Here is a 72,089-nt window from a genome sequence, read left to right as displayed (position 1 = left end):
CCAAAATTTTTTCGCACGAAAATGAACAACGATTAATTACCTCGGGCGGTTCGATCCAAGGCCGGACCAAGTGATCGCACTCGGGCCAAAAATGTTAACTCATGGACCGAGTTGCACCATCCAGACCCCGAGGTGTGTTTTGGAGGGTGTGACCGTGCCAAAGGTTGGCTGCCTACGTACCCGTTAGTCGGGATCAGGTCAGAACGTAGTTCAATTTGAATGTAGGGGGCTATCTTGGGAACGGAGGCTCCGAATCCAAGGCTTTAGAGTAGGACTCGGCCCGTAGCTTCTAGTGAAGACATTAGAGGGGTCGCTTGCCTCCTAGCTTGGAGTTCTAGCTCACGGGCCAAGAAGCGAGAGAACAGTGTGTACACTACAGAGACTCGGGTCGCAGAAGAGGAGCGCGCTCCCTTTCGTGGATGGGGGTCCTTGAATTTCTGAGCCGAGGGAGGAGGAGCGCACGCTCTTGGAATGTCACAAGAGCGCGGGGGAGGAGAGAGTTCTTGAGAGAGAGAGATAGTTTTGTACTCGGTTTAGGAGTGTTGGAATGAATTGTGGATGAGAAAATGGATGCCTTTTCCTCCCCCAAGGGGGGGTATTTATAGTTTTGGAGGAGGCCTTGGGCCGGCCCTCTTGAGGCCCGCCGGATGGCCGGGCGCGGGGCGCGTGAGGCACGACGCCCGGACGGGCGCAGGGCACGGAGCGTGACGCCTGGCCGGGCGCGGGGCGTAACGCCTGGCCGGGCGCGGGGCGTAACGCCTGGCCGGGCACGGGGCGCGCGGGGCAGCAGGAGCGGCCGGCCGAGGCAGCATGGCGCTCGGCCGGGGCGGCAGGTGTGGCCGGCCGAGGTAGCAGGGTGCTCAGCCGGGGCAATAGGAGCACTCGGCCGAGGCAGCAGGAGTACCCTGCCGAGGCAGTAGGAGCGCTCGGCCGGGGCAACAGGAGCACCCGGTCGAGGCAGCAGAGCATTCGACCGGGGCAGCAGCAGCGCTCAGCAAGGCACCAGGGGCACTCGGCCAGGGCTATAGGGGCGCTCGGCCGGGGCAGTAGGGTCGCCCAGCCGAGGCAGCAGGAGCACTCGACCGGGGCAGCAGGGGCACCCGGCCGAGGCAGCAGGGGCACCCGGCTGAGGCAGCAGAGGCGCTCGGCCGGGGCAGTAGGGGCACCCGGCCGAGGCAGTAGGACGCGCAGCCGAGGGGGCGATGGGGCGATGTGCGCACGCGAACCAAACGACCGGGGTGCAGGAGTGCACGCGGGCCGGGACGCCAAGGGCGCGGGAACGCGCGCAGGCCGACGCGCCCGGGGGAACGCGCGCGGGCCGGGCGCGCTCCCGCGCCCCCGGGCCGAGGCGCCCGGGGGCGCAGGAGCACGCGCAGGCCGGAACGCCAGATGGCGCTGGAGCGCGCGCAGGTCGGGACACCCAGGGGCGCGGGAGCGCGCGCAGGCCGGGACGCCCGGGTGCGCTAGGGCGCGCATGGGCCCATTGAGCCGGGGGTGCACGTGCGCTAGGGCGCGCACGGCTCCAGTTTTCCAGGGCGCGTGTGCGCGCGCGGGCCGGGGCGCGGGCGTGCTGGTGCGAGCACGGGTCCACTGAGCCGAGGGTGTGGGTGCGCTAAGGCGCACGGGCCCAGTGGGCTGAGGCCCATTGGGTGATCCGGCCGACGATACCCGGCCGGTCTTAAAATGTTTTCAAATTTCCAGTTTCCCGAAAACGACCGATAACACTTGATTTTGGAGATTTTAGATAGAAAACCTGGAGCTAAGAAAGGCTTTGAGATTGAAGAAGAAGCCATTGAAGGAGATTAAAGGTTTCGGAGAGAAAAAGAGGAGGAAGGATAAGAGCTTGTGACACTTTCTCCAATCAAACTCCTCATCAATGTCAATTCCATAGTTTTATCTTCTTATCTCTTACTCGTCTTATTTTCTTCTCTTGAAATCTAGTTTTTAGCTTTTTCATTTCTTATTTTAATCCTAATTAGTTGATTTCATATAACTTTAGTTGATCTTTAGTAAAAACTTGGATTTGTTGATTTGGATTTGATTACTGTTATTGAATGACTATGTCTCTCTTTGCGTTTATGCTCATTCTCATTTCTATATTGTTTTGTTTAATCATAATTATGAGTGGCTAAATACATAAGACGGGTGCAATGTAGTTGGTGAATTAATTCGGTTAATATTATTCTAGGTTTTTGCTTAATTGGGGTTTGTTAATGGTAATAAAGAGAATTGGAGTGGTTAACATCATTTCTTGGCTTAGCTAACTAGGTAGTGAATCTCTAGACCCGTTTAGACACCGAGAGGTGATAATCGAGTGTACTTAACACGTTCTCTCATCCACCCAATTAGTTCTATAAAACGACTAGGGTGTTTGTGTAGTTGAATGAAATCCCGTTGGAAATGCAGTTATCTGTTCTAATAGGATCCAAGCCAAGAGGTGTAAATTTATCAAACAATTAGACTCATTTTTACTTAAGGGAGATTAATGGGTATTCAAGATGGAATTAGAATAGGTGTACCCAAATAGTTATCGTCACTAGAATCTTTTGAACAGATCGAATCGAGGAACCCATGAAGTTGCACACATTCGTTCTCCTATCGTTGGTCAAGTCTTGTGATTTATTTTGTGCATTTTAATTTCACTTAACTTGAAAATCATCAAAAACCCACACTTTTTACATTTTCTCAACTCATAAATATTTTATAGCTAGTTTACATTGAAAGATAAACAAGTTCCTTGTGGGATCGATATCTGTGTTCATCCACATATACTACTTGACGACACGTACGCTAGCGTCGCGTGAGAGTTTTCTTTGTTAAGGAAAATTTCCATGAGAGACCAAATATTAAAAATAGCATTCCAAGTCTTATGTCAACAGACTTGAGAAAAGCACACATCTGAGCTTTTCAATCGAAATAATTCGTCCCATTAAGGGTGGACAATTGACAGATCCGCCTTCCTAGGTACTATCCATCATAAACAAAAATGGAAAACAACACAAGGAACACACCCTAAGCTTTGGGTGCCCGCTCGGATACCAATTGAAATTATGCTTAGTCATAGACAAGATGTTACAAAAAATGTCGAGTCAATGTATACGATGATCTATTCTCATGCAATGGATGGATAAATATAAAGCAATGGGTAAAAGTAAATGACATATAAAATTGTAATCCAATTCGGTGAAACCTCGCCTAGTCTGGAGGGCATAGTGGCCAGTGGAAAGGAAATTCACTATATGAAAAGTAGTCAATTGTACAACAATCGACTTATATGAACAATCCCCGCTTCAATGCCATTTTCCTATTACTACGTGTGAATTTCTACTCAGGCTCCTTCTAAATCTGAGATCCCCTCACTTCCACTCTCAAACTTTCTCGAAAGCATTTGGTAATCTTCAATATCAACGCTTGTGAATACTCAGTCACGAAATCACAAAACCCAAACACCTCTCTAACACTCAATAGATCTGAAACTGTATAGAGAATCACACCAAACACATCACACAATTAGTTTCTCAGTCTGTCGATCGTGCATGTCTAAGAACCCTAAAAGTTTGAATGAATGCGTCAAGACTACTAAGGGCATAATATCTTTCTTTTATAGAAGTGAACGTCTCCGGAAGACGAATTAGGGTTTCCTTACCCATTTACGCGGAGAAAATATATGTAGGTATTTTGCGAATCATTCTGGCGAAACAGGAAACTTGCAAGAAATACAGTTGTGCACACAATGGCCAAAATGTCTCAACATATCCTATAGCATGTTGCAAGACATCTTGCTAGACAAACTTGCATTAAAAATAAGTCAATAACACATGTAACCACAATAATTTTTCAAGTGTAGTTCTCATTGTGAGTTGAGAGAATGTTTATTACAATTGTATACTGCAAGACGAAAATGAATGGAAGAAAGAGGGTCAACATTGACAATTTCTCAATGTCATCCCTTCCTTTTCTTAATGTCTCACATGCTTTCACATCCATATACATTAAAACAAGACTCACTCCCACGAATGTAGACTTGAACCGGATCAGACAACCATCTCATTTCAATCTATGAAACACATTGCCAGAAAATGTTGTGACGTTGCAAGTTCAAATTATACAACGACCGTGAGTAAGGTTTATTTCAATTGAGTAGCTTTTGATAAAAGAAAATGGTTCGCTCTTTGAGAGGGATCGCTGCACAGAACGACTAATTTGAAGGTCAGCATGATTAAATTAGAGGAGAATAGACGTTAAGGAATGATACATAACCTATACTCTTGTTTTGTTAAGGCCATCTTCCACTACAACAAACTAGGTTATCGTCCAAGATAAGTTTAGCCGAGACAAGTCACGATTATATATCTGGGAAAATTGATGATACAGCCACGACATTTCTTGGTTGTTTCTACCTTCCAAATATATATACATATATAGATATATATATTTGGAAGGTATATATATTTTTAAGGTATATATATTTGGGATATATATATATATATTTGGAAGGTATATATATTTGGGATATATATATATATATATATATATATATATATATATATATATATGTTGGCCAACATTTATAGCCCTTAAAAGGGCCCGGGCTGGACTTTGGTATATTCGACGGGCCCATATCCTACAAAATTCCCAATCTATAAGCAACCTGAGCCCAACTTAAACCCGTTTGGGCCTAATATTTTTAAAATAAATAAATTACTATTTTATTTTTACAAAAGGATTCTCATAGTTTTTTTAAAAAAAAGTTATCTAATTTTATATTTTTTTTTAATTCTTAGTAGGGCTTGGATTTGTGTTCTTTTTTTACGCTTGGGCCAAGGCCTAGTCCTCCGTCTCAAAGGTAGAGGGTTTGGTCCTGAATTAGGTCAAAGGTTTAGGCTCTGCGCAATCCCCTAATAAAAGGGTTTTGGTCGGGCCCAGGCCTTGAAAACGGGCCGAGATGGCATTGCTAGCCCGACTAATTTGTTTTAACACCATCAGTTCAAACTAAGGATAGAAATGCCGGGAAAACTGGTCGGGAATCGGATTCTTGACAGCTCCTGACACCGATTCGTGCAAAACTAGTAAATATCCTGGGAACCAAGGTAAACTGTATAGGAAGCGGTCCAATTCCCATTTCTATAAACCCGGTTCAATACCTCTATCAATACTACAAATATGGCCTTTAGAAGCGAGCTTTTATTGTCTGAAGTAAAATTATATTATTTTTCTAATATAAGCCACAATAACTTACAATAAAGTTCTTTGATAGCCTAAAGCCTCAAATAGGAAGGTTTCCTCCTCAGCTACAAATAGAAAGGCTAATCTCTTAGCCACAAAATTCATAGTAATAGAGAAAAGTCAATCCGAGAAAGTGATATAGATTTTCCAAGAAACGTGATAATTCTAGACACTTTACAATTTCTTATAATATAGGAAATGTAAATGGAGACAACCATGATAGAAGATGATTAGTTTATTCTAAAGATTTAGACAAAGTATATTAATTTTGTTGCAAATTATTTGATGTTAAACAACGTTTAAGTCAACAATAACTAGAGGTTTTAAACAGATTAGTTACAAGATGAAGATTTACGAGACAAGCAATGAACATTTAGTTAATATGAGTGTTTGATTTGATTTTGAAGTAGGATTGATTATGAATAACATAGTTTGATGAAAATTTTGTTGATGATAGCATGAAATTCCTTGAGGAATTATTTAAGGTTGAGTATTTATCCTTAATGGTTGACCAAGTAATAACTTCTCTTAGAACTAGATTTAAACAATTTAAAGTATTTGAAAATCTATTTGGCTTTTTGTTCATCTTTCAAAATAAAGCTATTAAATGAAGATATACTTTGAAAATATATTGTTTGAATCTTGAATGTTTTTAATGTATAATGGAAATTCTAATGTAGATGATTAGCATTTATTTTCTAAATTAAAAATTGTAAGGGAAGTTTTCATAAGAATGATAGTAAATCAATGGAAACACTTAATTTTACTAAGCACATTAAGTTTTTCCTAATGCTCATGATATTTATAAAATAATGTTGACTATTCTTCTTTCCGTTGCTTCTGCAGAGAGAAGTTTTTGAAGTTAAAGTTAATATAGTCTTATCTGAGGTCCTCTATTATGTCCATTGAAAATGAGTTGTTGGATAAACTTAAACATTATGGATCTAATTTATGAATTTGCATCTCAAAAAGTAGAAAATTAGAGTTTGTGTAATTTCCTACTTTCTATTTTGTGATGTTGTAATATGATAATTGTATAATGTCTTTTATTATAATTAAACTAGATATAATTATAAAAGGAAAGAAAATGTTGTAACTAACCAAATAATTATCCTCTATTAAAATTCTAGCCTAACTATTCAAATATTAAAGTAATACCCCAACTGGTGCGTCCGTCTCAATAGTATGACACATGTGTCTTGCTTTTAGTTTGAGCTATATTTATATAGTTCGGTTTGAATATTAAAATATGGGGTTTGAATAGGCTATATGACTAACTCTATATAAAAAAAATAAAAAATAAAAAAATAAAAAACTGTTTTTGTTAACTCTTGCCCAAGGCCCTCCTGGCTTTGACAATGATTCAAGTTTACTGTCTCACTTTCAAGCTCTATCTTCTCTAATTCTTTGATGAATTATAATATATGCTTCCCTAAATGGATTAATCTTTAGTTCCATTTGCACAATAACTACATGTTGAAGATTTAGGGATTCAAAGAAAAGAGGAAGTCTGGATGATGAATTGCATAAAAGAGAAGTGCAATAGTCTGGGTATATATAACCCTGATACAACAAAAAAGGGAAATAAAGGAAAAGGGAAATAATCTTGAATATAATACTAATAATAATAATAATAATAATATAAGCAATAAGCATTGAGAGTTTGTCAATTAAGAAGCAGAAGCGCGAAGTGGAGTGAGCCTTCGTGAATAAATCGGCAATCCGAAGAGAAGAGGAAACATATGGCAATGTGATCGTACCAAGCTGTAAATGATGGCAGGTGTAATGACAATCAATCTCAATATGTTTGGTTCGCTCATGAAAGAACGAGTTACGGCAATCTGAATGGAACTCTGATTATCATAGTATATCGGTGTAGGATGATGAAGACTGACACCCAAATCAGCAAGTAACCAGCGTAACCAAACAATCTCACATATAGTCGTAGCCATGGCGCGATACTAAGCTTCAGTGGAAGAGCGAGAAATAATATCATGCTCTTGCTCAATCAAGAGATAAGTGAATCTCCGAGGAAAATACAGAATCCAGTGGTAGACTTGTGATCTGTAAGATCACAAATCCAATCGGCATTAGAGTAAGCGCGCAACTCTAACGAAGATGAGGGAAATAATAGACTCTGAAACTGAGTACAACGAAGTTACTTGAGAATGCGTAGAACAACATCTCAATGAACTGTAGTAGGAGCAGTGACAAACTGAATGACAATATGAACAACATGCGCAATATCAGGACGAGTAACCAAGAGAGAAACCAATCTTCCTACCACCATGCGGTATAGACTAGGATCGGGCAGAGAAGACCCGTCAGATGGAGAGTAGCGAACATTGGTTTCAAGAGAAGTATCAATGTTCCTATTCTCAGAGAGACGAGCGCGCTCAAAGAGATCTGATATATACTTTGACTGAGATAGGAGATAGCCCTTCGGAGAAAAAGCCACCTTTAACCCAGAAAGTAACACAACAAACCCAGATCTTTCATAAAAAAGCACCGAGCCAAGTCAGACTTCAACGATTCAATCTCATCATAATCATCGCCGGTAATAATCATGTCATCAACAAACAAAGACAAGAGGATACGACCTATACTTTTATGCTTGATGAACAAAGTGTTGTCAATGGTGCCCACAAGAAGAGTTGTAGTCTTTATTTTGTACATTTGATGTAATAAAGTCTCATGAAGACTCTTGCTTGTAATTGCCTATCTATTCATTAATAAAGTTGAAACGTTCATTCATTCTTTCTTTGTTTGAAGCTTTATGATAAAACCTTAGTCTTTTAGTCCATAAACAAACTTAACAACTTACGAAGAGACAAATGTAGATTTGCATGAACAAACTCTTCGTAGTTTGCTTAAAACGATATATTCGCAATCTTAGGGTCAAAGGACTATTGACCTCAGTACGATTGTTAGAAGAATCTATGATATCTGGTTATGAGGCATTGAGAGTTGGAGACTCTATAGTTCTTCTAGGTATCTTCCGAAAGTACTGAATTGACCAGTACACTTCTAGACACAAGATAAGAACAAACCATTTAACCTCTTATGTCTCGAAGTCACTATGTATGAATTGCATCATGCTTACCTTAATCCTGAAATGAGACATGCCATTTCACACCTTAGTATTCTCATTTGAAAAAGTCAGAGTTCGGACTCACTATGTGATTCCGAACAGGGCCTATTGGTGAAGTACTAAGTTGTGAGTATGTCATGAGTAACTTTGTGAAGTTCTCATAGATATGGAATTCATGTACAAGATTGCTGAAATGCAATGTATGTCACCTCATGCTTTGTTCCTTCGAGTGTGAATAAATGAACTGGTCAGTGTCCAAATTGAGTCCTGACTCTTTTGGATGAAACAATGTGACTTGTTAGCTCCTCGTCAATACATTGTTTCTAACTTACTCACAAGCGACAAAGGAGTTGAGGAAATAACAGCTAGAAGGGTAAAATGGTAATTTAGTAAATCCCGACTAGCTGATGACATTCATGAAGGGTAAACATAGATAATATTCAGTGGATCCGCTCATCATAATTAGGTCGAATTCTTGAGTAGAAAACAAATTCATTTGAACCGAGAGATTTTCAGTGTCAGCTCTTTAGTGGAGTCAGTTGGCATTAAGCTAAACTTGAAAAAGGTTTGTGAACTTTTGAGTCCAAGTGTTTAGCTCAAGCTTTGTTCATTTGGGTCCATGAGGTCACTGTCACGAATCACATCGATAGGAATAGTTAAACTGGAAGCTAAGTCAAAACAAGAACAAAAATAGTCAAAAGGGTATTTTTGTCTTTTGAGACATATGATGAAATGAATGTCAATAAATTTTTTGACAAGTTCATTTGATGACTTAATGTCACTCGGCCATAACTTGATTATTGGGCCTTGTGAATTAATTTCATTTCATAAGAATTTTATTGAAAATTCTTAATGGGCTTTTCTCATGTTGTCATGAACAAATGAAGAAGCTTCTAGAAGCTCCTTCTAGATGAGAATAGGCGCCCATAATACCCAAGGAAAGAGAGTTTGTTTTGTGCATAAATGTATCAAGATACTTGCCAAAAGAAAAAGAGGAAACAAATTTCCTCCAAGAGGAAAGTGGGAATCGGCCAAGTGAGAGACAAGGCAAGGCCTTGAACAAAATAGGAAACAAATCAAGGCTTCTAGAAGCCTTGTGTTGGCCGAGTGTCTCAAAGGGAAAAAGAGGAAATTGCTCATGAATATGTGATATTCTATAGAAGAGGAAACTACCTTATTGAAGGTGAGACCTCTCCTATAAATAGGAGCCTCATTTCCTCACATTTCATTCATCCAAGTTTAAGAGATTTGAGAGACTCTCTCTCTAGAACTTGTGGCCGAAAATCCTCTCTCTCTCTCTCTAGTTTATTTTCGATTTTTTCTTGTCTTGGCACCTAGGTCCTCACTCGACCTAGTGTTTAGCTCTACGACTTCGAGACTTGTTCTTAAGTCGTAGTGTTTAAAAGTGCCCACTCACTGATTCCTTTTATTTCGAGTGATTTAGTGATAGAAACTATCGTGGTTGCTCGAGGTGCCGAGGAAAGAAAGAGAGACGTGCTGCGAGGGGAGACGAGCGTTGCAAACTTTCCAAAAGCTTCTTCAAGGTTCAAGCTTCAAGAAAGGTTAGTAAACATCTTAGCTCATTATAGTTTTTAATTACATGTACTTGCTTCTTTGTCTAGGTTAGTAAAAACTGTTTTTACTTGAAAAGAAATTTTTTAAAATTCCGCCGCTTCCCGAAGCGTTTAAACTTTTTCTTAAACCCTAGATCAATTCCAACACAAAGAGGAATCGTGCTAACTAGGAATGAAACCAAGGGAGGTGATCATAGTGGAGAACTTCTCAAACCAAGCTCGGGGAGCTTGTTTGAGACCATAAAGAGCTTTGCGCAACTTGCACACATGATTTGGCTGATGCGCGACACCAAATAGACCTCCTCTTGAAGATCACCATACAAGAAGGCATTCTTCACATCCATTTGAGATATCTGCCAACGATGTACGGAAGCCACATCGATCAGAGCGCGGATCGTCGTCATCTTTGCGACTGGTGCAAAAGTCTCTTCATAATCCATACCATACACCTGAGAATAGCCTTTAGCAACAAGACTGACCTTGTACCATGTTGGAATTGATCTAGGGTTTAAGAAAAAGTTTAACGCTTCGTTAAGCGGCGGAATTTTAAAAACATTTTTTTGACAAGTAAAACGATTTTACTAACCTAGACAAAGAGCAAGTACACGTAAATAAATACTATTATGAGCATAATAAATTTACTAACCTTTTAGAAGCTTAAACGTTGATGAGCCTTCAGAAGGTTGAAAACGTTCGTCTCCCTCGCAGCATGTCTCTCTTCTTTCCTCGCCAACTCGAGCAACCACGAAAGTTTCTATCACTATAATCACTCGAGAAAAATAGGAATTAGTGTGTGGGTACTTTTAAACACTACGACTCAAGAACAAGCCTCAAAGTCGAAGAGCTAAAACGCTAGGTCAAATGAGGACCTAGGTGCCAAAACAAAAACGAAAAGAACTTAGAGGGAGAGAGAGAGAGAGAGGATGGGCGGCCAAGCTAGACAGAGAAGCTCTCAATCTCTAAAACTTGGGATGAATGAAATGTGAAGAATGAGGGCTCTATTTATAGGAGAGGTCTCACCTTCAATAAGGTAGTTTCTTCTTCTATAGAATATCACATATTCATTAGCCAATTTCCTCTTCTTCCCCTTATTTCACACGGCCAAGAGGATCCAAGCATATCCTTGGATTTGTTTCCTCTTTTATTTGCTTCTCCCTTGACCCATTTGGCCAAAATTCCCTATGCCTTGTATAGGAAATTTGTTTCCTCTTTTTCTTTTGGCAAGTATCTTGATACATTTATGCACAAAATATTCTCTCTTTCTTTTGGGTGATGGGCGCCCAAGGCTTCTCTAGAAGGGGATTCTACAAGCTTCTTCATTTGTTCATGACAACATGAAAAAGGCCCATTAAGAATTTTCAACAAAATTCTTATGAAATGAAATTAATCCACAAGGCCCAATTAAATCAATTTTGGCCGACTGGTCTTAAGTCATCAAATGACCTTGTCAAAATATTTGTTGACATTCATTTCATCCTATGTCCAAAAGGACAAAAATACCCTTTTGACAATTTTCATAAAACTTGTCTCGTTCTTGTTTTGACTTAGCTTCTAGTTTAACTATTCCTACTCGATGTGATTTGTGACAGTGACCTCATGGATCCAAATGAACAAAGTTTGAGCTAAACACTTGGACTAAAAAATTCACAAACCTTTTCCAAGTTTAGCTTGATGTCAACTGACTCCACTAAAGAGTTGACACTAAAAATATCTCGGTTCAAATGAATTTATTTTCTACTCAAGAATTCAACCAAATTATGATGAGCGGATCCACTGAATATTATCTATGTTTACCCTTCATGAATATCATCAGCTATTCGGGATTTACAAAATTACCATTTTACCCTTCTAGCTGTTATTTCCTCAACTCCTTTGTCGCTTGTGAATAAGTTAGAAACAATGTATTGACAAGGAGCTAACAAGTCACATTGTTTCATCCAAAAGAGTAAGGACTCAATTTGGACACTGGCCAGTTCATTTATTCATATTCCAAGGAACAAAGCATGAGGTGATATACATTGCATTTCAGCAATCTTGTACATGAATTCCATATCTATGAGAACTTCACAAAGTTACTCATGACATCTTCACAACTTAGTACTTCACCAATAGGCCCTGTTCATAATCACATAGTGAGTCCGAACTCTGACTTTCTCAAGTGAGAATACGTAAGCTGTGACATGGCATGTCTCATTTCAGGATTAAGGTAAGCACGATGCAATTCATACGTAGTGACTTCGAGACATAAGACGTTAAATGATTTGTTCGTATTTTGTCTCTAGAAGTGCACTGGTCAATTCAGTACCTTCGGAAGATACCTAGAAGAACTATAGAGTCTCCAACTCTCAACGCCCCATAACCAGACATCAAAGATTCTCCTAACAATCGTACTGAGGTCAATAGTCCTTTGACCCTTAGATTGCGAATATATCGTTTTAAGCAAACTACGAAGAGTTTGTTCATGAAAATCTACATTTGTCTCTTCGTAAGTTATTAAGTTTGTTTATGGACTAAAGACTAATGTTTTATCATAAAACTTCAAACAAACAAAGAAGAATGAATGAACGTTTCAAATTTTTATTAAATGAATAAGCAATTACAAGCAAGAGTCTTCGCGAGACTTTATTCAATCAAATGTAGAAAATAAAGACTACAACTCTTCTTGTGGGCACCATTGACAACAAACTCCCACTTGACTCAAAGAAGATGTGTGTAGTCCTTCATGCCTAATCCCTCTCGATGTTGGTCGAAGACCTTGTTCGCTAGGGCCATGGTGAATGGATCTGCTAGGTTGTCCACCGTTGCGATCTTCTACACTTCCACGTCTCCGCGCTGCACGATCTCTCGAATCAAATGGTATTTCCTCTCAATATGTTTAGAGCGCTTATGGCTTCGCGGTTCCTTTGAGTTAGCGACAGCCCCACTATTATCACAATAAAGGGTCATGGGCTTGTCGACATTTGGAACAACTTTCAAATACTTAAGGAATTTTCTAAGCCATACAGCCTCTTTGGATGCTTCAATAGCAGCCACATATTTTGCTTCCATTGTGGAGTCAGCAATGCAAGATTGCTTAATACTCCTCCACACAACAGCTCCACCATTAAGGATGAACACAAATCCCGAAGTGGATTTCCTGGAATCCTTATCTGCTTGAAAATCGGAGTCGGTATATCCCGTCATAGTCAAGTCAGTACCTGAATATGTAAGCATCGAGTTCCTAGTTCTTCGAAGATACTTGAGAACATGCTTAACAGCAATCCAGTGCTCAGGTCCAGGGTTGGATTGGAAATGGCTAACTACGCCAGGGGCGAAACATATATCAGGTCTAGTGCAAAGCATAGCATACATGAGGCTTCCTACGGCAGAGGCGTAAGGAATTTTCCTCATGTCTTCAATCTCTTGTGCAGTCTTGGGAGACTGGTCCTTAGAGAGTGAGACTCCATGCCTAAAGGGTGTTTGACCCTTCTTGGAGTCTTGCATCGAGAAGCGATCCATCACCTTATCAATATAAGATGCTTGAGAGGGCGACAGGGTCCATTTTTTCCGATCTCGAAAGATTTGGATCCCTAGAATGTACGCGGCTTCTCCTAGATCCTTCATGTCGAATTGCTTTGCTAGCCAGACCTTAACCTCAGATAATTTACCCATATCGTTACCTATGAGTAATATATCATCGACATATAGTACCATAAACACAACTTTGCGTTCGTGTATTAACTTGTAAACACAAGGCTCATCTATTGACTGTTCAAAGCCGACGCTTTTCACAGTTTCATCGAATCTAATATTCCATGACCTAGATGCTTGCTTTAGTCCATAAATGTACTTAAGTAACTCATAAACCTTGGTCTCTTGACCTTCTTCCACGAAACCGTCTGATTGAGCCATGTAAATGCGCTCGTCAAGATTGCCATTCAGGAAGGCCGTCTTGACATCCATTTGCCATATCTCATAGTCGGGAGCTGCAGCTATGGATAGAAGTATGTGGATGGATTTAAGCATCGCGACTGGCGAGAAGGTTTCTTCATAGTCAATCCCTTCTTGTTGGGTATAACCCTTAGCCACAAGTCGTGCTTTGAACGTCTCGATGTTCCCATCCGGACCCCTTTTCTTCTTGTATATCCTCTTACACCCTACTGGTTTAATCCCTTCAGGAAGGTCTACAAGTTTCCAGACTTTGTTGACATACATCGAGTGCATTTCAACTTTCATGGCGTAAAACCAAAGGTTTGATTCAGAACAAGCCATCGCTTGGCTATAGGAAACAGGGTCATCCATGTCGGAGACGGCTACGAGAGAGTCTCTATAGGACATGTACCTGTCAGGCTTTTGAGTAGCCCTCCCACTACGTCGAAGTACTACTTGAAGAGATACTGAAGAGTTAGGTTGTGTTTCAGTTGGGGTAAGAACAGTTCTTACGGATGAGGTAGAAGCTTCCTCACCCAACTTTTCTTCAAGCACAATTTTGCTTCTAGGTTTTGCATCCTTCATAAAGTCCTCCTCAAGGAAACGAGCATTCGTGCTAACGAAAGTCTTATCTTCCTCGGGACTATAGAAAGCAAAACCTTTGGTTTCCTTTGGATATCCAACGAACAGACACAATTCTGACCTACTAGCCAACTTGCTAGTCGTTTGCCTTAGCACGTGTGCGGGGCAACCCCAAATTTTGATGCGGCCAAGATTTACTTTACGGCCAGTCCATCGTTCATAAGGAGTACCAGGAACCGTTTTGGACGGAACTTGGTTCAGAATGTAAGCGGCTGTTTCGAGGGCATATCCCCAAAAGGAAAGAGGGAGTGATGAGTAACTCATCAATTATCTAACCATCTCCATAAGAGTTCGGTTTCTTCTCTCTGACACTCCGTTTTGTTGAGGTGTGCCAGGTGCGGTAAGCTGAGAAGCGATACCTTCTTCTTTAAGAAAGTCATCGAACTCTCCAGACATATACTCACCACCTCGATCAGATCGAAGGGTTTTGATCACTTTGCCAGTTTGCTTTTCCACTAAAGCCCTAAAGACCTTAAATACGTTAAAGGTCTCGGATTTGTGTTTGAGCAAATAGACAAAACCATATCTTGGGTAATCATCGTTGAAGGTAACGAAGTATTCGTATCCACCACGTGCCTATTGGCTGAGCGGACCACATACATCAGAATGTACTAGTTCCAGCAACTCAGTGGCTCTTCGACCCTTATCGGAGAAAGGTCGCTTAGTCATTTTTCCTTCTATGCAGGATTCACAAGTAGGTAGTGAACCTATTGCAAAGGCTTAGAGTGGACCATCCCTCACAAGTCTCTTAATCATATCTAGACTGATATCACCAAGTCTTAAGTGCCATAGGTATGTTGATTTTGTTAGATCGGAGGATGCAGAAAGTTTGATCCTCTATGGCTCCCTAATTAGATCATTATCTATTTCGGTGTCTTAAAGGGAAGGTTGAGTGGGATAAATGTAAAAAAAAAGACTATTCTTCATACATGCATCAGTGACAAAAGAATTTGAAAAAGAAATACGAATTCCATTCTTTATAAACTTTAAATAATAATCTTGCTCGAAAAGTTGAGCAACATATATTAGGTTTTCCCCAAAGGAAGGAACATAATAAACATTATTCAAATTTAAAGTGCGATCTTCACCCCACTTGAAGCATAAGTCGCCGTCCTCTAAGCTTTTGCTTTTCCTAAAACCAGTTAAGGAGCAGCAAATATGGTTAGTAGCAGCGGAGTCAAAAATCCACGATGATACATTATCAGCTAGTAAACAAGCTTCAGTAATAAGTACAATACCTTTTACTTTGGTTTTGAGGTAGGCAGGATAGTTCCTACGCCAGTGACCAGGCTCATTGCAGTGGTGGCACTTGTCGTTAGACTTATCCACCTTCGGAGCCTTTGGCGCCTTCTTCTTCGTTTGAACCTTAGGTTGGTTCTTCTTCTCGGCCTTGCGAGGTCTCTTCTTAGATCCAGAGGTGGAGGCAGTAGCATGTACCTCTCCTTGAGCCCTCTTTTTCATAGTGAGTCCCTCAGCGCTTTGAAGTTCCTTCATAAGCTCGGTAACAGTGTACTCTAGCTTGTTCACGGAGTAGTTCAGGTTGAAGGTAACGAAAGATTCGGGGAGAGTTTCCAAGATCATATCTATTTTAGTCTCCCCATCAATTTCAGATCCAAGAATCTCCATTTCGTTTAGATACCTAATGATCAGCATCATATGATCTTTAACGGGAGTTCCAGCCTTCATGCGACAGTTCATAAACTGTCGGACCGCTTGTTGCCTAGCTTGACGTCCTTGCCCTCCAAACATCTCATGGAGATTGTAGAGCATATCGGTGGCAGTCTCGATATCACGATGTTGTTGTTGCAACACATTGTTCATAGATGCTAAAGTATAGCACCTCGCAATCTCATCGGATCGGAGCCAAGCCGCCAGGGCGTCTTTTTCCTCTTGTGTCGAATCTTCATTCGTTTGAGGACATGGGGTGGTGAGAACCCATTTGTGCTTGTCGACAGTAAGGACTATGTCAAGGTTACGTTTCCAGTCGACGTAATTGTCACCTTCGAGTTTATTCGAGGAAAGAATGGTTGAGAGAGGGTTGAGAGACATATTGCCTATAAAAGTTGAAACAAGTTTATGATTATTCTTTGGTATAGTATTTAAGTTTTTAAACATTTGATAAAATTCAAAGGTGTTATAAACCAAACGATAATTTACTCCTTCAAGAGAAGGCCGCAAAAAATCTCCATTTATAAGTAAATGACACATCATTAATGCTTAGCTAAGATGTCAATACACCAATTTTGACTAGCCACCTTTTAAATTGATTTGATCACTCACATCCTTTCGCAGAGCCTCAAGGGAGGATTACTAGGGATTGAGCCTAAGTGTGCAACCAACCAACCACTTAGTCCAAAAGATCAACTTTGAAAAAACAATCCCCCAAGAGGAGGCCTTGTCTTCATCGTCTCACTCTCGGACGTAGCTCATTGAGCAATGATTGAAGTAAAAACGCCATAGAGTACTCTCATTTAAGAGAGGGCCACAAGAGTGACTCTTAGTCTAACATTAATTACTTCTTTCATTAGTGTTGGGGATCGTGGGTTACAAACAACGAGTATAACCCTCTCACTTAGTTTTTGGTGTTGGTACATCGACTCTTATAAGTTCGGAAACGGATTTCCTAGTTATAGAGCGATAGAGCGGACAACTAGAAAAGAATCCTAGATTTTCATGTTCAGAGCAGTGTTAGTGCATAAAGGCACAAGGTACATACTCGGATCTTTTCCTATTTTCTATTCGGGAAAGTGCATGAGGAAGTGTGAACTTCAACTCACTCGAACACTTGAATGTTTGAGATTACACATCTTTTTATTTTTCGGCTTATATTCGAAGAGACCTCCCACTCAAATTTTCAAGAGCATATAGATTTTAAACATATGTGATATAGATATAGTTTGGAAAACATTTTGAAAACTTATTTGATTTGGATGACAAAATATTTTCAAGTTTGAAAATGAAAACGGTTTTTCAAAATTCAAACTAGTTTTGTAAAAATTCAATTTCAAGTTAAATTTTCAAAATTCAAAACATTTTAATCTTACACATCATGTTTATAATCTCATGAAAAAGATTTTTGCTCAAGAAAATTTTCTCATTAGAGTTCTATAACTCATGGTAGTGGGGCTTAAAATCCGGAATTCTAAAAAACTGGACTTTCGGAACAGCCTCGTACCTCGGAGTAAAATCGCCATAACTAGCGGCTCCGATGTCCTTTTGACCCAAAACAGGTAGCATTGGAAAGAGGACAGACAGATCTTTAATATGATTCAAGAATCATTAAATTTCGATTTCTGAGCAGAGAGTTATGCTACTTTTACTGCGGGTTTTACTCCAGCCCGAAGAAAACAGAAATAATTAAAGTTCGGTCTTTTAGTGCGTAAAAAGAATCAAGTGTAACAGAACGTTTTAGGAAGTTGTTAAACTTTTATTTGTGTTTTATTAACATGGTAATAACATGGTACAAAATAAATTACAACAAGCATAAAACGATTCAAGTAAATAAAAGAAACTAGTAAGACAAGAAAACTAGTCACAAAATTTACTCGAAATTTTCTCAAACTTAAAAACACGTTTTTTAATATAAAAAATTAAAAAGTTTTAGAACTGATTCTAATGTGTTTTAATAACATCCCAAACTCATAGAAAATCAACATAATTTTTAATTTAAAGGCAAGAGCAATAAATTAAAAAAAATCTAAGATAACAATTCTAACTTGTCACAAAATTAGTAAACTTTCGAAAACGACTTTAAAGCTCATTATTTTAATCACATGTACATGCATATCTTTGACCATAGCTCTGATACCATTTGTTGGAATTGATCTAGGGTTTAAGAAAAAGTTTAACGCTTCGGTAAGCGGTGGAATTTCAAAAAATTTATGTTCACAAGTAAAACGATTTTACTAACCTAGATAAAGAGCAAGTACACGTAAATAAAAACTATTATGAGCATAATAAATTTACTAACCTTTTAGAAACTTGAACATTGTTGAGCCTTCGGAAGGTTGAAAACGTTCGTCTCCCTCGCAACACGTCTCTCTTCTTTCCTCGCAAACTCGAGCAACCACGAAAGTTTCTATCACTATAATCACTCGAGAAAAATAGGAATTAGTGTGTGGGCACTTTTAAACACTACGCCTCAAGAACAAGTCTCTAAATCGAAGAGCTAAAACGCTAGGTCAAATGAGGACCTAGGTGCCAAAACAAAAGCGAAAAGAACTTAGAGAGAGAGAGAGAGAGAGAGAGAGAGAGGATGGGCGGCCAAGCTAGACAGAGAAGCTCTCAATCTCTAAAACTTGGGATGAATGAAATGTGAAGAATGAGGGCTCTATTTATAGGAGAGGTCTCACCTTCAATAAGGTAGTTTCTTCTTCTATAGAATATCACATATTCATTAGCCAATTTCCTCTTCTTCCCCTTATTTCACACGGCCAAGAGGATCCAAGCATATCCTTGGATTTGTTTCCTCTTTTATTTGCTTCTCCCTTGACCCATTTGGCCAAAATTCCCTATGCCTTGTATAGGAAATTTGTTTCCTCTTTTTCTTTTGGCAAGTATCTTGATACATTTATGCACAAAATATTCTCTCTTTCTTTTGGGTGATGGGCGCCCAAGGCTTCTCTAGAAGGAGCTTCTAGAAGCTTCTTCATTTGTTCATGACAACATGAAAAATGGCCATTAAGAATTTTCAACAAAATTCTTATGAAATGAAATTAATCCACAAGGCCCAATTGAATCAATTTTGGCCGAGTGGTCTTAATTCATCAAATGACCTTGTCAAAATATTTGTTGACATTCATTTCATCCTATGTCCAAAAGGACAAAAATACCCTTTTGACAATTTTCATAAAACTTGTCTCGTTCTTGTTTTGACTTAACTTCTAGTTTAACTATTCCTACTCGATGTGATTTGTGACAGTGACCTCATGGATCCAACTGAACAAAGCTTGAGCTAAACACTTGGACTCAAAATTTCACAAACCTTTTCCAAGTTTAGCTTAATGTCAACTGACTCCACTAAAGAGTTGACACTAAAAATATCTCGGTTCAAATGAATTTATTTTCTACTCAAGAATTCAACCAAATTATGATGAGCGGATCCACTGAATATTATCTATGTTTACCCTTCATGAATATCATCAGCTAGACAGGATTTATAAAATTACCATTTTACCCTTCTAGCTGTTATTTCCTCAACTCCTTTGTCGCTTGTGAATAAGTTAGAAACAATGTATTGACGAGGAGCTAACAAGTCACATTGTTTCATCCAAAAGAGTAAGGACTCAATTTGGACACTGGCCAGTTCATTTATTCACATTCCAAGGAACAAAGCATGAGGTGATATACATTGCATTTCAGCAATCTTGTACATGAATTCCATATCTATGAGAACTTCACAAAGTTACTCATGACATCTTCACAACTTAGTACTTCACCAATAGGCCATGTTCAGAATCGCATAGTGAGTCCAAACTCTGACTTTCTCAAGTGAGAATATGTAAGCTGTGACATGGCATGTCTCATTTCAGGATTAAGGTAAGCACGATGCAATTCATACGTAGTGACTTCGAGACATAAGAGGTTAAATGGTTTGTTCTTATTTTGTCTCTAGAAGTGCACTGGTCAATTCAGTACCTTCGGAAGATACCTAGAAGAACTATAGAGTCTCCAACTCTCAATGCCCCATAACCAGACATCATAGATTCTCCTAACAATCGTACTGAGGTCAATAGTCCTTTGACCCTTGGATTGCGAATATATCGTTTTAAGCAAACCACGAAGAGTTTGTTCATGCAAATCTACATTGTCTCTTCGTAAGTTGTTAAGTTTTTTTATGGACTAAAGATTAATGTTTTATCATAAAGCTTCAAACAAACAAAGAAGAATGAATGAACGTTTGAACTTTTTATTAAATGAATAAGCAATTACAAGCAAGAGTCTTCGTGAGACTTTATTACATCAAATGTACAAAATAAAGAGTACAAGTTTTCTTGTGGGCACCATTGACAACATACCACTCCATGGACCCATCTGATTTGGTCTTGATCTTATAGACCCACCGAGAACCGATGGCCCGCTTCCCTGATGGCAACGGTACGAAGTCCCAAGTGTGAGTCTGATGTAAAGCAGTAAGTTCCTTAGCCATAGCAGTCTGCCAAAGGGGGTCAACAACAGCCTCTCTATAGGATAAAGGCTCTGACAAAGAGTGAAGAGACATGATAAAGGAAGCAAAAGAGGTAAAGTATGAAGAATAGGCAAAATCAGGAAGTTTAGTGGACTTATGAGGACGAGTGGACTGACGCAGAGGAGGATGATCCGCCTCAGGGGTCGGAGGCGTGTGTGTCTCAGGAACCAAAGTATCAGTGTGTACAGCATCATCGGTGTCAATATCAAAAGGATCAATGTGAATAAGATCATTCTGAGTCATGTTATGAGAACTAGCAGGAATAGAGAAGAAATTAATATGCTCTAAAAACTGAATATGAGGAGGGACGTACAATTTCTGACTGACTGGATCAAAACAATGATATCCCTTTTGACCAACACTATATCCCAAAAAAACACACAAAGCAGACTTAGGAGACAATGTATCGCGCTCGACGTGAGGTCGAAGAACAAAACAAGTGGAATAAAAAACACGCAAAGAGGCATAATCAGGGACATTTCCAAACAATTTTTCGAAAGGAGGACAAACCTGAATTATGAGAGGTTGGGATTTTGTTTATGACATAGGCAGCGGTATGGATAGCTTCCCCCAAAAAAATACTAGGAACCTCGGTAGACAGGAAGAATGAGCGAGCAGTCTCAACAAGATGACGGTGTTTCCTTTCAGCTTCACCGTTTTGTCGAGGTGTGTCAGTGCATGAGATTTGACGGATGGTCCCATCGAAATCAAGTAACTGGAAAAAATCGTTAGAAGTTTATTCACCCCCTAAATCACAACGAAAAAATTTAATGACAGCAAAATATTGTGTTTTTATGAGGGCTCGAAAATCATGATAAATGCTCAAAAAATCAGATTTACGCTTCATTAAATAAACCCAAGTGTAACGAGTGATATCATCAACAAATGAAACGTAGTATCTAGAACCACCCTTAGTAGACACGGTAGCTGGTCCCCACACATCAGAATGCACAAGATCAAATGGAGCAAGAGAGGACGAAACACTTTTATGAAAAGGTAAACCTAAAAATTTTGCAAGTTTACAACCACTATAATCAAAAATATCCCGGGAGTTCAAATTTCCTAAAACTCCCGTAGAAACCAAAAAACGCAAACGAGACGCTAAAACATTACCCAAACAAGAATGCCACAAATAAAAGTCAGACAACAAATGACTCAACCGAAAAGAAGATAAATCCACGCTAGAGGCAGCCACATTCGTTACTTTATGTTCATCCAAGACATAGAGTCCCCCCTGCTTACGGCCTATCCCAATCACCATCTGAGATTACGGATCCTGAACACAATAAGATGAAGAAGAAAAAGTGACTACAAAACCAGAATCGGTCAATTGACTGACAGACACAATATTTAAAGCAAGACTAAGAATATAGTAGACATCAAGAATGGAAATATGAGATGTAACATTAGAACCAAAACTCTCTGATGGCATAGGGGTGCCATCGGCGGTCATAATAGGTATGGACGAGTGAGGGGACAAAGACATAAAAGATGAAAAATGAGGTTACATATGGTTGGAGGCACACGAATCAAGTATCTAAATGGAGGATAGTATACGTGGGACTGACGATGAGGACAAACCTTTAATGGAAGAGGCTGACATGGCATGAGGCTTCGAGGCAAGGAACTGATGTAACTGCTCAAACATGTACGGGTCCACAGATGGGGCAGCAACGTCGTTGGTGGGTGGAGGTGCCCACGGAGCTGGTGCATGAGGTGCCCATTGAGCCGTCGAACAGAGTGCCCACGGAGTCGTCGGGCGAGACTGAGGCTGGGGTGGGCATTGTTGATGCTTCTGCTATTGTGCTTTATCCCTTTCTAACTTCAGACACTAAGCCTTCCAATGTCCCTTCTCTTTACAGAAGGCACATATATCCAGATGGAGTGATGATCTGGGTGTACTACCAATGGGAGAACGGTACAGGGCAGCAAGGACAGCAGGTACTACGGGTGATGGACTCTCCTTGTCAATCTTAGACTTGAGACGAACCTCTTCAGCCAGTAGCTCGTTGACCACAGAATCAACAGAAGGAAGAGGACTACGGTGAAGAATCGCACCACGCAATCCCTCAAAGTCATCACGAAGGGACATCAGGAACTCAACCAATCGCTTCTCTTCACACCGAGAGATGTAAGCCGCCACTGCCATTAATTCAGCCGACTCAGTCAATGCCAGCCGATCCCAAAACGAGGATATGGCATAATAGAACTCATAAATACTCAAACTGTTTTGCCGAAGCGCACGAATATCCATCTCCAACTTATACTATTTGGCAAAATTAGATTGAGTATAGAGTTTCTCCAGATGTCCCCTGACCTTTTTCGCAGTCTCGTACTTTGCCAACTAAGCACCGATCGAGTGGGTAATAGAATTATTAATCCACGTGATAATTTTCGCATTATCAGCCTCCCAAGAATCAACTGAAGTTGCAAAATCTTCAGCCTTCTCATCGGAAGGCTTACGACGCACACCCGTCACATAACTCCACATCGATTTTCCACACAAAAAATTCCTCAAAACGTAACTTCAATATGAGTAATTTTTCCATCTAGTTGAACACCAATCACCTGAAGGGAATCATCTCTATGACCCGCCATATCGAAAAATGTTGGAACTGATCTAGGGTTAAGAAAAGATTTAACGCTTTTAGCAAGCGGCGGAAAATAAAAATTTTCTTTTAAACAAGTAAAATGATTTTCACTAACCTAGACAAAGAGCAATCACATATTATTATTAAAACTATCTAAGAGCGATTACGCGGTTACTAACATTTATAAAGCTAGATCGTTGAGAAGCTTGTGGAGGTTGAATCGCTCGTCTCCCCACGTAGCTCTTCTTTCTTCGTTCTTCGGGAACTCAAGTAACCACGAAAGCTTCTATCACATAAATCACTCGAGGTAAGAAGGAATAAGTGTGTGGGCATTTTTAAACACGACGACTCAAGAACAAGTCTTAGAGTCGAAGAGCTAAAACAAACGCTAGGTCAAATGTGAACCTAGGTGCCAAAACAAAAATGAAAGGAGTTAGAGAGAGAGAGAGAGAGAGAGAGAGAGAGAGAGAGAGAGAGATAGAGAGAGAGAGAGAGAGAGAGAGAGAGAGAGAGAGAGAGAAGGGTGGCCACAAGGTCTAGATAGAGAAGCTCTCAATCTCTAAATTGTGGAATGAGAAACAATGAGAATGAAGGCTCTATTTATAGGAGAAGGATTACCTTCAAAAAGGTAGTTTCCTCTTCTATAGAGTATCACATATTCATGAGCAAATATTGCCTCTTTCTCTCTTATGTCACACGGCCAAGGCAAGCTTCTAGAAGCCCTTGAATTTGTTTCCTCTTTTGCTCTCACTTGGTTGGCCGTCCATGTTGATTCCCTGTAGAGGAAATTTGTTTCCACTTTTTCTTTTGGCAAGTATCTTCATACATCAATGCCTAAAATAATCTCTCTTTCTCATGCTATGTTGGACGTGCAACACCTTCTAGAAGGTGCTTTTAGATTTTTCTTCATTTGTTCAATACAACATAAGAAAGGCCCATTAAGAATTTTCAAGTAAAATTCCATGAAATGAAATTAATCCTCAAGGCCCAGATTCATGAACTTGGCCATGTGGTTTAATTGCTTTGTCATCATATGACAATGTCAAAAAAACTTATTTATTGACATTCATTTCGTCCTATTTCCAAAAAGACAAAAATACCCTTTAGACAATTTTCGTAAAACTTGTCTAGTTCTTGTTTTGGCTTAGCTTCTAGTTTAACTAATCCTACTCGAAATGACTTGTGACAGTGACCTCATGGATCCAAATGAACAAAGCTTGAGCTAACATACTTGGACTCAAAAGTTCACAAACCTTTTCCAAGTTTAGCTTAATGTCAACTGACTCCACTAAAGAGTTGACATTGAGAATCTCTCGGTCCAAATATATTTATTTTCTACTCAAGAATTTAACTTAATTGTGATGAGTGGATCCACTGAACATTATCTATGTTTACCCTTCATAAATATCATCAGCTAGATGGGATTTACAAAATTACCCGTTTACTCTTCTAGCTGTTATTTCCTCAACTCCTTTGTCACATATGAATAAGTTAGAAACAATGTATTGACAAGGAGTTAACAAGTCACATTGATTCATCCAAAAGAGTCATGACTCATTTTGGACACTGGCCAGTTCATTTATTCACATTCCAAGGAACAAAGCATGAGGTGATATACATTGCATTTCAGCAATCTTGTACATGAATTCCATATCTATGAGATCTTCACAAAGTTACTCATGATATTTTCATATTTTAGTACTTCACCAATAGGTCATGTTCAGAATCACATAGTGAGTCCGAACTCTGACTTTCTCAAATGAGAATACGTAAGCTATGAAATGACATGTCTCATTTCAAGATTGAGGTAAGCATGTATACGTAGTGACTTCGAGACCTAAGAGGTTAAATGGTTTGTACTTATTCTATCTCTAGAAGTGCACTGGTCAATTCAGTACCTTCAGAAGATACCTAGAAGAACTATAGAGTCTCCAACTCTCAATGTCTCATAACCAGACATCATATATTCTCCTAACAATTGTACTGAGATCAATAGTCATTTGATCCTTAGATTGCGATTATATTGTTTTAAGCAAACCATGAAGAGTTTGTTCATGCAAATCTACATTTGTCTCTTCATCTGTTGTTAGGTTTGTTTAAGGACTAAAGACTATAGATTAACATAAACCTTCAAACAGACAAGGAAGAATGAATGAACGTTTCAACTTTTATTAATGATTCAGCAGTTACAAGCAAGAGTCTTTATGAGACTTTATTACATCAAATGTACATAAGTAAAGACTACTACTCTTTTTGTGGGCACCATTGACAACAAAAAATACAAATCCAAACACTCCAAAAATGAAATCATAATAAACAGAGAGAAATCTCCAAATTGAAATCCAAAAACGCAATCAACAACGCATTCAAACAGCACCAAAACGACGAACATGACAATCACTCAACCAATTACAACATCCACCAATCAAGAAAAGGAGACGAAAATACCAACGATACGGACGAAAAACGTAGCTCGACTCGCCAAAAAAACAAATTTCGGGGCGCCGCCCCCCATAACCGATCCTCGAACATTGTGTTTGGTATATTAACTTTCTTCAATCAATAAAAAAAAAGCCATGAGTGGAGAAGGTGACTCTGATACCATGAAGATTTAGCGATTCAAAGAAAATAGGAAGTTTGAATAATGAATTGCATAAAAGGGAAGTACAATAGTCTGAGTATATATAACCCTAATACAAGAAAAAAAAAAAAGGAAATAAAGAAAAAGGAAAATAATCCTAAATATAATAATAATAATAACAACTTTTATATATATATATATATATATGTGTGTGTGTGCGCGCGCGCGCGCGCGCGCTAATACATGTAACTTGAATGACCGGATAGTTTTGAACAAATAATTGCACGAAGTCTTGAACAGTTTAAAATATTTTACCAAACTAAAATTTTGCAAGATTCAACAAATATGCTTTCGGTCGATAAATGCAAAAAAAAATATTTTAGGGTCTAGTGGCTATCTAGCCATATGAAACGTTAGAAATTTCTAAATAGCCAACGTTTCGTTAATATTTTGTAAATAGCCACGTAAATCTATTTACACAGAGTAAATTTCTAGTAAATATATGTAAATAATGTTAGTTACGTCATATTTTTTTTACTATTTACGAAATATTTATGGCTATTTACGAAGAATTTACAAAACGCTGGCTAAAATGCAAATGCTTATGTTTTTTTGGCTTATATCGCTAAATATTTGTATATTTTATGTGTTCATTCTGTTTGATCGTCTTTGAGAGTTTGACACTAAATAAAAAAAATAAAAGACTTGCTTATGCTAAATAAAAAAAAAACACCTATTAACTGTTGATTTATGATATACCTACCATTCGACTCCTTTATTAACCGACAAATACGACATCAAAGTGTCCTCTTATGTTGAGTACAACAATTATTACGACTGGTAAAAGAACAGATATATTCGAATTAAAGAAAAAAGGAAATTACTTGAACGGGATTAATAATAGGGAAAATATCAAGAATATCCTCGTGTTTAATCGAAATGCGAGATTTTTCCCTCTATTTTTAGAAATATCAGACATATCCCTTCAGTTTAATATAAATGACATATACCTCCCTTAAAAAAGTGTTATACTACAAATATCACCATTTTCGTTTATTTTTTACAAAAAAATAATTTGAACTCCCCAAAATACCCTTAACATAATAAATATTTATTTACTATTTTATTAAAAAAAATCAAAATCTCTACTTATAAAAAAAAATCTTAACTTTTTATAAAGAAATTTTTTAATTTAATTTTTTTGTTTATCGAATAGAAAATAAAAAATTATTTCAGTAAGGGTATTTTGAATAGTTCAAATTTTTTTTTGTAAAAAATAAACAAAAATTGTGATATTTGTAATATAACATTTTTTTAGGGAAGTATATATCATTTATATTAAACTGAATGAATATGTCTGATACTTTTAGAATTTTTTTTTTTTTTTTTTTTAAGGCAGCTTTGCTGCGGTGGTGATTGAACCCACGACCTCCACACATGAGGTGATGTGGAATTACCACTAGGCTATCCTAGGTACCACGATATTTTTAGAAATAGATGAGATAAATTTTGCATTTCGATTAAACACGAAGATATTTTGATATTTTCCCATAATAATATCTCCATATTCGCTTACACATGCGATGAAGGACAGCGTGTATTAGTATCTGATATGGAATTGATTGTCACCAAAACATATAATAAAGTACGAGCCTGAGGGGGGTGATTTTACTGTCATTCCAAAAATAATAATGATAATAATATGAGCAACTATTATTTTCATTTATTAACTTCTTTTTGTTAAGAAAATTTTCGTTTATTATTGAATAAAAAATATAATCTCAATTATTGGTCCCACGTGGACCAGGTTGCCAACGTGCCACACAACATCATGATTGAACAGAGAAGTAATTTATTAAACTGTATGTTCTTTTTATTATTAATTCTTTATTTAACTTTCAGAACAACTGTTGTCCAATAAAAAAAAAAAAAAAAAAAAAAACTCACCGCCAATCAAGCGCTTGAGATTCTACAGACTCACCAGCGCTTCACAGATCCCAGAAGAGTCTACGAGGCAAAACTCACGGTCTTGTTTTAACGGCAATTTGCAAAAAATTGTGCGGTAGTTATAATTTATAACAGAAAAGTCAAAAGCCTTCTATATCATTTTTTTTTCTTTTCCATTTGAGAGGTAATCCAAGAAAGACCAAGAAATACTTCCTCTCTTTCCAGGTGAGCTTCTTCTAAAGATATCTCTCTATTTACCAGTTGAATTTCATTCATCAATCATGCGAAACATGCCCTTGATCGAGAATTAATGTTGTTCTGTGATTTATGGTCTTTCTGAGCCTTATTATTATCAATTGTCATAATCTCTTATTAAAGCCGTCGCATTTTTAGACATTCATATGTTTTTAATATGAGAGTAATTCGGGGCAATTTAAGGAAAATTCGGTATTTCTACAGAAACATTAAAGCTTTTGGGAATGGAAGAGAAAAAGTCTACGGATGAGTCAGATAAAATTAAAGAAGAAGTTGAAGGTTTAATGGAAGTTTTGACTAGAGTTGACTTGGACTTGGCCTACTCTTCGGAGAAGCTAATGAATCTGAATGGACTTTTGATGCAAATCTCGGCTCGGGAGACCGAGCACGACGAGAGCGCAGGCTCGGCAGAGTTCATGGAAAAGGCGTTGGTGTTCGGCCTCTTATCCGGCGTTTTGGACTCCGAGGTAAGAGAGCTGGACAGTTTCATGGTAAGTCTCGAAGCCGGAATACTTGACGCCCATCGAAATATATCTTCGTGCAGACACTTCGCCGTCTTGGGAGACAAGCTCAGCGACTCTCGTGAGTCACTCCTACAAACCCGAAACCAGGTCTCCGAGCTCAAAACCCAGTCCGCCAAGCTCCAGAGAACCTCTCAGGCCTTGGCCCATGGTATGGCTGCTACTAGTACTGATTCTGTCTCTCAATCTGTTTGTTGAAACTATTTGTTCATTTCGAAAGCTTGCTCGTTAGGGAAATGCGTGGCGGAAGAGGAATCGGAATCGGGTGAGGATTTGCTGGGGAAATCGAGCGGCCAGAGGCACATTCTACACATGCTCGAGAAGTCTCTGGCGAGGGAGCTCGACCTCGAGAAGAAGCTGTCAGAGTCGAGGAGGAGAGAGGAAGAGCTGAGAGGGAAGCTCCGTTGCGCGGAGCAGTCGGGTTTCCACGAGAGAGAGGACGCGGAGGCTACGATGGCGAGGCTGTTAGAGGCGGACTGTTCTTCGGCCGCGTTCGAGGGGGTTTCCCGGGACCTCCTGAGCCGGCTCCGGCGCTCCCTCGCCGAGCTCGAGCTGAAGGACATGGCTTTGGGGGTCGGGGGTTCGAGCCGGGCCAGAGCTGCGGAGCTCGAGGCCCTCGTGGAGTCTCTGAGGGAGAGCGTGGAGATCGCCGACATGAGAGCCGAGAGCGCGGAGCTCAAGGTGGCCGAGCTGATAGGAACGAACGTTGAGCTCACGGAGGAGCTGGGTTTCCTCAAGGAAGGCGTCGGGAGCGCTGAGAAGAAGTTCGGTGGGCTCGAGAAGCAGCTGAGGGAGGCCGAGATCCAGCTTCAGCACGCCAAGGCCTCGTCGGAGGCGAGCCAAGAGCAGCAGAACATGCTCTACGCGGCCATCTGGGACATGGAAACTCTCATCGAGGATCTCAAGTCTAAGGTTGCCAAGGCCGAGAGCAAGAACGAGGCCACCGAGGAGAACTGCATCGCTCTCTCCGAGACCAACGCCGAGCTCGCCGCCGAGATCGGCGTCTTGAGAGACAGAGTCGAGGAATTGGAGGCATCTCTGGAGGAAGCCAAGGGCGAGAGGGCCGAGAGCGCGAAAGAGGTCGGTGCCAGGACGAAGCTCGTTATGGACATGGTGGCGCGGTTGGCCAGCGAAAGAGAGCGGATCCAAAAGCAGGTACGGGAATCGGAGATTTATATAATGTGTTATCTGAGTCCAACAAGCTCAAACGAGCTCTTCTGTTGTCGCAGCTAAAAGCGCTGACGAAGGAGAACGAAAATTTCGCCAAGACGTTGGGTTTCAAGGCGAAGAACGGCTCATCCGGGCTCGAGAACGGAGTAAAAGAGGCCGATGATACAGAGCCACGCTCTTCATTGAGCAATTCATCTTGTTCGCTGTCGTATTTGGACGCCGTTATAGAATCCGGCGGTAAAAGTTCCCAGGCAGGTACTCTTCTGCATTTTTATTTTCTTAATGTTGAAACGACATGTCATTTGTGTCATCTGAAAGTTTTAACACCGTTCTATTTTTGTTAATCAGTCCAATGAGCCATCAGAAGAAGAGACTCGCAAGCTTAACAGAAGTGGCGTGGTACTGCGTAGGTGTGTGAACCTCAAGTATGTATTCGTGGCAGCTCTTGTTGCATTGCTTTCAGTTCTTTATATGTATTGTATCAATCATAAACAATAGATTTTTCAATGATTTTTTTTTCCTTGTCGTGGATTTAACATAATTCATTTTTTTTTTCTTGTATTTAAATGTGTGTAAAATCTGAGAAAGAACTTTGAGTGTACAAGGTGTTATTTTTATTTTTATTTTATTCGTGAACTCAACGATATGATTGTTCAAAATGTGTAACATTTCGTATGTTGCTGAGTAGTGTGGTGGAACCAACTATTATTCAGTTCAAATTATTTCTGTATACTGGCTATTCTGTTTTCATAGATAAGTAAAGCCACAATCTAGCCCTACGATTATTTCTTCACTAGTATTATAATAAGATAGCGAAGAAAAATTGTAACCGAATATTTTAGTTTGAAGTTTAAAGGAGTGATTTTCATCAGCGATTATACAGTGAATAGAAAAGCTAATCGGGTAGAGTGTTGTATTATATAGCGCTTACTTAATACGGTCAGTGTATAACATTTTCTGTCATTCAGAATTAATTGATTTGTAAACTAGTTAACTTTTTAAATTTTAGAGGAATTTCCGGCATAAATCCCTAATGTTTTCGTGAGCATACATTTAACTCTCTAATCTTTTTTTTTTTTTTTTGCGGCTAAAATACCTAATGTACATTTTCAGTTGCATTGTTCAAGGTTTGGCTATTAGGTTTCAAATGAACGGCCTGGATGAAACCTGCTATTAAAATGTTAATTTTCTCATTCTATTATATCTTTTTGCTATTTTTTATCTGATGTGAAATTAAAATAAATAAATAAAACTAAACTAATAAAAGCTTGAAAACCGAGATTCAAAGAACAAACACAAAAAAAAAGGGTCCGAGAATCCCCAAATAATCGAAGAAGAACAAAAACTCCTACATTTGGAAGACTGGAATCGCAGAGCATCATCATCGAAGATGGATGACGAAGGCCATCCAGATGGTGAAGAAGAGGAGTTCGTCTTTGAAGAAGAAGAGTACGTCAAAACTGAAATCCAACAAGCAGAAGACGTTCAGACCACGACTCAACCTCAGGCTTGGTGGTCTATTGTGAACGAGATGTGCAATGACGTTGGCGACGAAGAGTCAGAAGGCATAATATCATGTAGCGACCTCGACAGCCTGTGTAGCGATGATGAGGATGGTAACTTGACAAAGAAAAGCAAGCGAGAGTATAATCCTCGAGCAAACCCGACGGATTTCAAGTTTCAACTCGGTATGATATTTCCATCTATGGAGCATTTTAGGTTTGCTTTGAAGGAAGAGTTTATTAAAGTTGATAGAGAGTTTCTGTTCGTGGCTAATGATAAGACCAGAGTCCGAGCCAAATGCAAAGGAGAAGGGTGTATGTGGACTATCTATGCTAAGGTTCAGAACTCGGACAATAAAACAGTGAGAGTTAATACGTTAATCGATAAGCATGATTGTGGTATCGTATTCGACAATAGGCTAGTCACAGCCCCGTGGCTAGCAAAGAATTTTCTTGAGCAATTTCGGCTAAATCCTAACATGGATTATGAAAGCTTCAGGAATATGACGACTACGACGAAGTTCAGCAACGTCTCGAAGTCGGTGTTTTATAGAGCTAAAAAAGAAGCGAGACTAATACTCGAGGGGTCTGTCAAAGATCAATATGCAATCCTTGGTGATTATTGTAGACAGTTGACCACAACAAACCCAGGTAAATTGTTTATGAACTTAATTTACTGATTTGGTTAAATTGAAGGATTATTGATGTACTGATTTGGTGTTACATTCATATAGGAACCACAGCCATCCTCAAAACTGATTTGGTAGATGACAAACAAGTTTTTGAAAGAGTGTATATATGCTTGAAAGCCTGCAAGGAATGCTTCAACAAAGGTTGTAGACCGTTGATTGGCTTCGACGTTTGTTTCTTGAAGGGCTATTGCACAGGCATGCTTTTGGTAGCGATAGGGATTGTTCCAAACAATTCTCAATTCCCTATTGCTTTTTCCATCGTCGAGAAGGAAAACACTGAAACGTGGACTTGGTTTATGGAGCTGTTACGTGAAGATCTTCGTATTGAAAACTCGAGTGCATTCACAATGATGAGTGATAGGCAAAAGGGCTTGAAGAAGGCGGTGGCAGATAGAGTCCCCGGTGCAAAACAAAGATTTTGTGTCAGACATCTTCACGCCAATTTCAAGAACGACCACTCGGGGTTACTGCTAAAACAAATGCTCTGGAAGTGTGCACGAATGACAACACGTACTGAGTTTTCTAACTGTATGAAGGAGCTGAAAGCAGAGGACGAGGAAGCTCACGCCTGGTTGCTTGGAAGAGACCCTAAACAGTAGAGCAAATCTCATTTTAGAGTGGTGTCAAGTGCGACATGCTTCTCAACAACGTATGCAAAAGCTTCAATTCTGTTATCCTTCCAGCAAGAGACAAACCTATTGTGACATTGTTGGAAAGAATTCGCTTCTAGTTGATGTGTCGATTTGTAGCCAAGAGATGTGAAGCAGAGAAATGGACTCATCCTGTTGGAAAATGAATCATGGCGATTATTGAGAAGCACAAGCATATATCAAGGTATTGTCAAGCTACACAAGCTGGTAATGGTAAGTTCCAAGTTACATTCGTTGGAGCTGAATCGTTTGTTGTAGATTTGCGAGAGAAAGTGTGTACTTGTAGAAGTTACGAGCTAATCGGTATACCTTGTCCACACACCTTGTCGTGCATTTGGGCCTCTGGTCTTAGTGTCTTTGATTTCATTTCGGACTGGTACAAGAAAGAGGCTTACATGGCAACATATAGCGGTATCATTTCACCAATGACTAGCCCAGATAAATGGTCGGAAACAGGGCTACATCCAATTCTCCCACCTCATGACATTACATCACCTGGACGGCCAAAGAAGAAAAGGAACAAAAGCATTGATGAGGCACCTGGATTTGAAGGTAAGGGTACAAAACAAAGCAGGGTCGGTCAAGTTAATCGATGCAGTAAATGTAAACAAACAGGGCACTCTAAGAAGACATGTCCTAATTTGGCAATTGTGGAGGTAAATTATTTTTGATCGTTGCTGTTTTGATCGTTGTTGTTTTGGTCAAATATGTTTTGATCTTTGTTGTTTTGAATCAGACTAAGGTAACAAAGAAGCGAGGGAGACCATGCAAGGAGAACCCGACTACTGAGACACTGAAACGAAGAGAAAGATGGGAAAGAATAAAGAATCAAGAGACATCTTGATTATGTTATTATCTTCATTTTTTTCCTGATTTTGGAATAGCAATCGTTGTTGTTATTGCTATTATCTTTTTGATACTATACATTATGATCATATGTTAAAGAGGTTACTCTTTTTGAAACAGCCCTTTTGTCATTATAGCCATAACTACCGGTTAAAAAACAATGTAAATATAGCCATAACTACCTGTTAAAATTTGGTGTCTACATTGCCATAACAAGCTGTTAAAAACAATTCCATACAACCATAGCCATTCAGTGAAAAAAAAAAAAACAATTTCATACATCCATTAATTCAGTAAACAAAACACTTCCATAAAGCCATTAAAATTCAGTGAACAAAACAATACCATACAGTAGGCCATTAATTCAGTGAACAAAACACTTCCATACAGCCATTACAATTCAATGAACAAAACAATTCCATACAGCCATTAATTCAGTGACAAATTCAATTCCATACAGCCATTACAATTCCATACAACCATTACAATCCCACACTTTCATTTTCATTTCAGTACAAGACGATAAAAAGCAACACAACAACAATAAGAGTTCCAACCATAACAATTACAAGTCTCGAACCGAATGCTGGCTCTGTCTTTGTTTCCACAGGGCCAGCCGCTCGAATTTGATCAATTTCTAATTGTAAGCCGTTAATTCGCCGAAGCAAACCATGTATAATTTTTTTTGACCTTTCACACATCTCCGGGTCTATCCACCTAAAGAACGTACATCCACCTTCTGACTGGACATGAAACACGAATTTGAAAAGAAAAAAACACGAAATTTAAATCATATATTATCTCATATGTGAAGACAAGTTCTCAGGATTGACTAATTAACTTACTTCTTTCTTGTAGCAACTCAAAAACCTTCTCCCAGGATTGAGATCCGTCCACGCTGTCCTCTCAGCCACAGCTACGCCCACATTTACAACACTCTTTAGACGCCATTTCTTTTCTCATCTTCTATGAAGAATCACTCCGACATGAGCACTGGTTTTTCTTGCTCCAGTTGGATCAACACGAGTATTCGTCTACCATGATGCCGATTTTTTTTTTACCCTGGCTGACGAAGAACAGACCCAATCTAGGGTTACGAATTGGGGAAAATGAAACGAAAGAGGATTTTAAAATGAAAATGAAACGAATTGGGGAAAACATTTGATTTTCTTTTAATAAATATATAGAGCAAATATATATGATTTTAAAGAGGATTTTAAACCATTCTTTGTAAATAAAACCGACCAATTCAATCTGGCAGCTCCACGTGGATCAACGTTAAATCTAACAGCCAAACCTCTAACGGTGCAACTGAAAATACACATTAGGTATTTTAGCCGCAAAAAAAAAGTTTAGGGAGTTAAGTGTATGCTCACGAAAACATTAGGGATTTATGCTGGCAATACAAAATAACCCAATTTGTAAATTCTTTTTAACAAAATATAAATTTTAGAATGGTCTACAAAAATTTCGGGATACATTTTGTGTATAAAATATTCATCCGTATATAAGTTTATATTCTTTTAAAAAGTTTATGTGCATGGTACGAAAAACTAATATGTTAAAACTTAAAAGGGATTAAAAGGATATAATTTTAGATTTTCTAGCTTTCTAGATTTCGTTGGTCATTGATCCATTATGCAATTTTATATCATACTAACTTCAACAAAATACTTAGAATTTTAAGAAAATATTAGCATACTAACTTGGCGATGAGATAACATTAATTAACATTACTACAAATTTCATTTTCTAGTGCAAAAAGTTATCCGGTGCAACATGTCGCACCCAAATGTCGCACTTAAATGGGCATTGGGTGCTACATGTCGCACCGAATACCCTTCTAGAAAACAAAAAATTTCGCTCATTTTAAATGGTATCGGGTGCGACATGTCGCACCTGATACTATCTGGTGCGACATGTCACATCTAAAAGTTTTAAAAATTTTAAGCGGGCTTAAAATCGCTCCTCTTATTTTCAGTGGCCTGAATTGAATTTTTTTTTTTACTATCCGGTGCGACATCTCGCACCTAATGCTCATTTAGGTGCGACTTGTCGCACCCAATACGAGCAACAAAGCGACATTGTCGCACCTAAAGTCGCACCCGAAGAACTTTCGGGTGCGACATTTTGGCATTAGGTGCGACATTTCGTCGCACCTGATGCCTTACGACCTAATATCGTGAAAAGAAATGTTTGAGAGAGAGAGAGAGAGAGAGAAATTTTTTTTTCTCCCATTATAGAGAGAATACAAGTAGATTATTCCTCCTTTGTAATTTTAGGTGATGAGACGTAAAAGAGAGAACTTGGTTTAGAGAGAGAGTAAGTTTTAATTTTTGCAAGGTTGGCCTTGGTAAAAGTGGTATGAGAGGAATCAACTTGTGAACTTGTCAACCTCCCTAAAAAATGTTGAGGATGGTATTTTTAGAGCATGTTGGATGAGACCAAACGAGGATGAGGCCAAACGAGGTAAACGACGCCAAATGAGGTCGTTACGAGGCCAAACAAGGACGATGATAAACGATGTCAACTAAGGACAAACGAGGTCGTTATGAGGCCAAATGAGGACGAGGCCAAATGAAGTCGTGACGAGGCGAAACAAGGCCTAACAAGGACGAGATCATACGATGTCGTTATTTTCTCTTGAGGTTGTCATTTTTAACTTGGGAAAAATGACGACATAACAATTCCCATGACAAAAATTACAATCTAAGCTAAATTACTAAAACGTTATTTATCCAAACGTAAAAAAAAATAATAAAAAAAATAAAAAAAAATTAAAAAAAAATTAAAAATTAAAATTTTATATGATCACAAATATTCAAAACGCCCATCAAATTTTCGAATCCAATGTTACAAAGTATTTGTCTCTCGCAATGATTAGTATTAAAAACTGAAATAGTCAATATTTTAATTAATTAGCACATTGTTTCTATGTGAACATGGTAAATTAATATGTTAGTTAAGGACAATGAAGGAGTTATCAACGATTCTTTTTAATCATACAAAAATTAATACACAATAGTTAATATTATTTATGTAAATTATTAAAACTAATCAAAATATTAATATTTTGATCTAATGATTCATTGGGCCGGTACGGACAACAATTTCATTTGGTTATTACCTTTTTTTTTCAGGCGCCAAAGTATGTATCGGATAATGAAGATATTGAAAGTTAAGCACCAGTAATCACTTAAAGGGTTTTTTTGGGAAGATAATATAACGTTAACTATTCTCTAAAATAAAATAATATTTAGTGTTATGCCGCCATATTTCGCAATTAAAAAATGACAACGTCAAGAGCAAAAAACGACATCATTTGGTCTCATTCTCGTCTGGCCTTATTTGGCCTCGTCTTTGTTTGGTCTCGTTATGACCTTGTTTGGCCTTAACTAACTTCGTTTTGCCTCGTCACGACTTCGTTTGGCCTCGTCTTCGTTTGGCCTTGTGTTGCCTCGTCCTCGTTTGGCCTGGTGTTGCATCGTCCTCGTTTCGCCTCGTCCACCATGCCTTATAAATACCCCTTTAAACATCACTTGGAAGAAAGGTTCTCTCCAACTTAGAGAAACTCCCTCAAAATTCTCTCTCTCTCTCTCTCTCTCACTTCCTCTTTTGATTCATTCCCTTAAGAACACTTGAGACAAAAAAAAAAAAAGAAAAAAAAAAAAGAATCAGGGTCACTCCACTCATACAATATCACACAAAAATAAAGAGAAATAATCTACTTCATTCTTTCTAGAATGGGATAAAAAAATATTTACTCTCTCAAAATAACTTTATCTCACAAACCAAAACTAACCAAGCGAAATTATATTCCCTCTCTAAATGTGTCTAAGAGTTTGAGAAACCGATTCTCATACTCTTCACTTAATAAGAGGAACATCCCACCACAAACTTCACATTTTCTCTTTTCACTACCAGAAATTTGGCCTCTAACTACTGCCGAACGCCATAGTCATTTTAAGTCGACTACAGTTTATCGACTGTCATCTATTGCACTGGAGTCTTATCTCTTTGATTATAACTCCAGTTTTTGGCCGTAGTGTATCTGTTTTATAAGACTGTAGTTAAAATATATAACTACATTTTTTAGATGTAGTCTTACTAGTCTCATCTATAAATACTACAGCGTTATGCTATAGTTATATAGAACTCAATTACATAAGAAAAAAACGCTACAGTTTTAACAAGTAGTCTTGATTGATTCAATTAGACAGACTACGACGTTTTTGTGGCATCTATTGCACTGAAGTATTATCTTTTTGTCTAAGACTTCAGTCTTTTTTGTTGAAGACTACATCTTTTAGGTGTAGTTGAAATTCATGAAATTATATTTTAACAATATAGACTACATCTTATTTATGTAGTTTATACAATAATATATATTTAAATGAATATAAAATAAAATACATTTATAATAAATAAATATCCAAAAAATACATAATAAAAATATAGAATCATTTATACATCCCTAAAGAATTTTAAACGAACATCAATACAAAAACTCAATATAATCCAACATCAGATTTGTTTTGCAGCTGATAACTTGAAAGAAAGCAGCAACGTTAAGCAAAATTAACCTCTCTCCCATTTCAAGAAACCCCATAAATCCCTCACTCCTGGTAGTCGGGTTCTTCTTCCTCTTCCTCGTCGTGGAGCCGAGGGAACGGGATCAGGTTCACAGCTAGCTTCCTCAGGTCGGAGTTGAGCTGTCCTGGGAACCGCAGACAACAAGTGACTCCAGACATGGTTGCGGAGATCAAGTGGTTCAAGTCACTGACTGAAAAAACCAAGATCAAAGTTGAATAAACAAATCTTTGTGGTAGGGCTTACGAACCACATCTATAGAAATTGTCTGATTCGTTCCAGTGTTACCTATGTTGATACTAATCTTTCTTAATGCATTTAGTTTTAATATACATAGACAATTCACAAAAAAAAATGTGTAAACATAACTAAGACAAACAGGTGTCTTTTCATTATGTTATAAATCTCATGATCTAGAGTTAAATCGAAAGATAGATGAGAGAAATTACTCACAGCTAGGAGTGGAGAGCTTGAGAGTATGGAAGCAGATGTCGTACAGAGCCTCGTTGTCGAAAACCATGCACTCGTCGGCGTTCTCGACAAGTTGGTGGACGGAGAGAGTTGCGTTGTAAGGCTCCACGACGGTGTCGGAGACCTTCAGGGATGGGAAGACCGAGAAGGTCATCACAATTTCAAAACCAAGTGATCATTTAGCTCATACTGAATTTAATAAATAACAAAGATTCAGTAAAATGCCTTTGATCACAACATCACATTATGTTATACTTTGTTCAATATACAAGTCATAATTCCACGATTTATTTTCAAACATGGACTTGGGAGACTTTAAATCTAACTCAAAATGCAACATAAACAAAACTATGATTGCAAGTCAATGCTATAAGACAAAGTAAATCAAGTAAACAATTACCAACAGTAATTCCAATAATGAAATACTACTTCTGATCTATAAACATAAGGTTTTTGTAATAAAAAAAGGCTTTTATAATCAAAATAAAATTACATGATGCCAAACATTAAACATCACAGCTTTTACTTCTCTGTTTATACAAGACAATGACAAAAACAACATCCACAAAAATAAATAATGGATAGAAACAGTAAAAGAAATCAGACCTTGAGGAAAATATTTTTACCAGTGCAAGACGAGGCTTTCTATGAGTACAACGAAGCCTAGTTTTGTTTGAAGAGAGACTGGACTCTCTCACTTCGAGAGGCCGCACAGCGCCACTGCTGCCTCCTACGTAAAAGCTCGTCCACATCGAGACGCTGAACCTCATTGTCCAGCCCCGCCTCACTGTCGCTCGAGCGGCAGCTCCGCCATTTTTCGGACAGCGCCTTCGCCGAACCGAACCATCGTCTTAGGCTTTACGCAGCCCGCCTATGCCGATCAGCAACGTTGCTGCCGACCCTAGACCCTCAGCCAAACCTGTTAAAAATGCTAAAAATTTGGTATTTAAACGATACTCACCAACCATTCTCGATGAAGCCTTTGTGCCAAATCTTCCTTCTCCGATCACGTTGCTGGAAGAGAAGCTCTGACTTTAGCGTCTTGAATTGCGGCCGCATCGCTCAAGTCCACGGCCTTGTCTCCGACGGTTTTCACCGCTGCTTCTAGAGATTGTCCGATAGTGACTAAGCTCGCTGTTGATCTCTGAGCTGTTAGAGCCTCTCCAATAGTGTTATTTCAGATTAAAAAAAAATATAATCAAACAAAAAATCAGATTCAAAACCAACTAAACCAGTCTGAAAAAACAAACGCATAAAGAACAAATATCCAGAGCAAGGCTTAGATTCAAGCAATCAAACCAAACTGAAACTCGAATCCAAAGTCTCAGAATTCCAAAGGTCATAAGTAAGACGAGAGAGAGAAAGAGAAACACCAACACGACCATAAGTGAACGAGAGACAATAAAACCAAACCAAAGCACGAAACACTTCTCAGCCCTAAATTAAAACCCAGAAATCTAAAACGAGAACTCCAGTCATCAAGACAACAATCTCAGCCACGGAAATCAACAACTAAGACCCACGAGAGATAAACACAACGAAAAGCCCCAAATATCCAAAACTAAATACCTAATCTCAGATTCAAGGCTGATAGGGGTTTTATGTTTTACCTTGCTTGAACGGATTTCAGAGCACTCAGGGACTCTTTCACTTCCTCCCAATCAACGCTTAATCTCGCTGAAACCAAGGAACCAGGAGCTCAGTCACGAGTTCGTGGAGGGGAAAAGAAACGTGGAAGAAGAAGACCGGAGAAGATGAAGAAGATTGACGGCGATGGGTGAAAATACGAGATGAGAGAGAGAGAATATCTGAGGTTTACGAAGAGAGAGACTGAGAATGTGAGATATACGAAGATGAGAGAGAGAGAGGGTTTATTTTTTTTACTTAGTCGATTTTAGACTTGAGATTTTGATGTACCGGTTAAAACAAAAAAATTAGTGGGAAATTTCCCTCCAACATCAAAATAGTGAAATGTTAGAAATTTATTTATTTTTTTAGTGCTACCACTACTTTTTTAGATTTAGCTGTAGTGAAATGTGCTAAATTTTAGTGGGAAATTTCCCTCCATTCAAAAGTGGTGAAATTTTGGTAATTTTTAAATTTTTGGCTATTACCACTACTTCTTTATATTGACTGTAGAGAAAAAAAGACCATTAATCACAGCTTTATATTCGACTAGAGTCTAATATATGCCTAGAAAAAGGTGACCGTAGTTTGTATTCAAAGACTCCATTAAAAGGCTAAACTGAAGTTAAAAAAAAATTGTAGTTATATCCCACATTTCTGGTAGTGTTTCTTAGAAAATTTTGACGGCATCTAGGACATAGACAAGGAGAGGACAACCCAAGCCCAAAGGACCCTCTTCAGAATAGTGAATTTCGGATTCACCCCAAGCCTTCACTATTTTCTGGAGACCGGTAGAAGGCTACCAATCCATAACTAATCCAAAGGATCATCTAGAGGATAGTGACTTTCGGGTTCACCCCAAGTCTTTACTATTCTCCCGAGACCCACGGAAACATGACCACTCCATCGCCAAACCAAAGGATCCTCTCTTGGATAGTCACTTTTGGATTTTCTCCAAGTCTTCACTATTCTCCCGATCCACGAAAACGCGATCGCACCATCACAATTCCTAAGACTCTTTTGAGATAGTGAATTTCGGGTCCGTCCCAAGTCTTCACTACTCTCTTGATCGACGGAAACGTAACCTAAGGACCTAATATCGAGACACGTTGCAAGCTCCCACCCTGACGCGTGTCCTGAATGTTAATCGAAAAAACGCATTAAAATTTTGGCGCTAGAAGGAAGGGCCCCCGAGAACAACCATGGACTCTCCACCAGCAAATTATTTTTCCTTTGCGGAAACCTTACACACTATATGGATGGCTAGCCACCTAGTCATCAACGAGGGCGACGTCCCTTCAACTAGAAGCATCTCACTCAACACTGGAATTCAAACCCTCCTAGGAATCGGAGATTGAGAGATGTTTAGGGCCAATGAGTGCAAAGTTTCTCTCTTTCTCTTGTCTTCCAAGAGAGCGGATTCCTTCCCCTTTGTCATGTTTTGAAGGTCTTCTAGAACTCCATTGTACTTCCTCCACCATAGAAAATTGACTTAGGACCCTTTGAAGATGAGACACGTGATCGAGTCCGCTCACGCCACATGTCTTGCGTATCTCTAAGGCAAGATGCGAGTCCGAGCCCGTGAGAACGATCCCATGCGTGCACCGTGAGAAGGTGTCCCAAGCTCAGCGAAAGAAGGACTCACTCGCTCTCCACAAGAATGTGTTCCCTCACGCTCCTCGAAAGATGATATCGCTTGGAGAATGTATGATATCTCGTTCGCTCGCCACAAGAGCAAGTCTCCACTCACCACTCGCCCGAGTTCTCGACCGCTAGTCGCAAGCACGAGTTCTCACACGGTTGCTCACCCACCCTTCACTCATGGTCCACCATGCATACAATGCTCGGACCACAAAGCTTACAAGAACTGTTGGAATTGATCTAGGGTTTAAGAAAAAGTTTAACGCTTCGGTAAGCGGCGGAATTTTAAAAAATTTCTTTTACAAGTAAAACAGTTTTTACAAACCTAGACAAAGAGCAAGCACATGTAAATAAAAACTAATATGAGCATAAAAGATTACTAACCTTTTAGAAGCTTGAATGTTGAGAAGCTTTTGGAAAAGGTTGCAACGTTCGTCTCCCCTCGCAGCACGTCTCTCTTCCTTCCTCGGAAACTCGAGCAACCACGAAAGTTTCTATCACTAAATCACTCGAGAGAAAAAGGAATTAGTGTGTGGGCACTTTTAAACACTACGACTTAAGAACGAGTCGTGAAGTCGAAGAGCTAAACACTAGGTCAAATGAGGACCTAGGTGCCAAAACAATAAAAACGAAATTGAATAGAGAGAGAGAGAGAGGAGAGGGGCGGCCAAGTCTAGAGAGAGAAGCTCTCAATCTCTAAAACTTTGGATGAATAAAATGTGTGGAATGAGGCTCCTATTTATAGGAGAGGTCTTACCTTCAATAACGTAGTTTTCTATTCTATAGAATATCACATATTCATGAGCCAATTTCCCCTTTTTCTTCATGAGGTACACGGCCAAGACTTGCCAAGCAAGTCCATGGATTTGTTTCCTCTTTTATTTGCTTCTCCCTTGACTCCTCTTGGGCGCCCACATTGATTTCCTCTTAGGGGAAATTTGTTTCCTCTTTTTCTTTTGGCAAGTATCTTTATACATTCATGCACAAAATATTCTCTCTTTCTTTGGGTATGTTGGGTGCCTATTTCAATTCTAGAAGGGGCTTCTAGAAGCTCCTTCATTTGTTCATGACAACATGAAAAATGCCCATTAAGAATTTTCAATAAAATTCTTATGAAATGAAATTAATCCACAAGGACCAATAAGACTAATATTGGCCGAGTGAAACATGTCATTAAATGACCTTGTCAAAAAATTTATTGACATTCATTTCATCCTATGTCTCAAAAGACAAAAGTACCCTTTTGACAATTTTCGTAAAACTTGTCTCGTTTTTGTTTTTACTTAGCTTCTAGTTTAACTATTCCTACTCGATGTGATTCGTGACAGTGACCTCATGGATCCAAATGAACAAAGCTTGAGCTTAACACTTGGACTCAAAAGTTCACAAACCTTTTCCAAGTTTAGCTTAATGTCAACTGACTCCACTAAAGAGTTGACACTGAAAATCTCTCGGTTCAAATGAATTTATTTTCTACTCAAGAATTCAACCTAATTGTAATGAGTGGATCCACAGAATATTATCAGTGTTTACCCTTCATGAATATCATCAGCTAGTCGGGATTTACAAAATTACCATTTTACCCTTCTAGCTGTTATTTCCTCAACTCCTTTGTCGCTTGTGAATAAGTTAGAAACAATGTATTGACGAGGAGCTAACAAGTCACATTGTTTCATCCAAAAGAGTCAAGACTCAAGTTGGACACTGGCCAGTTCATTTATTCACATTCCAAGGAACAAAACATGAGGTGATATACATTGCATTTCAGCAATCTTGTACATGAATTCCATATCTATGAGAACTTCACAAAGTTACTCATGACATTTTCACAACTTAGTATTTCACCAATAGGCCTTGTTCGGAATCACATAGTGAGTCCGAACGCTGACTTTCTCAAATGAGAATACGTAAGGTGTGAAATGGCATGTATCATTTTAGGATTAAGGTAAGCACGATGCAATTCATACGTAGTGACTTCGAGACATAAGAGGTTAAATGGTTTGTTCTTATCTTGTCTCTAGAAGTGCACTGGTCAATTCAGTACCTTCGGAAGATACCTAGAAGAACTATAGAGTCTCCAACTTTCAATGCCTCATAACCAGACATCATATATTCTTCTAACAATCATACTGAGGTCAATAGTCCTTTGACCCTTAGATTGCGAATATATCGTTTTAAGAAAACTACGAAGAGTTTGTTCATGCAAATCTACATTTGTCTCTTCGTAAGTTGTTAGGTTTGTTTATGGACTAAAGACTAATGTTTTATCATAAAGCTTCAAACAAACAAGGAGGAATGAATGAACGTTTCAACTTTTTATTAATGAATAAGCAATTACAAGCAAGAGTCTTCATGAGACTTTATTACATCAAATGTACGAAATAAAGACTACAACTCTTTTTGTGGGCACCATTGACAACAAGAACAAGGCACAAGCTACTCACGAGACACACAAGCTAATACAAGCCCGATGAAACTAAGCTCCGCAAACCATTCCCCACCGTCTAACGATCCTTGTCGCTTAAACTACATTGCGACCTTTGCCACCCAATGCCACCTAGGCCTCGCGACTCTTATCGCCCGACACCTCTAAGGCCCCGCGATCCTTGTCGCTCAAAAGCCCATATGGCTCCAAAAATCTCAACCCCCATGGTTTTTGATCGCTCGATCCTCTCCTCGCGATCGAGTATCACAATTCTTAATTTTCAGAGTTTGGAAGTTCAAAGTGACAAATAAAGAATCCGAGGAGGACGGGGCAATCGCAAGGAGTTCATAACATCTTTCGGATCTTGATTCCAACACCCGGAGCTCAAGATAGGTGGTTTAAGGTGAACCGGACCTTCGAGGCAACGCACAAATTCATGCACTAAATTCATGGTTGCTTTTAGTCATGGTTGCTTTATATTCATCTCCGTTTATTTTCCGTTCAATCATGCACTAAATTCATTAAGGGCTATGGTGTAGCGAGTTAGGAATATGGTTATGGATTCAATCATGTCAAATTAATATTCATATGCTCTATCATGTTTGTTTATTTTAATTCCGTGTGTAATCCTTGAATTCGATTAGCTACCGTGTTCATGATATTAGGATTGCTTGCTGCTCGGAAGAGATTAGGTTAGTCGTGCACAAGGATTATTTACCCGGATACATTCCTAGGCTAGACATAGCTAGGCTGTTTCAGAGTCGTGTGAACGTTCTTGTTTTTAATGCTAACCGTTATTTTTAGGGGTTGAGATCGAGAGAAGATATCCCGTCATAAGTTTAGATTCGTAGATGTTCAAGAGAAATCTTAGATTACCATTATCGTGAACGTGATTAGCAAACATAAGAGTGTGTGTTTTGTGTTGAATTCCAGAATCCAAACCATAGGAATAACTTGTGAAACCATAGTTCTTGCTTTCTCCTTATCCATCGTATTTTAATTTTTTTTAATTTTCGTTTGTTTGAATAACCATCACAATCATCAAATCATCGGGTTCAATTCGTGCTAGTAATCTTGTCAATTTAATTAAACATTTTCCTCGTGGGATCGACTCGTACTTACAAACTTTACTACTTGAGCGACTACGTGCAAATGCCTACGGAAAAATAGCAACACACTCGTGATTTAGAGTCGCTCATACTCATGACTGTGTCGCTTAAGGCCCACGTGGCTCTGAAAATCTCGACCTCTGTGGTTTAGGGTGGTTCGATATTCGTTATCGAGTTGCTTAAGGCCCGCACAACTTCAAAAATCTTGTACCCGAAGGTTTTGGATCACTCGATATCCGCGACCAAGTCGCATGGCCCCATGTGGTTGCAAAAGTCACAACTATCGTGGTTCCGGATCGCTCGATCTCTGTGATCGAGTCGCATGGCCCCCGTGGCTCCTAAAATCCCATCCCTTGCGGTTTTGGATTGCTCAAACCCCGCGATCAAGTCACTTGGCCCCTATGGCTCCGTAAATCTCAACCCCCGTGGTTTTGGATCGCTCGATCCTCGCGATGGAGTCGCTTAGCCCCTGTGGCTCCGAAAATCCCAAACTTTGCTATTTTGGATCGCCCGATCCCCGACTTTAGATTGCTTTGTTGGAATCATTACCAAGAAGCATAACACCCCGTACCCCAAGCGCATCGGGATGAAAAATCTTGAGATAGTGACTTTCGGGTCCACCCCAAGTCTTAACTACTCTCTCGAGACCGATGAAAATGTGAACCGAGAACCTAAGATCGAGACACTTGCAAGCTCGCACCCCGACACGTGTACTCAAATGTTAATAAAAACGCATCAACAATTAGGGTATAATTTAAATTGTCCCCTTATAAGGTTCTATAATCATTTACACATCTGAAAAAGTGGCTATACAATTTTAAATAAATGAGAAATTATGTAGAGAAAAAGTTAGTTTTGTCTCGCTCACTTTCTAAGGCAACGAAAAAGTAAGAATGAAATGAGATTGTGTGCAAGATATATATATATATATAGAGAGAGAGAGAGAGAGAGAGAGAGAGAGAGAGAGAGAGAGAGAGAGAGAGAGAGAGAGAATTGCACGAAGCTTCTATTAGAAATATGGTAACTTACCCACAAATATAAGAGAATGACATCTAACAACACATTGGACTTCAGTCGTAATTAATCTAATATTAAGTGCATGTAATAACTTGTCTTGTGTAAATTTTCGGCAAAAGGAAGAACAGAAAGCATTTTGCAATTCAAACACTCATAAGGCTCTTTCAAAGTACCTAAAATTATTGGTAGATAGATCCATTCAACCGAGACCCGATGACCATGGAGAAGATGATTCTTTTGTTGATATACACAAAATCTAACATGAAATCCATAATCGGGATGGAGGATGACGGCTAATATTTCTCCCATCAAAACCAAACCAAGAAATAACCAACAACAAATAAATTGTTAACCAGTACGACAAAGTTTGAAAACAGAAGTAAGCAAACAAGACAACAATATAAAACTGATCAAAAAATTTAAAACGTCAAATCCAAAACCATCACTCTTTCTGTAGACTTCCAGCCTCCAACCTTCGCCACTCCATCAAATCGAGCCACCCTTGCACAAATGTCCACCCTTCCAGGCATCCAAACGCCAAGAACGAAATATTTTCGGTTCAAAAGGGAGAAAATTCGCCAAAGAAAACGATCGAAAGACAACGAGATCTGTGAATTAAAAGAAAACCAAGAGGAGAGAGAGAATAGTGATAGGACAAGAAAAGGAGCAAACCTACGCCTCCCTCCTAGATTGGAACCACGTTGCGGGTCCAGAACCCCGAGAGGGAGCGGTGGCGGTGACTTTTAGAGGAAGATCTTTTTTTACTTAGATAACAGATACAACGCTGTAGGATTTTTATGTACAAATTTAAATTTAACATTTTGTTGGAAAACAAAGTTGGCTTTTTTTTTGGACAGTGTAGCAAAATAGCCAGTTTGAAACTATAGAATTTCTTTTTAGCCTATGTTTCATAACTTTTAGGGAAATAGCCAACGTGCTTAGGTGTCAATAATTAATAGACTAATTTGCCCTTTTACTTAATCAAATGGAAATCATGAATATAATTATATTAAGTAATAGGCAATAACGATATAAAAATAACAAACAATTTCAAAATTGTTATACGTAGCCTTAAACCTCTAACAAATCTCAACAAAAATATTTGATCAAAAATATCATTAATCACGCGGTGCGCTAATCTAGAACGGCTTCACCAAGACTGACGTTACTGTGGAAGAACCTGTCAACATAGATAATAAACGTAAATTACTGGAAATTATCTCATTCTCCACATTTAAGTAATCTAAATTGAAATAAATGAAAATAACTGTAAATAAATAATCTGTACCTCTACATTTTTCCAAAGACTGACATTCGACAATCTTCACTGTTAAAGAAAAAAATTAACAGTGAGAGTCGGGCCACCTCTAACCAAGCTCCGATCGTCTCTCCCGCCAACCACCGCCGTGAGGCTCGTCGCGACCCCCTTCCGGAGCGCCGACCACGGCCTCCCTCCGGACTCCGAGAACACCGACTCCCTCCCCTACGCTCTCGTCAACCGCCTCCTGTGGGCGTCGATCTGGCTCCGACGAGCCTTCGCCGACCTCCTCCGCCACCTCCGGCCGATCTGCGTCATCGGCGACAACTTCTTCGGCTGGACTGCCCCCTTGGCCCGCAACCTCGGCGTCTTCCTCGTCATCTTGGCATGTTGAAGGTTAAAAAAAAACCCAGATCTGGTTTTGTGGAGAGAGAGAGAGAGAGAGAGAGAGAGAGAGAGAGAGAACATGGATTCTAATATCTGGTAACTACTTTCTACAAAATAGAAATTTAACATCCACAAAACAAGGAAAAAAATAACGTTATTTTAAAAAACTATCTCAATTATTGAAGGACAAAAAAGTAAAAAATATTTTGCTACCTAATACGTTTGGCTATTTACCTAAAAATCTCCAAACATAGGCTAGATCCCAAATCAAACGTTTTATGTGGCCTAATTAGTTACAAATCTTTTTTTTTTTAATTTTATATTATTTACATTTGATTGTTTACTCATATTCATTTTGAAGAAAGTCTTTATTATGTTTTCAACACATGTATTGTCAAATAATAAATGAATAAAAGGGTGAATTTGAGCATAATTTTGTCTAAAATGAGTAATCCGGTACTTTTAATTGACTACAATCTCGGTCAACTTAAAATTTATTATTTTATAAATCCAATATATATCAAATATCTAATTTAAATTGAATGAAAATTAATTAACTAATTCTAAATTTATAAATTTTTTTTATTTCTATCGAATTTATAAATGTTTTATTTTAATAAAATTTATAAATGTTTAATTAGTTATAATAATTTACTAATAATTTTTTTATAAATTAACATTAAATATATTGATATCTAATACATAATTAAATATAGAATTATTTGTTGCAATTGGTCAATATCTAACTAATCTAAATGATTTAGCTCAAAATATATTTTATTAGAAAAATAGCTCAACATATAGTAATTAATTATCTTAATTGTACAGTTTATTAAATTAATTGAATAGTTCATTTAATTAATTTCGATTTATTGAGCTATCTTTAAAAAAAAAAGAATGGATTATTGAGTTGCTGACTGCCTCTTATTGACTTAATTGTCCTATTTTTCAATTTTTTTTAATTGAATCATTTTCGAATTGATTAGAATATAGATAGAAGACTTTCTAAATGAGAAATTTCATTAAGTGGGCTTAATAACCCATTAAATATCAAGATTAGACCCTAATGTTTAAAAATATCTAAATATGGACTTTTGTACCGAAAATGGATAAAAATGCCCTTGAGACTATATCAGCTCAGCCTCACTCTCACTCTCACACTCGCTCAAACTCTTTCAAATCCACTCAAATCCACTCAAATCCTCTCTACTTAAGCGGGTTTCAAAAGAATCATGGGTAAGATTACTAACTTAATCATTTTTACAAAGTTTATGAATGTATATGATAGAATGTAGCATAAAAAATCGATCAGATCTGAAAACAAAGTCCAAAATCTAGGTTTAACTTGTTTGTACGATGGTATACGATGAAATTTAAATTTGTGTACGATGAAATTTAGAAAAAAAAATTGGATTCTGTACGATTCTGTACGATGGTGTACGATGGTATACGATGTTGTACGATGCCGTATGATGCCTCTTTTACAATGTACGATTCTGTACGATGGTATACGATGCTGTACGATGCAGTACGATGTCTATCAGTAAGATGATGTACGATAGTGTACAATGGTATACGATGTTGTACGATGCAGTACGATGGTGTGCGATATAGAAGCTGATTTTGCATAGTTTGACTGTTTTTTTGCAGTTTTTGTCGTGATTAACGGCACTTGGGAGAAGGAAGGACACCAATGGGTTTTCACCAATGCAGAATTCCGTGCATTCGTAATTCCGAAAGAGGTAACGTACACGGAGTTAGTAGATTTCTTATACGAGAAGTTCGAGTTAGACAGATTCGCGTTCGACTTAAAACTCGTAGTCCCATACGAAGTCGGTACAATTCCAGTAGGTCCTGCCGTATTGAAGGACAATGGTGATGTTTCGCATTTTATGAAGCACAAATATCGTAATAGATTTCCACTCTGTGTAAGTTTGGTACCGAAACAGATCGAGGTCATTGCACCTATTGCGTATCGAGGACTATGTAAAGGGAAAGATGTGGAAGTTGGAATGGTGTCTCGCAATGAACCGAAGAAGAGACGGAATACTCTTGTTATCGAGGATCGACAAAAAGATCCTATAATTGAAAACAAAGACGGTGGCTGTGACGATGACTTGTTTAACGAGTACAAGGGTGCCGGAAACGGTGACGAAGTATACATGCGTGATAGAGATTGTAATCACAACAGTGACGAATATGATGGACACAATGGTGATGAATACGAAGGTGGCGAAGGTGATGAAAACGAAGGTGGCGAAGGTGATGAAAACGAAGGTTGCGATGGTGATGAAGAGAATAGTGATGGATATGACGGAGATAACAATGGTAGAGGTGAAGAATTTGAAGAATTTGCCAATCCCGAGAATATGAAGAATTTGTGGAAACGTTTACGGTACCAACGGGTCATTGTGAACCATCGGGTCAATGTCAGCGTGAGCCTCCGATGATCGGATCACCTATCGTTCCTTATTCATGGAAAGCACCCGAGTTCAGCGCCGATGATGTTGTGAAGGAAAACCCGAGTCATTATCCAAGTCATTCTTCTACAGGTAATTTAAGTGGATTCAAATGAGATTCAAGTATAATATGAAACCACATATTGTTTAACTAACCTTTGAAAGTAACAGGTAGCTCAGAAGAAATATATATTGGGCAGCAATTTGAAAACAAGCATGAACTGAAGAAACATATCCACTTGTACGCGTTGAAACATAATTTCGAATTTAGAGTGAAATCTTCTTCGAAAAAGAGATGGTATGTTCTATGCAAAAACGAGAGATGCACATGGAGGTTGAGGGGTGTCGTGCAGTGGTCTGAGATGTGGGAGATTACGTCGTACGAGGGTAAACACTCATGTGGGCGTGTTGTTCGAACAGAGGGCCATCGAGGAGCGGCACCATGGGTCATCGGTCACGTATTTAAAGACAAGTACTCAATTAACTCTATGGCGGAGTATTCGGCGCATAACGTCAGGGAAGAAGTGAAGACAAGATGGGGTGTGAACGTATCGTATTTGAAAGCTTGGAGATCCAGGGAGAAAGCTATTGGGTACGTGCGGGGTACGCCGGAACAATCGTACCAGAAGTTCCCGTCTTGGCTGTACATGTTGAAGCAAAAGAATCCTGGGACGTTAACAGACTTTGTGCGAGATGGTGATAAATTCAAGTATGCTTTCTTTTCCATTGGGGCGTGTCGTAGAGGCTTCAAAGCATGTCGGCCGGTCATAGCATTGGACGGTGCATTTCTGAAGACAAAATACGGGGGACAGTTGCTTTGCGCAATTGCAATGGATGCGAATTCACAATTATATCCACTTGCATTCGGAGTTGTAGATAGCGAGTGTCATGCTTCTTGGATTTGGTTTTTGAGAAGATTGCGAGAAGCTATCGGTGAAGACGTACCTAATTTGGCGTTCATATCCGATCGCCACGTTGGCATCATACATGGTGTCGAGGTTGTGTTTCCTGGTATCCCTCACGGAGCATGTTACCATCATTTACAACTGAATGTCCAACACAAGTTCAAGACAGACCATTGTCGCTTTGAACTTTACGATGCGGCTTACGCCTTCAGTAAAACAGCATTCGAAGCTAATTTTAGACAGTTGAAACGTAAGGATGTCGAGATGGCAAAGTATCTTGAAGAAGTTGGTGTCGATCGGTGGGCCAGAGCTTTCTTTCCTGGAAAACGGTAAGAGTCTAGAACTTCTTTTGTACTGAATTTTTTATGTCGTTGATTATATAAATCAAGTATGTTTTATATAGGTACGACCTAATGACGAGCAACAACGCAGAAAGCTTCAACAACAAAACAAGGAATGCGAGGACGTTTCCCATTACGACGTTGCTCGAGTTTATTCGATTCACACTCCAAACTTGGTTTTTTGAACGAGAAGAGATAGCGAACAAGTTGAACACAAAATTGACACCAACGTGGCAAAATTATCTCGCACAACTAAATAATAAGGCACAGTTCGTCAATGCGTACGGACTTGGTCTATATGAATGTCATGTCAAAGACGTAAGAGGTGATTTCGATGTAGACCTTATGGCGAAGACGTGCACTTGCGGACTACCACAACAATTGAATATCCCGTGCGAGCATTCTATCGCAGCAGCCCAACATCGAAGCGTGGACGTGTACTCGTTATGCAGTGACTTTTATTTGAAGGAGACGTGGATTGAGATGTACAAGGAAGCCATATATCCGGTTGGCAATGAAGATCAATGGGATGTCCCGGATGAGATAAAAAACATGAAAGTTTCGGAACCCGTTGAAAAGAAGCAAGCCGGTCGACCGAAGAAAAGTAAACAAGGAAGAAGAAGAATTAATCGATACCCATCTCAAGGCGAAAAGATTGTCGTGCAGCGAAAATGCGGGAAATGTGGTGGTAGGGGACATAACAGAAAAACATGCACTTGGAGGGATTAAAACTTTAGACTTTGTGTGTTATTTTTATTTTTAAGTTTAAAACTTTAACGTTTATTTGAGTCACCTTTTTATCTTGTTTAATGGAGTGTCATCCGTCTCATGGACCTTTTTATACGGGACAATTAGGCTAGTAGCTCAATAGACCACTATCCTTTTAAAAATTGGCAAAGTTTCATTTTATTAAAAAAATAGCTCACCAGTTCGAAGTAACTGAATTTAACTATTTTAGTTAATTTAATTTAATTCAGCTTAGTGAGCTATTTTTCTTTTTTAATAAAAGGAAACTTTTGCTAGAATCTAAAAAAAAACTAGAATATTGATTATTTGTAACAAACTATCCTAATCTAGAATGAACAAGCTAGTTACACACTATCCTAATCCTACATGAAGCTATGATGGAAAAGCAAGCTTGTCAGTGGCGTCAAGATGCAACTTTAGTTCTTTATAAATGTCTCGAGTTCTAAACCCTTTGTGAATGTGTGAATTTTTGATGTTTTTTTTTTTGTGAATCTCTTTAATTGAATTACATGTTTATAAGGTACAATAAAAAACACAATAGTCAACAAACCATCTCGATAATATGTTTATAAGGTACTATTACATAGAAAACCAAAAAGATAAAAAATAAACATCCGAAAATACAAAATCACGGGATAAGGTGGTTGTAGAATAAGTCCACGCACCATTTCTTCCTGAACGTTCTCATATTCTCACTTTGAAGAGTGTCAAATGATTCGTTCAGTACTACGTGCTCGACATACTTCAATGCGAACATCCCGCAATCACCGCTACAACACAAGAATAAGTAAAAGAAATTGTCACAAATAGTTGAAACATAACTTGAAAAAAAGAACAAACTTCTAAAATAACTTGTCAATTAAAACTTGTAAAAAAAAAAAAACTTCTAAAATAACTTGTCAATAAAAACATGATTGTTTAGAGAAAGTTGTCAAAAAAAAGTTCAAATAACTAGTAAAATAACTTGTCAATAAAAAGATAATTGTTTACCTGTAAGCACATTGTGGGACCTTGTCATCGACGATCCACGTCGGCACAGTGAACTTAATTTCACCATGTTCACTTTCCCGGTAAGAGTGGGGATGGTTCTTGAAGAAACCACCTATGGCCACAACCCTAGCAAATGCTCGACTCCAAGTCTGAATAATAAACATTTTAACAATGTTAAGTAACCCTTATAATTTAATTAATTGTTGCTCTAAGGTAATAATTGTGAATAACATAACATTTTACGTACCTCCATCAGCTCAGTGAAGTCCTTTTGATGTCTCGACGACTGCATGAGATCCTTTTGGCAGTCGAAGACGGTAATGGTCCAGGCCTCGATGTCGATCCGAAATGTGAACCAATGAAGGTTCTGGAAGTTCACGACGAACAGGATCTCTCGAGCACCATCCCAAGGCAAAATATCGGCGTCCCTATACCCAGTCATCGGGCTAATAGTTGCCCTCATGTCCCAGTCCACGGGTTCGGGCTCTGCTCCCAGTTCGATGGCCTTGTTGATGTTCGCTTCTTCCGTTCTGAATCGGCCGTACACGTGCTGGACCCACCGACAATCCATGATTCGGACGTCTTGCCGATAACCGTCGAGAGCTCGTTGGCGAGCCCGAACCATGTGAATCATAGCATCAATATGCTGAGACATTACAAACATATAGCGTTATTTTAAATTGATTGGAAAAAGTGAAATTATATAATAACGTACCGAATCATGTAGCCATTTGGTTTCTGTCAATATCGTGTCGAAGAAAATCGTGTCTGCGTCGCACGTCTTCAGTCGAACAGACTCCATGAATTTGCCGTCCCACTTTTTTATCCGCAACCACTTAACGAAATTATCAAACTCTTTTTGCTTCGCGTCCTTCAACGGCTTGAACTTGGGGATCGGCTTTTCCAAATACTTGGGCCTCGTCGGATCAGTGAATTCGGACCAACGCGACGTCTTCTGTCGCACTTGCCGATCTGGACGTGCCGGAGTAAGCTGTGCCTTCTGTCTTTTCCTTAGAGGAGTTGTGAGCGGGCGTAGCTTATCCGAAATGTCTTCTCTACGAGGACTCGACGAAGACGTCGACAACCTGGGAGAAGTCACCGGCCTGATCTCCGATCGCTTCGACGACTCGCGATGCGTTGAAGATGGCTTCTTCGACTTCTTCGATGACTCGCGATGCGTAGAAGACGGCTCTGACTTCTTCGATGACTCGCGATGCGTAGAAGACGGCTCTGCCTCATGCGATGGAGACGCCGGCTTTTGACTAGCCGCCGGAGGAGGAGGAGGAGGAGGAGGGGTCCGGCGTTTACGACCATCATCTTGGGTCGTGGGAATTTCACCCCCAGGCAAGCCCGTTGCGTCCTCGAACAAAATGTTCAGCCTCCTCCACATAGAAAGCTGAAAGTCAAAGTAATAAAATATGTCACAAAATTTAAACTTGTCAAAAAAATTTAAACTCAACTCTAAAATTTAAACTCAACTCTAAATTTTAAACTTAACTCTAAAACGTTAAATTATATTTAAACTTAACTCTAAAACGTTAAATTATATTTAAACGTAACTCTAAAACGTTAAATTAAATTTAAACTCAACTTTAAAACGTTAAATTAAATTTAAACTCTACTTTAAAACGTTAAATTATATTTAAACTTAACTCTAAAACGTTAAATTAAATTTAAACTCAACTTTAAAACGTTAAATTAAATTTGAACTCTAACCTGTCTAACACTCATGCGCTCAACTCTACGGCCGGTCGTGGCAAGAGAACGTAAGACTATCCCTTGTGACTGAATCATTCGTTTTTGGGATGCTAGCAGTTGTTCTTGAGATGCTCGCAGTTGTTCTTGGGAAGCTCGCATTTCTCCCCACATTTCCCGTGTTATGACAAAGGCCTCGGGAATGTCGGCGCGAGAGGTCGCTGTAGGCCTCGATCCCATTGCGGGAGTGGTCGGACTAGCAAGACGAACACGTGGAGTGTCTGACACGTGTTCGTCGTCGGAGTCTCCGACGATGGCATCTTCTGCAACAGTCGCGACTCGATCTATTTCTTCTTCGATGTCTCGCGGCTCTGTCGCATCTTCGCCCTCGACGTCTATGGGATACAGACATTTGCTCGTCTGTGTCTCGAGGAGAGTGAACATTTCTTTCTCTGGTGCCCTTGGTCTCAGCATTTGAAGAACACCCACCTACAATACATTAATAAACGTTACCAATATTCCAAAATAATGTAAAATACATTAATAAACGATAAATAATAAAAAGTTACCGTTTTTTTATTCAAGACCGCCTCGATGTCTTTGCCCATTATGAGCACATTACTAGACCACGAGTGCATCCGGGGCACACGAATCCCCTGGTTCGACCCGAACCTCATCCCAATCTCTGGGATAGCCTCGTACGCCCAGTAATGAAGGGTATGGAGATTACCCGTCAATGTGTACTTGGCCTCTTTCTGTGCCACATCCTGCTTGTCCTTCAACTTCTTTTGCAGCGTTTCGTGATAACGCCGTAGGTTCACCGACAAGCTGGAATACGTCTCCGCCCAACTCAAATTTCCCCAAGGCATCTTGAAGAAGAAGGGGAGGTCTTGAACGATGTATAGAAATTTCTGCCACCTTTCTTCGATGGCTTTGTTGGCCGGCTGCCCCAGAAGATACCCGTAGACGAATACGAGCAGCCCGAGCTTGAACGCAGCGTCAGGGCTTCGACATATGGTGAACGCGTTGATCAACGCGCTCAACTTGCTTCCGGCAACGCCGTTCAAGTGATCCGTGATCAATCCATCGTTCTTTCGCTCGTCTTGTTCGGCTTTGGTCGGACCGTCTTCATAAGTCATCCCCGAGACGAGTGCGTACTCGAGGCGTCCAAATCGTACCCGTTTGCCTCCGATACCAAAATGTATCTCGCCGCGTACCGTCGCCTCGATCTTCTTCTGAAGGAGAGTATGTACGAGCACCGGTGAGAAACCAAGCTCGCTCTCCGTAAAAAATTGCTCGAACGGAGTCCCGAGGATTCGTTCTTTTATCCCGAGCTCATCGAATCTACTCCGCACAAGCTTCAAGATCCCCGTCCCACCGTACGTGATACGCCCCGGGAATGAGACGTTGTACATGTAGTTCAAATTGTCCTAAAAAAACAACAAAATTAGGTCAGAAATTAAAAACATCGTACAGCATCGTACAGTATCGTATATCATCGTAAAACAAGAAATTAAATTTTTTAAAAAACATCATCGTATAGCATCGTATAGCATCGTACATCATCGTAAGACAAAAATTTATTTTTTTAAAAAACCATCGTATAGCATCGTATATCATCGTACAGAATCGTAAAACAAAATAATTAATTTTTTAAAAACCCATCGTACAGAATCGTACAGTATCGTATGACACTTTTTTTTTAAAAACATAAACTCATCGTACACCATCGTATCGCATCGTACAGACCTATGCATTTCATCGTACGACATCGTACAGCATCGTACGACATCGTACGATGCATGAATATCATCGTACACTGCCCCCAATTTTTAACCCTAACTTTCTAAACCCGATCAAAAACAGCTCAAATAACCACAAATCAGATAAATCCTAAGTCCTAATACCTATTCTGACTATTTTTTATGAGATTTAACAATAAATTAGTTGAAAAACTAACCTTTTTCGACGTTTTGAGAGGTCGGGATTTCTGGGCATCACCGCCGCGGGATATTGAAGCTTGTTTATCGTACGCCATCGTAGTATATCGTATTGAATCTTACAAGGTCGTAATATATCGTATGGAATCGTATGAGATCGTGTGGGTTTGATTTCGTTTTTTTTTCGTATCAGTAGAGAGAGAGGAGGAGATAGCGCTCTTTTTTATTTGAAATGGTCTAAGGGTATTTTTGTCCGGTTTTAACCCAAAAGTCCAATTTCAGATATTTAATTAAGTTAGGGTCTAATCTTGATATTTAAACCATTTTTAAGCCCAATTAAAGAAATTTCTCTTCTAAATTGGGGGAATATAAAAATGGGAGGAACTCAGTGAAAACGCCGCGTTTTGGGCTAAATCAGTATGCTGCTAAACCCTAGTGCTTATAAAGACTCCATCTTTATACTTCAATATCCCCATAAACACCCAATTCGGCCATCGGTGAGGCTATGGCTAACTTTGAATACTTGGATCCATTGAGTCACAGTTCTACGCCTCATCTTTGATTGTTCTTAGGTATAATCGTTTATTAATTTATTTTCTTCCAATTGTAAATATGGTTAGATATTGAGATTTTTCCGAGCAAAGCACCAATAGCCCCTTGTAGCTTATAGTTTTTAGCTTATAAGGAAGATTCGAGGTTAAAGGTTTACAGGTGCAAAATTTGGACTTTTGGCGATTCTTTTACAGTTTGTTTCGTTGGACAAATCTGTTTTAGCCGAAAGAAAACATATTGTTCTCGGTTGAATCCTGTTTATTTAACTGTCAAACGTAGAAGAAAAGAATCTATAGTCTTTTCTTGGTCTTAATTTCTTTGTGAAATTTTTATCATAATCTATAGCATCATTGAGTTTTCTTTAGGATAAGATATGCGTTTGGAAAAGCAAAATGAGGAAATCTTTTTGTAGCTGAAACATAATATGAAAGCTATGACCATTGGTCTTCAAAGTTCTCTGATTGCTTTTTCTGAACTACTGAGCATAGTTGAAACATAGTTTGGCTTTAGTAGTCTGATAGTCATAAAATTTACACTACACAGACAACGAGTATTTCTAATTGGTGTGATATGATATTCCAATTACATTGAATTTCTTGGTATGTAATGATCTTATCAATGTGTTTTTTAATTTCTATTTTGATTCCCGTTTCCAATTAACGCTGCGAGTCTGATCTTGATAAATAGATGCCGGGTTGTAATTCCTTAATCTGATCATTAGAGACGAAATGGAATGTGTGCGTGGGTATGATGAAGAAAAGACGGATTCCCACTGATTAATTGTGATTACGCAACCAGCTACTTCTGACCCGCACTACCAACACTCCACTTTTAAATTCCAAAAAAGTGATGTTAATACTCTTACAGTAAGGATGTTAGTACGGTAAAATAATCTGGCCGGAGAGCCAACTAGTTTTGGACAAATGAGGACTGTTATAAGCCATTGACTAATAGTAGGTTATTTTTAGAAACACTGAAATTTTAGGACGGGTAAAATGGGAAAGAAAATTAATATAACTTGAGACACTACTAAATTAAGAGGTTTCTATTGAACTTTGAAGTTTAAAAAACGTTAAAAAATCGTTTAAAATTGTCGAACTGTTCTCCAAACTTCAATTACAGAGGCTGACGTAATGCATATTCTCTCGTGATGCATATCCAACGACCCAAATCTACTTCAAAAATTAAAAGACATAAAATCAGAAGGAATAATTTTAGAAAGAATCTCATGAAATTAGAACTTCCACTTCCAGGCACAAAAATATTGAAAGTTCCAAGTGCACAGTGATTGTAGCAACCAAAACTTCCATTTAATTGATACCTCAAATTTCAACATCGATAGAAAATTTGGAATGGCATAAATGCGCGCCCCTTAAAATAAAGGGACAACACATGTCCAAATCTCTTTCATGTGTATTTTGTTGTTTTGGACAATTTTATGTAGTTTTTGTATTTTTTGCCGTTTTCATTCTTTTTGTTTTCTTCTTTAACGTAGTTTCAACTTTTTTTTTATGTCGTTTTATTTTCCACACTACTTTTACAACTTTTTATTTTGTTTTACAATATTGGTACATGTTTGTAACAATGCAGCACTCCGCTTCTTCTGTTCCAACCTTGCTCATTGCCCTTACTTTCCTTATTACTACCCTTCTTTGATTATGTTTTTTTTGTTAGCATCCTGGTTTTTGTGATTGAGAATTTGAGATCTAGAATCAGGGATAGTTAATATTTATCAACAAAATAGAATATTAATTTGAATATCTATATAACTGATTTCACAATCATGAAAGGGCAAAAACATGACATCAATACGCTAATAAATATGTCACGTAATCATTTGGCTATATTAATAAATTTTTGAAATGTTGACTATAGAAATCAGCACGTTTCAAGTGACTTAATTAATTATAATTTTTTTTAATTTAGTTTATTAGTTTGTTTTCTTACAAATGACCTTCTTTATTTATTCAAATTTATTTTGAAAGTAGTTTTACAAAGTTTTTTTTTATTTATTACCAAAAACAAGAATAAAATTACGTAAGAATTCGTTTATTCATTTGTATGTTTTTACAAATAGTCATCATTACGAAATATTGGTTAGCTTATAAATAAAATTATAATAAAACAAAACTAATCAATGTAAGTACACGTTTACAAACAAACGACTACAAGATATAAAAAAAATATTATTGAATAATATATTGTTAAACAAACAAAAACATATAATTCATCAGAAAGAGTTCCATTTTTTCCAAACAAATAAAACACTTAACAATTTCACCGATCAACAAATCCTCATTATTTATATTATTTAAGAGATTTGTAAGTAACTAGGTCACTTTAAACATGTGATTTTGGATCTAGCCTATGTTTGACAATTTTTAGGGATATAGCCAAATGACTTATGTGGCAATAATTAATGTCTTATTTGCCCTTATTTAATAAATTCGTCACTTTCTCTCTCCTATTTTTGCATCAAAACTTCAAAAATTTGTATCTTTCTCATACGAACTCGAAATTGAGTGATTTCAAATCCTACAAATTCGTGACGTCGAGATCTTCAAAAATAGACCGATTGTGTTTGATGAATTTTTTTTTAATGCATCATATTTATATTTCCATTTTTTTTATAATTTCAAAAAATTTCAGTTATTTTCATATTTAAGGTAGATTTTTCTACATCTATAGTATTAAACATTATTTTTCATCAAACACAATGGATCTATTTTTGAAGATCTAGGCGTCACGAATCTGTAGGATTTGGAATCACTCAATTTCGAGTTCATATGAGATAGATATTGTTTTTTGAAGTTTTTATGAAAAAAAAAGTGTAGGAAAAAAATATGAGTGATAAATTGACGAATTTATTAATAAATAAGGATAAATAAGACCTTAATTATTGCCACATAATCATGTTAGCTATTTCCCTAAAAGTTGTGAAACATAGACTAAAAACAAATTTTATAGTTTCATTTTGGCTATTTCGCTAAAATGCCCTTAAATTAACAACAACAATCTTAAACTACAATAATCCTATTTCCATCAATGTAGCTTTTCTTGTACACATTGTTCATTTAGTCCGCGATGTGTTTTGTTGTTCTGTGAATAAACAACGTTAAACTAAATCATCGTACTTCCATTGATGTAGCTTCATTTGTTTTTTTTTAATTCTTTAGTGCTCCTTTGGTCCTCACTAAATCATCTGTTTTATATTTCCAAACATGTAAAATGTTAATATACACATTTTTTTATATTATAAAAATGATTTATTGACGACAAATATACTCAATGTTTTCAATTGTTGCAATTTAATATTCATTGTTTGAAAGTTGTCGAAAAAAATACTCCATGTTTCGATATTTTTCGTCCGTTAATGTACATCTCTGTTAAAATCGATGAAAAACACGTGTAAGCCATTTAAATGAGCAAAATTAATATAATTTTGTTTATCATGTTAAAAAAACAAAAAAAAAATAAAGATAATATTGTCATGCCCCGGGAAAAGTGGGGTGTGATTATTGTATAAAATGAAACAGTAATAAATTTTACAAAACTATCCCACGGTGCATACTCAGTTGATTACTTTACAAGTCCAAAGATAAAAGAAAGAAAACGGAAAAACAAAACCAACCTTCGACACTTGATAGTCTATCCAGTAAAAACCTTCAAACTCTCGACCACACTTAATCCCGAGGTCTTCCTAACCCTTCTCCTTCTCACATCCTGATTATAAGAAAAATTTGAGGAAATAGGGGTGAGCCTGAGACTCAGTAGGTGCTATAGTAATGGTTTGATTTTTAAAAAGATTTTCGAAAATAATACTTACTTTATAATAATAATATCATTGTCACGCGTAAATCACCATACACGTACAAGTATAATAATAGTCTTATACGTGTAAATCACCATACACGCACAAGTATAACTTGCAAGAATGTAAATTGCATGAATGTAAATGACATAAATGTAAATGACGGATGATGATGCTAGAAATGTAAATGCAAGAAATGCAATTGAATTTAAATGTGCATCTACGCCCATTTAAACTTATACTATTTCCTGAGCCCCTGTCAACATAACCCGTGACAGTCCTCTGATCAGAATGGTGCACTCTCCACACCCTTATATATATACGACTGCACTATCCGCTTCATATATATACGTTCCCGGCTCTATCAGGATATACAAAACCTTTTATTTCGCAAATACGGGATATATGTATAATATCGAAAACATTCTCAACTTCATGATCAGATATCCTGAGATGAAGTTCCGCCACATTTTCTAAGAACGGTTTAGGTTTCGTGGCACGTTCACAACCATCTTCATTTCGAAAATAATATATACTTGAGGCCAAACCATAAAATCAGGAGAGAAGGGTTGTAATAACCTACCTCGAGAGTAAGCGTCTATGTCGCTCTTCAACGAGACGTTCGCTCGTCCTGTGAACCTAAACGTTCACTAAAACCGAGAATCCAGACGTTCACTTACTCCGTGAACCCTCTAAACGACTTTCAGTCTTGAGTCCTATCACGGTAAATCAAACCGATCCTGAATCAGAATCTTATGAGTAATCCACAATACTCAAACTTAGACGTACGATTTAATAATCGTAGGACCCAAAGACATTTCTAACAATAAAATCCAAAACTCGCATTCCCTGAACGAGTCTAATTTCATTTCCATAATGAAATTTGAAAATAATTCTAACGAAACAAGTATCATTCTTTCTTTTCCAAATCCAGATTCAATAACTTATCTCAAGTCATCACTTATCCATACTCAAACTTTTCATAAAAAAAACCACATGATCAAAGATAACAATTCCACACGGCCACTATACAACTCTCGGCCAAAACTTTTTCACATGGCCAAACAAAAAATTCAACCCAAGCTCACGGCCAAGTTCAAATACTCACACGGCCAGAAGCAAGAATTTCAACACCAAATATCCAAAAAATCCGAAATTAAACAACCTTACAAATAATCTCAACCCAAGCACGTCCAAATCAAAATCCCCCGAATTCGCACATGAACAAACCCTAAAATTCGGCCAAAAAAAACAAATAAATTCTCAAAGGGACAACTTCAATCCAAGAAACTCGAGTGATAATCATCACTAACCCGGTCTAATCCACAACCAAAACCATTCAATTTCGGGAAAGCTTATTTTGAAACTAAAATCCCCAAAATAATATTCAACCCTAGATCTCCAATTCCATCTCGGGTTTGATTTATTACCCAATCTCCGTGAATTTGGACTCCTCGGCGTGTTCTCTCCCTTTCCCGACGTCTCTTTCTCGGGCGGCGGCCTCGGCGAGCTCGCGGCGGTGGCGCTCTGCTCGGCTGGGATGCGCGTGGTGCACTGGTGGCCGAGCGCTGGAATGAAGAGAACGAGAAGAGGAAGATGAGACTAGATGGATGATGGTGAGGTTGAAGACGGTGGTCGGCCAAGAAGTATGAAGATGTTTTGCTCAAAAATTTCTTTTTTTTTCCTCTGTGTTGGTGTGAGTCGCGCGCGAGAATGGAGAAGAAACGAGAAGAAGAAAGAAGTATATCAGGAGAAAAGAAGAAGAAAAGAAAGGAATAGAAGTGTGTGGAATTTTCTCAAGTTTTGCAAACAAACTCCTCCTTGTTTCCATCTGTAGAAAACTGACCCCGAATTCAACGTGTTATTTCAAATAACTCCAGAAAACATGACAATTACATCATTGTCACAAAATTTTGTGACTTGAACCATAACCAAACGAACATTTAATTAAATGATTCAAACCGATAATTTTCTCGCTAGTTCTCGATTATTTCAAATATATTCAAGGCTTCTCGGAAATAATTCTCGTCCTTGAGAATTTACTTTCTTAAATTAAATTCCGGAATATCTCCTCGGAAACTAATTTATTATTTGAAACGAACTCGATAAATCCTTTATTTTATCCCGATATTTCTCCTTACCTTAATATATTTCAAAACCAAAAATACTGGAAATACTACTTAGAAAATTAATTTACATAATTTTCTCGTCATTTGATTAACTTAATTTACAAGATTAACCTTAAAACTTCGAGTCGCTACAAATATGCCTCTCCTCTATCTCTCTTTCCTAACCATGATCACGTACATTAATAAGAATAATTTGTTGCAATTAGACAATTCACTAGCTTATTTTAATATTATAGCCGAAGTTTTATTTTATTAAAAAAAACTCAACATGCCTGTAGTAAATAAATTAAGTAAAGAGTAAATTTAATTTAATTTACTTTTTAGTTAATGAATTTACTACGGGTTTGGTGGACTATTTTTTTTTTAATAAATTGAAATTTTGACTATTTTTTTTATAATGAAAATGGACTATTGGGCTACTGGCTTAATTGTCCATATTTAAAAATATGATTTGTTATTTTTTTTTTGCGGGAACTTCATATTAATAGCATTTTATTTATCATTAATAATTATTATTTTAATGCTTTAGAGAATAAATTATTCTAAATTAAAAAAAGAAATAAAGTGTTTTATCTCTTTATCTATTGTTAGTTTAGTTTATGTTTATTTATTTAAAATAAAAAGTATTCTTGCATTTTAGTGTAACATAATATTAAAATAAACAAAAATGAGTTGGAGGGGAAGATGATTTAGACCAAGGAGAGAGAGAGAGAGAGAGAGAGAGAGAGAGAGAGAGAGAGAGAGAGAGAGAGAGAGAGAGAGAGAGAGAGAGAGAGAGAGAGAGATATTTATTTTTCTAAATATTATATAAAAAAATATGTTTATTTTTTTGATTTTGTCTATTTTTGATAGTTTAAATATGTCTTTCCATCCATTTTGAACGAACAGGTAGAAACGGAAGATGGATATTATAATTCTGAGTATCTTTGCCACAACTTTTAAAAAATGAGTATTAAGCTGCAACAAATCGAAAACATTGAAATTTTTTACCGCTAATAACTCAAAAAAATATAGAATAGCACCAACTGAACAATTAGCACACAAACAACATACTTTGTTTTTTTTTTTTTTTTTTTTAAACCTACAAAAAAGATAAATATATATGAAGAATGTGTTTTTAAACAAAACAACAGAGAATTCAAAATAAAAAATTGAACTGTTTTTGTGTTTCCTTTTTTGTAGTGAATGTGTGTATTTTTTTTCTGTTATTAAAAAAAAAATATTGCATGTTAGCTGTATTTACGCTTTGCCCCTTTGTTATTAAACTATTGTGAATAAAAAAAATGTGTAGGTTCGTTGTTTATCTAGTTTTCAGGTTTTTTTTTAAGACAGTTTTGCTGCAGTGGGGATTGAACTCACGACCTCCACACAGGGCTTTGTTACTCTTCCCATTTTTTTTGGAGTAAATTGCAATTCATTTTGGGGTGGAGATGCTTACCAAGAGCTTCCCCTCTCGTCACTCTTCCCTATTTAATTGGTGATTAAATTTTAATTCCGAAAATCTCTCATTTAATGTGTAATAATTGAATTTAATTTGTACAATTTTTATTGTTACCGATTATGAAGGCTGTAATTAAAAGTATATTTATTTTTTTTTCACGAAATTATCATGGGTATATTGGTCAAGTCATTCACTTAATGAGACCATTGGCTATTCTTTTACAAATAAAGAAACTAGGACTAATTTGTAATAGCTCAAAATTAATAAAGCTCTTATGCTTTGCCCTTAAATTAAAGCGATCAATCACACTAAAAAGTATAATATGATGTAGAGTCATAAGACACAACGCATATCTCTCCTTTTTTTTTTTTTTATTTATTTATTTATATATCTTTTATTCATTGTTTACATAAAACAATACGATTTTAATTTATTTATTAGAAACGGAGATTGACACTAATAATATCAAATAGATAACACTTTTAAATATAGTCCAAAATCAAAAATTGACACAACTAATACTCAACTTAGTGAGCAAAGACAAGTATACCTCTTAAATATAATTTAAAGAAAAAAAACAATAACCCCCTCTCTTCTTCCACGTTGTTTTCAAAACTTCCCACGCAATCTTCATCTTCATTCTCTCTTCTCTCTCTCTCTCTCTCTCTCTCTCTCTCTCTCTCTATTCGGTAGGCAAAAAGTAACCAGAAAAAAAACTTCCCACGCCATCCTTCTATTCATCTTCACTCTCTCTTCTCTCGACCAAAAAGAACCAGCCCAAAGCCACACCATTCTTCTCTTCATATTCGCTCTCTCTTCTCTCGGCAAAAAAAAAAACCCCAGCCTAAACTCACGCCATCCTTCTCTTCATCTTCACTCTCTGTCTCTCTCGGCGACGCTTCTCCATTACCCACTCTAGTTAGGCCGAAGCTTCGGTGTCAAAAGAAGTCCGACAAAGCCCTAAAAGGCTTCGAAAAGGAAGGTTGATGAGCCAGCGCACAATTCCGATGATGACCCATTCATGGTTGCACCCAATTTGAGAAGCCGACACACAAAGGAAAATTGGTCTAGGAGACGCTGTCAATTCAGAATTCGAAAAAGGTATGGATTACAAACCCATTTTCTTGATAAAGAGGAGAATTTTGTTTGTTCATGTGGATATCAAGTCTTTTTAGGGTATTATGTGTTGTCTTTGTGAGATGGACGAATTGTAGGTAACGAACTTGTTGATTTTGGGATATTGTTGTGACCTAGGTCACGAACTGGGTTATTTATAATAATTTGGTTGATTATTTTGATCCGATGATTGGGTTGCCTTGGTTTCTTTTGTGTTTGATGCAAAGTAAAAAGAAGGCCGATACTTCAGGCGTCGCGGCGGACTCCGATGATGACGCGTTCGTGCTCAAGCCAGATTTGAGAAACCTAGAAAAAGAAAATCGGCTTGGAGATAACGTCAACCCCGATTTCCAACCCATCTATATGTATCTCTGTTTGTTAGTGTTTTTAACCTGTTATTCTTCTTCCAAGCTATAAGAATTTGATGATGAACATGTCTCGAACTCATTATTATGAATATATTGATAAGGAAAAATTAAAATTGGGAATAATAATTTTAGTGATTGGGTAATTTTGAGCATTTTCTTTGCTTCAAATTCTTTGCTTCAAATTCTTGGATGTGGAGATTGAGATGGACGAATAGTTTATTTTGGTCACGAAGTGTTTGATTTCGTTACATATCGGTAACAAACTCAATGATTTCGTGACACTGAGGTCACAGACTCGCCCACTTCGTGAACGATGTGTCACAAAGTCAACGAGTTCGTGGCTATTATGTCACAAAATCAATCAGTTCGTGTCACTAGGTTATGTAATTGACTTATATACTCATTCAGTTGACTTACTTGCCATTGTTACACTTATTATGTCCTTGACTTATATTTGTAGAGATGAAAAATGTGTGTGCCCGAAGGAAACGTACAAGGTTCGGGGTTCAACTTTCATGGGGGATTAGACAATTTCCTAGCTTTGTTACGCGATTGCAACGCTCAAGCTTTATTTACCCATTCCTGTTTTGGGCACTTTGTGGGGGAACCTAAAATTGTTCGGTCATCAGCGATCATAAGCCACTTTGTGTTGAGGATCGGGAGCTTCGATGGAGAATTGAAAGACGGACTCCTGATAGAGATTGGAGGCCAGGTTCAAGAGTTTTTGAAGAAAGACTTCCAACAGATAACACTCCTCAAATTCGTTGATGACTATGAGGAATTCAAGTTCGAGGGGGGGGGGGGGGGGGGGGGGTTGTTTTATGATGGCAGCCTTTTCAAAAAAATTTCCCGGGGTGGTACTTGAGTAGACACTTGGTCAACTAATTCTTGGAGCCAAGCAAGGATTGGCCGACAGAAGTTCAAGTACATTACTTGAAAATCTACTTTGTGTTGAATGTCCTTTTGGCATATGACGACAAAAACATGACCTGGTGCATATAGCCGATCAAGGCGGTGGAAGACATAGACACATTCAGTCACCATCCTTGCGACGATGTGGTATGGAACTACGTTGTTGGTGAAGTCCGAAAGTTTGTGGAGAAGGTTGGCGAGCCATCGGAGCAAGGTAAAAAGAAAAAGAAGCTCCATCTCGTTGGATTTGTGGAACCGCTTCAGATTTAGGCATACGAGTATTTGCCGTTCCTGATGAACATGGGGGTTTGTCAGAGAGTCTCCACCACAGCTCGACCAATAATGCGCCAGTCAAAGTCTACTAGACTTGTTCAATAGGCCTCCATGAGAATAATCAACTTCAATGAGGTAAGATATTTGTTGGTTAATTCAGAGCTAATATTCATGACTAATTTGTTTTCTTGTCCCCCATGTAGGTTGAATTTCACAAGCTTGGCGAGACTTCTTCAAGCATTTCCACGACTTCTACGATGCTAGCCATATAGTCCTTTCTTTTTTCAATTGATTCATTCAATCTTATTCAGTACTCCACAAAGTAATCCAAGAATGCACTCTCCTTATTACTAGAATTATATTTACTCATCGTGATTAATGTCCACTGATCTAGTCAGTTCGTGATGAGATCCTCCAGGTTCAACCCGTATTGAGTAAGGTCAATTATTCCATTATACTTTCTCGATACATATATCCCTAAGTGCCGTTGCTTCCCTAGCGAAAGATTCTTACGTACTTTACTTACTACAAAAGTGCTAGCTATCTATAGGTTCTAGAATCAACTCTTAGGTGAGTGAACATTGACTGTCTTTCAAGAAGGTTGGATTCCATATCTGTCAACCACTTTCTTCTCAGATCACATTCCGGATTCCCAATACATAAGTATCCCAACATCTTAGTAGCCTTTAACAAATGAGTCAAAGAATCCGGTGATATGACCTATAAGTCCATGATCACTTTAGGATTTAGATGAAGTTTCACTATGACCATTATAGCAACCCTGGTTAGTGTGTCGTAACGGTACTTAAACGACATATCAACAAACAAAGTCTGTCCTAGCCGTACATTTACCACAAGTGCAGAATGCTCCCAAAAAGTGAGCAACCTTCACTTGTGTTCCACATATATGATTTTAGATACAGCTATCCAGGTATATATCAATCATCGACCATGTTTTAGCTCACCGTCCGATCTTCGATGGCCATAATGTGATTCAGTTTAATGCGGAGGCTATGGATGATAATTGTTATTGATTATGATTTAGAAAAAAAAATAATTGGCTGCATAGCCATCTTAAACATTAGCAATTTGGTTTTAGCCAACCTTTCGTTAATGTCCCGTAAATAGCCATCTTGCTTACGTGGCAGCTTATTAATTGAATTAGTTGTACATTTTTGCCCTTACGCTATTTTAATTAGGCAGTTTTTTTTTAAATTCCGAATCAAATATTGAAACCGAATAGGGAAGTTTTCAAATTTGAAATTTGAATTTTCCAGCAGATTTGGAAAGTTCTCAGTCCATTAATTGTTATGTATTTGGAAATTTTAGTGTTGACTTTAGGTAATTAGTTTCTATTTTCGTTGCAATTCATTATGGATAAAATCTGTAAATATATTATTCATTTATTGATATTATTTTGTTTTCCATATATTCATAATTTCCAGAGTTTTCGTGCACAAAATATTTCCAGAATTTTTTTCAGTTTATTTACACGAATATACTATAAATATGCTTCGTATTTACAATGAATATACTGTAAATAAGTTTCATATTTACAATGAATATACTGTAAATAAGCATCATATTTACACGAATATACTCTAAATATGATTTCTATTTACACGGCCAAACACTTTCATGAAGCCATAACCCACAGTCAATGTACAATTTCGAGCATCCAATCATATTAATCAGCCATAATCAAGCATCAAAGAACATCAAAACCACGGAATTCCTCTTGAGAACTCAAACCCCCAAATCAATCTTCAATGCCCTAATTTTCGAAATCAATTTGGGCAAACAAAACCTCACATTGTTTCTGGTAGAATTGAACTCTCCAGCGCCCTTCCACCTATTCTCCGGTGTCTCTTCGTCGGCGGCATGCTCGGCGGCTCGCGGCGGTCGCGTGCGGCGGCGCTCGGTCTCAGCGGAATGGCGCGCGCAAGGAAGAGAAACTCGGGCTCGGGCTGGTGCTGGTGGCCGCGCGCAGAAGAGAAGAAGGAGAAGAAGACGGCGGCGCTCGATCTCAGCGGGATGGTGCGCGCGAGGAAGAGAAGCTCGGGCTCGGGCTGGTGCTAGTGGCCGCGCGCAGAAGAGAAGAAGGAGAAGAAGACGGCGGCGCTCGGTCTCAGCGGGATGGCACGCGCGAGGAAGAGAAGATCGGGCTGGTGCTGGTGGCCGCGCGTAGAAGAGAAGATGGAGAAGAAGACGGCGGGGCTCCAAATTAGGGATTCACGTGTTCTCCATTTTCTTCTTATGAGAGAAAGATTGTGTGTATCGGTGGTATTAATTACCAAGCTTAATGATGCTCCTCGATTACCGCGAGTAGTTATTATCTAATATTGTGTTTTAAATGTATTTTATTTTCAGTATTATAGTGGGCGGGAACATGTAAGGTCTTTTTGGTATTTTGACAATGTGTAAATAAATGGGGCTGCCTATTAACACAAAATTAACCAAATGGTGCCAAATCCAAATCGGTCAAAACTGAGAGGCCATTTAGCTATATAACCCTTTAGAAAATAGTCCACTAATCATATGATGCTAATAAAGTAAACTTCTTATCCAATTCTGTAATCATTCATGTTTATTTATTATCTTCAATGAGTAGTATTCATAACATACCCAACATAGATGCAACCCCTATAGGTTTACTCCTTCCAGAAAAGCACTGCCATATTTGAGATTCACTTATGCTCCCGATGTGCTTCCTGATGAACTACCATTGTCGGAAGTCACCAAAGGACCTGACACTGATGAAGTTGATGTGATGAAGTTATGGCTGAATGCGGGCTTGAAGAGGGGCCACAAAAGCATTGCTCAGGGCAAACCTTAATACAAGCCGGAGGAAGAGAACATATCACTGTCAATGGAACTTGGTCAGATTTGTATTAACCAAAAAAAAGTTCTTCTACAACCTATGCTTCATTGACAGTTGGTTGTCTGATCAGGTAATTTCGTGTGTTACTATTTTTTAAAATAAGTTCTGAGATACATCGATTACCTGAAACATCTGTCACGGACTCAATGTCAATACTACAAAAAAGACTTTTAGAAGAGACACACAGTTTTAGAAGCGACAAGTTGCTTCTAACCTATTCCACGGATATACAAACACTTTTCCATGAATAAGTCATTATGTTTCAGGTTAGAAGCTCGAAGTTGCTTCTAAATATTTCCCGCCGATTAGAAGTGACTAGTCGCTTCTAATCTATCAAAATTTTAATTTTCTTACCGTCTCCGCCAAAATTTTCAAATGTTAACAAAAACGACGACGCTTTATAATATGCTAACAATTAGAATCGACTTGTCACTTCTAAAGTCGCTTCTAATCGGCTGAAATTTTTGGCTCGTTGTTTTCTTCGCCAATTTTTTTCAGTTATTCAAAAAATGACAACATTTAGTGTGATCTAGATATTAGAAGCGACGCGACTAGTCGCTTCTAATGTAGGTCACACAAATTAAATTCGCGCGACTTCCTCTTCCTCTTCCTCATTTCATTCTTTGTTACTCTCTCTCTCTCTCTCTCTCTCTCTCTCTTCTCCGACCACGCCACCACCACACCATCCACTGGCGCTACACCACCACCACGCTGACCACCGCGCATGACCACCTGCCGCCCGACGCGTCCTCCAAACTCTGACCACCGCAAGTGCTCGCCGCCCGATGCATTCTTCGACCGCAGACCACCAACGAGAGCTTCGACGCCCGACCACCAGCGAGAGCTCCACCCCCTCACTAACCACCGCGACCCAACTTGGCATGTGTTGTCAATGGTGCCCACAAGAAGAGTAGTAGTCTTTACTTATGTACATTTGATGTAATAAAGTCTCACGAAAACTTTTGCTTGTAACTGATGATTTATTAATAAAAGTTGAAACGTTCATTCATTCTTCATTGTCTGTTTGAAGCTTTATGATAAACTATAGTCTTTAGTCCATAAACAAACCTAACAATATATGAAGAGACAAATGTAGATTTGCATGAACAAACTCTTCATGGTTCGCTTAAAACAATATATTCCCAATATAAAGATCAAATGACTATTTATCTCAGTACGATTGTTAGGAGAATCTATGATTTCAAGTTATGGGGCACAGAGAGTTGGAGACTCTATATTTCTTCTAGGTATCTTCTGAAGGTACTGAATTGACCAGTGCACTTCTAGAGACAGAATAAGAACAAACCATTTAACCTCTTATGTCTCGAAGTCACTACGTATGAATTGCATCGTGCTTACCTTAATCCTGAAATGAGACATGTCATTTCACACCTTAGTATTCTCATTTGAGAAAGTCAGAGTTCAGACTCACTATGTGATTCCGAACAGGGCCTATTGGTGAAGTACTAAGTTGTGAGAATGTCATGAGTAACTTTGTGAAGTTCTCATAGATATGGAATTCATGTACAAGATTGCTGAAATGCAATGTATGTCACCTCATGCTTTGGTCCTTGGAGTGTGAATAAATGAACTGGCCAGTGTCCAAATTGAATCCTGACTC

At 38.3% G+C, this 72,089-nt stretch overlaps 3 protein-coding genes, 1 long non-coding RNA gene, 2 other non-coding genes and 1 pseudogene across 8 annotated transcripts; 4 read left to right on the top strand and 3 right to left on the bottom strand.

The window, feature by feature from the left end:
- The first annotated feature begins 27,723 nt into the window (after nt 1–27,723).
- WIT2 (WPP domain-interacting protein 2) lies at nt 27,724–30,335 on the top strand. 3 transcript variants are annotated; one of them, XM_089609701.1, is made up of 5 exons: nt 27,724–27,973; nt 28,208–28,675; nt 28,757–29,679; nt 29,754–29,945; nt 30,043–30,335. In XM_089609701.1, exons 2-5 carry the CDS (start codon nt 28,228–28,230, stop codon nt 30,190–30,192), a joined length of 1,713 nt encoding a protein of 570 aa, XP_089465827.1. In that variant the 5' UTR covers nt 27,724–27,973; nt 28,208–28,227; the 3' UTR covers nt 30,193–30,335. The 3 variants fall into 3 exon arrangements, with proteins under 3 accessions (XP_089465827.1, XP_089465826.1, XP_089465829.1); XM_089609700.1 differs by having other exon boundaries at nt 28,745–29,679; XM_089609703.1 differs by having other exon boundaries at nt 28,745–29,679; nt 29,754–29,949.
- A 749-nt stretch (nt 30,336–31,084) lies between these two features.
- On the top strand, nt 31,085–32,487 carry LOC149402673 (uncharacterized). Its single transcript, XM_089608482.1, has 2 exons — nt 31,085–31,847; nt 31,931–32,487. The coding sequence occupies exons 1-2, from the start codon at nt 31,085–31,087 to the stop codon at nt 32,485–32,487; spliced, it is 1,320 nt and encodes a 439-aa protein (XP_089464608.1).
- A 5,513-nt stretch (nt 32,488–38,000) lies between these two features.
- LOC149402672 (tubulin beta-1 chain pseudogene) lies at nt 38,001–38,599 on the bottom strand (annotated as a pseudogene).
- A 14,261-nt stretch (nt 38,600–52,860) lies between these two features.
- On the bottom strand, nt 52,861–55,722 carry LOC149402671 (uncharacterized). Its single transcript, XM_089608481.1, has 6 exons — nt 55,615–55,722; nt 55,067–55,534; nt 54,066–54,746; nt 53,598–53,996; nt 53,351–53,499; nt 52,861–53,130 (listed from the first exon to the last, which is right to left on the bottom strand). The coding sequence occupies exons 1-6, from the start codon at nt 55,720–55,722 to the stop codon at nt 52,989–52,991; spliced, it is 1,947 nt and encodes a 648-aa protein (XP_089464607.1). The 3' UTR covers nt 52,861–52,988.
- A 2,201-nt stretch (nt 55,723–57,923) lies between these two features.
- On the top strand, nt 57,924–58,003 carry LOC149402670 (small nucleolar RNA R160). The gene has a single exon (XR_016296252.1). It is a non-coding gene; the product is annotated as a small nucleolar RNA R160 (small nucleolar RNA).
- A 275-nt stretch (nt 58,004–58,278) lies between these two features.
- Nucleotides 58,279–58,350, top strand: LOC149402669 (small nucleolar RNA R12). Its single transcript, XR_016296234.1, has one exon. It is a non-coding gene; the product is annotated as a small nucleolar RNA R12 (small nucleolar RNA).
- A 2,638-nt stretch (nt 58,351–60,988) lies between these two features.
- LOC149402668 (uncharacterized) lies at nt 60,989–63,108 on the bottom strand. The gene is made up of 3 exons (XR_016296132.1): nt 62,779–63,108; nt 61,932–62,064; nt 60,989–61,260 (listed from the first exon to the last, which is right to left on the bottom strand). It is a non-coding gene; the product is annotated as an uncharacterized LOC149402668 (long non-coding RNA).
- Nucleotides 63,109–72,089: the final 8,981 nt, after the last annotated feature.

The sequence above is a fragment of the Urtica dioica genome, chromosome 3, assembly GCF_054948205.1.
Source record: "Urtica dioica subsp. dioica isolate 48M chromosome 3, U.dioica_male_clone48M_v1_H2, whole genome shotgun sequence".
Taxonomy (NCBI): Eukaryota; Viridiplantae; Streptophyta; class Magnoliopsida; order Rosales; family Urticaceae; genus Urtica; species Urtica dioica.
The sequence above is the reverse complement of the archived record's forward strand: the minus strand, read 5'-3'. Positions and strand labels throughout refer to the sequence as shown.

Excerpts from the sequence above, each read along its gene's own strand:
- WIT2 (XM_089609700.1), top strand. The coding sequence starts at position 28,228 with ATGGAAGAGAAAAAGTCTACGGATGAGTCAGATAAAATTAAAGAAGAA. Across the intron at positions 28,676-28,744 it reads CTCTCAGGCCTTGGCCCATG|CTTGCTCGTTAGGGAAATGC; the intron begins GTATGGCTGCTA and ends TCATTTCGAAAG. Across the intron at positions 29,946-30,042 it reads CCGGCGGTAAAAGTTCCCAG|TCCAATGAGCCATCAGAAGA; the intron begins GCAGGTACTCTT and ends TTTGTTAATCAG.
- LOC149402673 (XM_089608482.1), top strand. The coding sequence starts at position 31,085 with ATGGATGACGAAGGCCATCCAGATGGTGAAGAAGAGGAGTTCGTCTTT. Across the intron at positions 31,848-31,930 it reads GTTGACCACAACAAACCCAG|GAACCACAGCCATCCTCAAA; the intron begins GTAAATTGTTTA and ends ACATTCATATAG.
- LOC149402671 (XM_089608481.1), bottom strand. The coding sequence starts at position 55,722 with ATGAGGTTCGGGTCGAACCAGGGGATTCGTGTGCCCCGGATGCACTCG. Across the intron at positions 54,747-55,066 it reads AGCGCATGAGTGTTAGACAG|CTTTCTATGTGGAGGAGGCT; the intron begins GTTAGAGTTCAA and ends TTTGACTTTCAG. Across the intron at positions 53,500-53,597 it reads ACTTCACTGAGCTGATGGAG|ACTTGGAGTCGAGCATTTGC; the intron begins GTACGTAAAATG and ends TTTATTATTCAG.